Source organism: Botryllus schlosseri, chromosome 2 (genome assembly GCF_051294905.1).
Source record: "Botryllus schlosseri isolate E-star chromosome 2, Bs_hap1, whole genome shotgun sequence".
NCBI lineage: Eukaryota > Metazoa > Chordata > Ascidiacea > Stolidobranchia > Styelidae > Botryllus > Botryllus schlosseri.
The window spans coordinates 3,838,927-3,910,379 of NC_137237.1; the positions used below are offsets into that span (position 1 = coordinate 3,838,927).

The 71,453-nt window shown below is 40.2% G+C and overlaps 6 protein-coding genes and 1 long non-coding RNA gene across 8 annotated transcripts in view; 3 read left to right on the forward strand and 4 right to left on the reverse strand.

The window, feature by feature from the left end:
• Positions 1-1,473: 1,473 nt before the first annotated feature.
• LOC145433050 (uncharacterized) lies at positions 1,474-4,699 on the reverse strand. The gene is made up of 3 exons (XM_080309953.1): positions 4,200-4,699; positions 4,049-4,134; positions 1,474-1,771 (listed from the first exon to the last, which is right to left on the reverse strand). The coding sequence occupies exons 1-3, from the start codon at positions 4,598-4,600 to the stop codon at positions 1,581-1,583; spliced, it is 678 nt and encodes a 225-aa protein (XP_080166079.1). The 5' UTR covers positions 4,601-4,699; the 3' UTR covers positions 1,474-1,580.
• Positions 4,700-9,498: 4,799 nt separating this feature from the next.
• LOC145433051 (carbohydrate sulfotransferase 1-like) lies at positions 9,499-20,957 on the forward strand. 2 transcript variants are annotated; one of them, XM_080309954.1, is made up of 9 exons: positions 9,499-10,175; positions 12,511-12,605; positions 12,688-12,835; positions 13,765-13,889; positions 17,829-17,968; positions 18,036-18,153; positions 18,577-18,657; positions 19,579-19,745; positions 20,511-20,957. In XM_080309954.1, exons 1-9 carry the CDS (start codon positions 9,908-9,910, stop codon positions 20,875-20,877), a joined length of 1,509 nt encoding a protein of 502 aa, XP_080166080.1. In that variant the 5' UTR covers positions 9,499-9,907; the 3' UTR covers positions 20,878-20,957. The 2 variants fall into 2 exon arrangements, with proteins under 2 accessions (XP_080166080.1, XP_080166081.1); XM_080309955.1 differs by having other exon boundaries at positions 9,500-10,175; positions 12,691-12,835.
• Positions 20,958-23,986: 3,029 nt separating this feature from the next.
• LOC145433052 (activating transcription factor 7-interacting protein 1-like) lies at positions 23,987-27,711 on the reverse strand. Its single transcript, XM_080309957.1, has one exon. The coding sequence runs from the start codon at positions 27,089-27,091 to the stop codon at positions 25,949-25,951; it is 1,143 nt and encodes a 380-aa protein (XP_080166083.1). The 5' UTR covers positions 27,092-27,711; the 3' UTR covers positions 23,987-25,948.
• A 3,361-nt stretch (positions 27,712-31,072) lies between these two features.
• LOC145433053 (FHF complex subunit HOOK interacting protein 2A-like) lies at positions 31,073-41,645 on the forward strand. Its single transcript, XM_080309958.1, has 14 exons — positions 31,073-31,356; positions 32,217-32,330; positions 33,063-33,199; positions 33,262-33,415; positions 34,013-34,353; positions 34,565-34,748; positions 35,965-36,162; positions 36,413-36,587; positions 36,795-36,923; positions 37,771-37,885; positions 37,947-38,074; positions 38,146-38,333; positions 39,390-39,507; positions 41,252-41,645. Exons 1-14 carry the CDS (start codon positions 31,219-31,221, stop codon positions 41,395-41,397), a joined length of 2,265 nt encoding a protein of 754 aa, XP_080166084.1. The 5' UTR covers positions 31,073-31,218; the 3' UTR covers positions 41,398-41,645.
• On the reverse strand, positions 41,518-42,059 carry LOC145433054 (uncharacterized). Its single transcript, XR_013913039.1, has 2 exons — positions 42,023-42,059; positions 41,518-41,683 (listed from the first exon to the last, which is right to left on the reverse strand). It is a non-coding gene; the product is annotated as an uncharacterized LOC145433054 (long non-coding RNA).
• A 3,894-nt stretch (positions 42,060-45,953) lies between these two features.
• Positions 45,954-51,463, reverse strand: LOC145460034 (THAP domain-containing protein 1-like). The gene is made up of 3 exons (XM_080338443.1): positions 50,326-51,463; positions 46,315-46,513; positions 45,954-46,244 (listed from the first exon to the last, which is right to left on the reverse strand). The coding sequence occupies exons 1-3, from the start codon at positions 50,490-50,492 to the stop codon at positions 45,954-45,956; spliced, it is 657 nt and encodes a 218-aa protein (XP_080194569.1). The 5' UTR covers positions 50,493-51,463.
• Positions 51,464-65,296: 13,833 nt separating this feature from the next.
• LOC145433055 (nuclear envelope integral membrane protein 1-like) overlaps positions 65,297-71,453 on the forward strand; it is an 8,670-nt gene continuing 2,513 nt past the window's right edge. Inside the window, exons 1-9 of the mRNA XM_080309959.1 lie at positions 65,297-65,454; positions 65,512-65,603; positions 65,663-65,773; positions 66,609-66,738; positions 66,793-66,959; positions 68,276-68,408; positions 68,467-68,594; positions 68,653-68,741; positions 68,903-69,061. Coding sequence (XP_080166085.1) covers positions 65,304-65,454; positions 65,512-65,603; positions 65,663-65,773; positions 66,609-66,738; positions 66,793-66,959; positions 68,276-68,408; positions 68,467-68,594; positions 68,653-68,741; positions 68,903-69,061 — 1,160 coding nt within the window. The 5' untranslated portion in view covers positions 65,297-65,303. The remainder of the gene's footprint in view (positions 65,455-65,511; positions 65,604-65,662; positions 65,774-66,608; positions 66,739-66,792; positions 66,960-68,275; positions 68,409-68,466; positions 68,595-68,652; positions 68,742-68,902; positions 69,062-71,453) is intronic.

Below are 71,453 nucleotides of genomic sequence, written 5' to 3' on the forward strand. Positions count from 1 at the left end.
GTAGAACTGAGTGAGGTGTCTTGGAAACTGTATGGCCCGTAAATAATAATTAAACATTTTCGGGCGGGCATACCTCTTGGTATGATTTCGTTACATGGTGTTATGTCGTGACCTCTTGTCTGCTATATCAAAAAATATAGAATCCCCCAAACGTACTAAATTAAAAGATCACACGGTTTCAAACTCGTATTTCGTCACTGGCATATAATTTTTCCCTGTGGGATGGTGTTTGTCTAGTGAGGTTCATATTGCCAAGACAGGAACATTCGGCGCCAGTCATTTAGGCGTCTATGGACAATTAAACCTATATGTGTTTTGTATATATAACGAAGTTTTTGATCATCATGAGGGCAGTCCTTTTCGGCCAAGGTTTTCTCGCTGCCGATCGTTCTGGCACACTTCTTGGAGTCGCATCCTACATGGCCTACAACTTTTTATGTCTTGGTGCGTCGTGGCGCGGTAATGGCCAACGCCGATATGCCCATTTCTATAAATCTTGCGTATTTTTTCTTGGGGGGAAGAGTACCCAATAATCTAGATATTTGGCAACTGCAAATCGCGCTCAGCGCGAAAAAAAATTGAAAAAGTTGCATAAATTTTCAAAAAATACTCTGTAATTTATGCTAGTTCACGAAATAATTTTGGGCCCCCTTCGAGCTCACCCCCCCCCCAATTGGGGGGTTTGGGGTGCGGCAGTTACGGTCCTGATTCTAGCTATCGCCACTATGATATGTTAAATGCTCTGCAACCACATAGGTTAGAGTTTCCATATGTCCTCCGTTCGGAGGATTTGACATCCTTTTTTGGGAAATCGGAAACGTCCTCCGAGGACGCGTAAATTTTCTCATTTGTGGGAAATTCGTCTTTCTTTATAGATTCGACAGCTAGGCTAATGGGCAGGCACAACTAAAAACCGCCACAAATGACGCGCACAACCCGTAAAAAATTTAGAATCAGAAGTAATATGGTAGTCCTGTAATTTAACTTTTGAGATTTTTAAGAATTGTCCTGCTTTCCGGATCCTAACAGCGGAGCGATCAGAAGCCATAAACTCTGCCATTGGCAAACATCTGTTGGATAATCCCGCTTGTGCAAAAAATTATCGAGACGACAGATTTCGCGTCATCCGAAGGGGCCGCTCACACTTTCATCTGTGTGCCTTGGAGTCAACCTTTATCAAGCTGCATCAGCCCAAGCTTTGTCTACAGAAGGAGTTCGTGCACCATCTTAAATTAGTACATTGAACGCTCTCTTATTCGATATCTCATTCCAAGCTGGTGACGTCATATTTTGTGATACGATTGTTGATATACAATGTTCTTTCCAATTCTCTACTAGTTGCTGACGATTACCCCTGACGAATGTCACCCGAAAATATTCGGGTTCATTTCAATATGAATATACTTTTCAATTGTATATTGGAATTCTGTGCCTCCAGAAGCTCTTTAAACCTAACAAATGTCTACTTATCGGTTTGTATAGAAACATTTATTGTCTTTAGACAAAATTGCAATTGATGTATAGAATTATATGCCAAGCATAGATTTCACTAAAATACGTCGCCATCCATTTCTCTTTCGCTAGCGTTCTCTGAAACCGATGACATCTCGTTGAATCGTATCCGCATAGTCCGATTTTTCACGATCATGATTGAGTAAGCGCGGAAATAACACCTTCATATGCTCCGTTTCATCGGTTTGGTCTGGACTGGAGGGATCGGAATTATTCGCATCCAGTAGCTTCTCAATCTTTCGTAGTCGTAGCTTCAATTCTAGACCGATAAATAAATATATAAACTGTTGGAGGTTGGGACAGTCATGGGATTGTATAATTTTTCACTTTAACGCTATCATATAAAGACTTCTGCAATATCCGGCTTCGACAGATATGGTTGTGTAATGTGTATTTACTCTCGAAGAAGAAAGTGGGATAATGACCATGTTTTTCGAAATGATGCCACTATTTGTTGATATCACAGTTAATCAGGATTAATCAGGCACTGCGGTGGTACTTGAATATGTTCAATTGTTCGTGCATTTGCAGTCGCAGATAAAGAAGTGAGCTCGTGGCATTTTGAGATGGTACCACTAACTCACAATATCAACTATCTGCGTTTCAGGCGACACGCATGCATCAATTCAATAGCAGGCACATTTATGATAATTTATGGATTCCGAGGATTCGACTCATTTGATTCTATACCGGACATTTACCGCATTTTAAGGCAAGCTATGTACGTGTCCAATTTTGAATAAAAATTTGTTCAAGATTGGTCATTCATAAAGACCAGTGGACAAACATATAGATGCCTGCTATGATAATAATATTATACATAGGCCTACTGTATATATAACATGTGAGCAAATTAAGGCTCTCCAATACCTGCCTCCCCTGACCGATCGTTCTTGTGCTATAGCTATAAGCTAGTTTCAGAGAGTATCCGAGTTCGCCTATCTCATTTATTAGCACTTACTTTCTGCAGACTAGGTCATAGTGGGTACGTTACTAGCGGTACATGCGAAAATTCCTCGCTAAACTTTGCTTTGAAGATAGGCGTGAGTGATTTTGGAAAAGTACTTTCCTTTCGAAAAGAGTTTAACACATTTTTATTGCTACTTTGCAGTTTGCACATACACCAGGGGTCACCGACACGCGGTCCGAGGTCATGTTTTGCGGCCGGCGAACTGATTTGAGATATCGGAGCAACTCTTGGTATAACATTTTTAAATGCTCAAATTGATTTCCGTTTCAAAATATTGTTGGTGGTATTCAAAATAAGCTATTATCCTGTGCCCAACACCACTATTTCTCACATGCTGATACGTCTTCGGCGATGGTATTATGAATACGAATGAATTGGAATGGACAATGGGCATATTGCCATCAGGCCCAGACACGGCCAAGACCAAGACACTTAGAAAACGACTTAAGGCTTCCCCACAAGACCAAGCTTCAAGAAGAGTTAGTTTTCCTGCAAACGCCGTGTATAGCTAACCCCGATATCGATTCTTTAGTCGCTTAAAAGTGTTGTCGGATGCGCTGCTTGTAGTTCAAAATATATTGAAAGTGGAGATCATGATATTCCTGTTGTATTTCTGAGAATATATTTTTTCTTGGTGGTAGCTAGGCCAGTCGCACATGTTAGAGAGCATGACATTTTACTGACGTAGAGTTTTAAAATCGTGATTGTTAAACCGTGTGGCCTATTTTATCGCGATATTGAATTCATGCGGTCCGCGGCCACTACGAAATTTGAAAAGTGGCCCGCGAGCCGCGACCCGTTTTGAGTTGGCGACCCCTGTGTTACACGTAAATTAGAATAAATATACATTTAATGACATGTGGCATTCTGGCGCCGTTCTTTGAAATGCTGAAACTTCATAACCTAATAAAGTTGATCCAGTGCAGGGGTGCCAAGAACTATTTATGCCATTGAGGGGTGTGGCAAGGTTAAGAACCATTGCTCACAACATTTGCTCGGCAACAGAAATATGTCATTTCACAGTCATACGCTTGAGCAAAGAGTACAGAGCACGAGCGTGCACCATGATATAGTTTGTGTGTCATAAATAACGATCGATCATTCCTCGAGACATCTGCGTAGACGCAAATGCATGAGACATTGCATTGGGGATATTTAATGGACTGCTTTCTGCAGTGTAATTAATAATCAAATGGTATCAAATGGATCTATATTAAGACATATTATTGATATTGGTATTGATGGTGTAAAAGACAGTGACGCTTATCGCCAGAAAGACCAGACGCTGACTTGAAAATGCGGGCGTAATGCGAAATTATGGACAATCAATTTTCTACGTAAGAACACAAACACTGAGACAACATGAGGACTAGCACAAATTTACATATATATTTGCCACGCGACAGAACGAACTATGCCACTGGAGACAACATTTCGAGGGTAATGAGTAGAAGGTCGAGCGTAGCAGTAATATTGCGAGCTCGAGGGCCTTGTCGAATAAAAAGTTTCGGTGAAAGTCATGCCGGAAGCTCATATAATTCAGTTTACATTGCTAGCACCTCTTACCCTCAAATTCCTTCGGTATGTTGGCGCTTTCTTCAGTATCTCGTAATAACACTGCGAGGCAGTTTTCGATTGAAGTGTAGATTCGGCTGAAAACAGGTGGATTTAGTGGGCGAAATTGTGAATAAACGCGATTCTTCAACTGGACGCTTACCAAGAATCAATGACTTTTTGAATCAGGACGGGAGTACCAGGTACTTTTCGGGCATCATATTTACCACTGGCATCGTTTGATGGCAATTTCGTTCCGACGCGATTTTGCAGGATTCTCGTTACCGTGATAGGTAACGTATCAATTGCTGAAGAGTCACGTTGATTTTGCCAGTTTTGTTTCTGTCCATTGAGTGGAAAATCGTAAGTCTGACTGCCGAAATCATCAGTTGACTTGATACTGAAGAACGATCGTTTTCCACCAGGTCTTAATGTAGCTGTCCAATGCTGTCTCTTTGCCTGTTTTATGTGGTTGGCCGGATGGTCCATCATTCCGTTCGTAGTGCTGATTATTATCAAAACAAACCATATCTTCGCGAAGACATTCACAGCTCGCTCGTCCATAACACTATAAGCCTTGTGCTAAAAAATAGTTATATCCGTTCAAGATTTCGTGTTTTTATCAATGTTCTCTTCTCAGTACGAACTGAGTTCTTTGCGATACACTGGGGTTTTATAGGGCGAACAGGAGATGACAAGAAGAAAAAAAGTCATCAAACTTCATGTTGCCCGTTCAGTAATGGGTTCAGGCTCATTATTTTGCGACAACGCACACGATACAAACATTGTCTTTCATTTAATCTTCAAATTTTTTAATTTATAGATCTACATATTTTCCGGAAGGCTATCTATATATAGATCCAGATCCCATGAACATATCGTACTATTTCGACGAAATCGAAACTTTAATCAGCTATATTTTAAGTCATGTAGTTCACGATAGTCTGTTGCAGCAGTTACACAAGTTAAATTATTCATTTCTAATATGATCATTTCCACTAAAATTTGGAAACAAGTCATATCCAGTGGTAACCTGTACAGAGCACGCTCGTTTAATTAATATCGACGACGTCTAACTCAGTGTTGTGAAACATAATTCATCCGATATCCCATGGGACTCTTGTAGATGTACACGTCCTGTTTAGTCTATTCACGGAAAGATTGAAATTATTATATATATAGTGGGAAACGCCGGGGATGATATGTACAATATTAGTAAACCGTAATGCAGCTACTCCCTTTACGTCATAGCACAACGCATTAGCAGTTCAGTTTTTCAAATATAAGTCCATGCATGCGTGCACGCCTTCGTGTGAAATCAGCGCACCCCAAAGTACATCGTTCCATTGAGTCATACATCTTACGTATTTGTAGGCCTATATGAAAATGCATTTAATAGAAGAGAGAATGTTTCCAGAGATATAGTGCTCTTTCAGGTGTTACTATTTTGGACATGATTAGCCCACTGTTTATTGCACAATCAGGTTTTATGCTGTGTTAGGCTTCAATTACAACCAAACAAAAATCAATCACGGATTTCCAATCGATCGACATAAATACGTAGCTCCGATGGTAGCGTTGTTAAATCAAACCATATGCTTGTGCCAATGGAACAGATTGTTTTTAACGCCCTGAATTTCATATATGTCTCTATCCTTATACCAGTATCTTGTTAGGTATGAATTTACATCAAAGTAATTCCCACACCAACTTCCTTATCTCTCCAATTCCTCAAATTGGTTTTGGAGCATCATATCAAGATCAACACTACCTCAAAACGTCCCGCAATACTTCAGCAGTATACTGCAACTGCAACACAGTATACTGTGACGTCAGAATATTCTCGCATCTGCTTTGGTCGTCTGTGGACGTAGTGTTGACTGTCAATAAACTGCATCTAAGCATGAGTCATGATGACCCATAAAAATATGGTATTTTCAATTTGGAGTGTGCTAATGGCTTTGCTCTGTAAGCTATTATACAGTATATTTAATAATAAATCAAATCCCATTTAGTTAATATAATTAACGCTGAGATCCCAGTGCTTTCAATGCCCTCAATTTGGATTACATAATAAAAACACGTAGTATATGCAGCTTGTCATAAAAATTTGTGACGCGGTGAACATCACAAATATCTCGGAACAATTTTATCGAGCAAGAAAAGTGGAGATTGTTGTTCGACTCATGAAAATGTGTATGTAGCGTGTTAGTAATCACTAGGGCAAGTTTTTGCAGCTTTTGCAACTTTTTTACAGCTTCCAGCAGCTTCCTAAATACTCGGAAGATATGTAGAATTCTGTTTTAAGCTGTTTGAAGGAATCTTATATTGCAACTTTTTGCAACTTTTGTCCATTTATTTTCATGCAACTTTTTCGATTTTTCATGAGTGTATTTTCGATTTTGGTGAAATTCACGGCCAAATTCGATTGCAATACCGTAAATTAGCACTGAAGTAACGTTCTTACGGGTATTTCGGGAGCTGAGCCGGAAAGTTGACATTTTTTTAGTCAATCAGGAGTGGAACTGGGAAGTTGACCTTTTTTTTAGTCAGCCGAGCAAAATGTGATCTTTTAGTGCAACATTGGTGAAAAACTAAATGCAACTTTTTATGCAACTTTTGTCACAAATAAATGTAACTTTCCACGGATTTAACTGCAACAAAAACTTGCCCTAGTAATCACTCTACAGGGCGTACACAAACCGGTATGTCCGCTTCCGCTATACGTAGTATCGCCGTGTGTCGCAAGACCCATCAATAAATTTATCACAAATTTCTTTTTGTACTGTTCGTTATGTCCGGAATGATTTAGAACTGGTGCGGCCGTCACTACATACATGAGTCTTATGGAAAGAGTATTCCAACACTTGATACATCGTCGTGCCGCAATAATAGAAATAGTTACAATTTCGTGTATTTAACTGCCTTTTCGAGGCAACTTACGATTGATAAAATACAATAGAATGATAGATGAATGAAATACTAATCCATGATTTGTATATTAATATAATGTAACTCCTCCCGATCATTGTTAAATAAACAAGCTATGAGGAATTGTACGCGAATCAAGCGACATAACTGTGATATGCTCACATCGATTCCGTCATATGAGCTGCGATGTGAGCGGCCACGCAGAGGCGTTTTTCGGTATTTTGGGTGGAGCTTTGTAGAAGTCTGCTGGTATACTGGCCCATTCCGGTTGACGTTCCCCGCAGCTACAATGCGTCACAAATATTATAAATTTGTCAGCTCAACCGCACTATTAGGGTCTGAATGCTTCAACAAGAATATGTTGACAAAATGGGCGTCGGAGATCGAAATCGTTGCGTAACCTTAAAAATGTATTTGTTGATATAGGGTGGGAATCGCTTTTGTCCGTATCCATAGAAGTACACAATCTACACATATGTATCACTGGGGTGTTTTTTGTTTATCCCGTGTTTGCTCCTGTTAATCCCATTAAAATGTACCCGCAATCAATGAAAACGCACGCTCAAGTCGCATGGATGATGTTAGTAGCTTTTCAGTATACATACCATGAAGTATGGACCAGTTTCGGGCATCTTGTGACGCCGCGCGCGGAGATGACACTATGCAGTGTCTGTAGGATTTGAAATTGCATATCAAATCTGTACTTCATGCACACGAACTTGAACAATTGGATCGTTCTTGTCGTCTAATTCGACGAACGAAATGCCGGTAATTGAATTCGAATGTAATTAGTGAAGCGTCACTATGTTCTAATTTCAATTCTAATCTAATTTCTCGTGTTACTGAAAATGCTGCAGGAGAACTGTGTTGTAGGAAACGAGTCAAGCTTTGTGTACAGAAATTTGCTAGGGATGGTGTGAACGTGAGGTTCACGTTCGCGTTCTGTGTGTGAACCTCGGAAATTTAGAGGTTCGCGTTCACAACAGAACCTTGGTAGGTTCTGCACTGTGAACCTTTCTCATGTATTACAATTTTCACTTCATTACAACATCGATGGTTCAAATTTATTGCATTTCAACTGCAGGCCACTCTATACATGGCGCTATAGGCATAAAAAATCAACACTAAACGAGCATGTACCTTGACAATCTCAAAAGTTTTACTTGGTTTGTTGCAACAGTTTGCTCGAAATATCCAACTTTCCGTTTGTAAATATTTATTGACTCTCTGCTGCGAGCTTGACCCACAATCACAAAACATCACGATCGAAATAAGCTACGTAGTCAGCGAATGATGCTTATTCAACTAATCAATCTAGCAGGTGTATGGGGTCAACCTTGACTTCATATGTTTACTGGATCATTAAAACCAAATCGGTGCGATTGAGGTGTTGGCTACTGCTGTATAACTTGTTAATAGGGTAATATTGGTAGCAAGTATAGAAACCCGTTTCACACTCCGCTCAATATCAATGTAGCAATACTCAGACACCGAATAGATTTTCCGACCTGTCATACAAAAACGGTGACTCAAGTCTGACTTGAGTCAAGTCATGACTCGAGTCTTCCCAACACTGCTACGAGGCTATATCTGCATCTTCCTTGTCCGACGGCATATGCACATCATGTACCCATGGTATGCATATATGCAGATCGTGTGTTTGTATAGATATCATGAATCGGTGTGTATACCGCAAGAACATCAAGGACAAAAATAAACTACGTCCCTTGATTCCCTTATATTCCCTGGTAAGTCCTCGTCAAAATTGTTGGCAAAGCGACGGAAGATATTGATTTTATGAGATTATTATATCAATAGATTGCCCCAGTTGATACATTTGGCGATGTTTAAAATGTCAATATGTAGTTCAGCATTGTGACGTAATGTTGCCCGAGTCGTCGCTAGGTATCTGTACATGTACATTAATATAGGCTATCATTTCATTGAAGGATAGGTTGGAATTAGCAATATGACGTCCCGTGACGTCATGAGGTTCACGTTCGTGTTCACACAGAACCTTTCAAAAAGGTTCGCGTTCACACGAACCTGAACCTTTTAGAGGTTCACACCATCCCTAAAATTTGCCATTCTCATGAGATTAAACTGATACGCACTGAATTTTTGTTGTACTTCCTTCTACTTTGGATTTTAACTCAATTTCCAAGTGTTCGGTAATTCAAATTCAAATCTAATTCATTGGAGAAAATCGTATCGCTATAATTGTAATTCTAATCTAATTTGGAAAAGATGAACATTTTATAGTTGCAAGACTCAGCATCAGCACGCGGCGGATGCCGGAAAAACGACGATATCATACTTAAGGTCGTATTCGAGCCACCACATAACCCATCACTCGGACTGCGTGTGTGGAATATCTCATGGATTTTAGGCACGTCTTATGCCATCGTAATTTGTGAATATTAACAGCCAACTCGAGCGCGCAGGGTTCACAGCCTGAAATTGTCCACTCCGAGCAAGGAGCAATCTAACATCTTAAACATCCTGCTATATCTATTGTAGCGGCATATGGGGACAGCGAGAACTGAAGCTAGCCCGCGACATACAGAAGAAGTCGTGATATTTACATGCTAAATTCCAAGGCTGCGGAAGCCCCACCAAAAGCAAATATCGCCGAGTGTCGTCCAACGCAGCGGTGAATTTTATTCACAATTATATGTTTGAGGTTCGGAGCACAAAGCTAATAATTTTACGTCGACGTACGCGTCAAATCGAGGCAATAGTACGACGTTATGGCAGTTTCTATGAGTATCTACGGTTGTCTATGAGTTTCGAGTTACTGCAACAACTAAACCGTATCGACGTAAGCATCGATACGTTTTCTTTTGGTCACATCTTATAACGACAACGTATGGAATGTAGTTGTGGGTATAAATATATGTTTGTGTTCGGACACGTATCAGGTGATGCAGATAGCAAGATATGACTAAACGTAGTACTATGAAGTCGTTAGTTCGCTGCGCGACATCAAGATACATCTGTTTCCCGCTCATCTTCACGATCACGACAATATCCATGATGGCCACCGTTCTGCAGCACACTTACGTGAAATCGGCAACGCAAGTCGACGTGAAAAAAGAAATCATGCCACGGATGAATTCTGCGCTGCCGGAGAGCGAACCAGCGACCACGAAATTGGAATATACTATCGCATCCACAAAACGATCTTACGGCGGGAAGGCTGCATTCGGTATGATTACCACCATTTGATGATCAAGGTCGTGTCTCCACACTAGACACTATAGCCCTGCGCTGCTGTACACAGTGCACATAGTCCCAAAGCCAAGTGCTGGATATTGCTGATATATACAGAGTTCGACCAATTCTTATAATCGCACTTTTTATCACTATCACACATTTTCGTGACGTGGTATTAGGGAGTCAGAGAGCTATATAATCTGCTATTGCTTGACTGGCAATATTGCTGTATTTCTTGTAGCTTACTTGTGTTCAGTCCAGATGCAGCCGTTCTAGTTTATTTCATGCCGAACCATAGCGATGGCCATAAAGCTGTTCAAATAAGTGCTATGAAGTTTTGGAAATGTGCCGTATCATATCATATATCATATGTCATATCATCTGAATATATCGGAGTTATCGGTGAAGGTGCTATAGTTATCGGTTTGATCGGTATCAGCTCAAAAATCCGATATCGATCGAGCCCTAGTTATATAATATATATAATTAATTTAGGGCAAGTTTTTGCAACTTTTGCAACTTTTTTTCACAACTTCCAGCAGCTTCCTAAATACTCAGAAGTTATGTAGTATGGTGTTTTAAGCTGTTTGGAAGAAACTTATAATGCAACCTTTGGCAACTTTTCTTCATTTTATCATTCAACTTTTTGAAACTTTTTCGATATTTCATGCAAATTTATGACACTCTGTGATTTTTCATGGAACTTTTTGCAAGTTTTTTCGGTTTTTATGCAACTAACTTTTTACTGGAAATATTTGGAACTATACGTAAATAGATCGCTGGATTATTGCACTGTCGTTTACATTTGAGGTTCTTTCTGCATTCAGGCTAAGGCCGACGAAAATGATATTTTCACTGGGTCTATATTTTCAGGCTATTGATTTTGTTGGAGTCGCCAACATTGAGTTTTGCTACAGTACCTTGGATACGGAACGATTCGAGTATCTCATACCCTAATAATTTCAAGGAACTTGTCCATAAACGCAACTTGTTAGTGCGACTTTTGTAAAAATTAAATGCAACGTTCTACTGCAACTTTAATGAAAAATAAGTGCATACTTCCACGGATTTGACTGCAAAAAAACTTGCCCTATAAGTTTGTTTTTTGGTATTGGACTTCATAGCATAAACTGTTGTGTTGAACTTGATAATTTCGATGCAGAAATTAGGATTCCACTATGTATTGTAAAGATTATGGTAAAAGCGACTATTTCTCACCGACATAGCACAGAATAAATCCAAAAATACAAATCCGTTTGAAAGACACGACTATGGCTGGTGGAATATCGTATCCACCAATGGTCGTCAATGGTCATTAGTCAACCACGCATGAGCAGTGTGCAATAGGCAGTGCACCCATGATCCAGGTCGAGTTCTCTAATGGAAGTATAGATATTTACACCCGCACTTTAAAGTGTATAATGCGTTATTATCGAGCTATTCAATCGGATTTCATCGCGTCATGGTGCCAACTTCGCTAATTCATACCCTAACGCCAACAGAACAGAGGCTAGTTGAGCGCAATGCTATTGGGCTAGGGTCCCGAGTATAAGCTTGCGTCTCAGAAATTATTTGCTGATTGTAATCGGACTGGATTGCATTTTCCAACCAACGTTCGCAAAGCTTTGGAAGCAATGAACGAATGATTTCCAACTTTAAGGCATACACAAAAACACAATTTCGCGCTCCAATCAAAATTACTGTCACGAAAATCTGGCTCACTTGCATAAATAGTTTCGAAAAAACATTTAGTATGAGCCTTCGGACTAGTCGACGAACACGATATGGAATGGTTAGAACTCTCGAACTCGTCGTACGTTCGATACAGTGATAGCCCGTAGTTTTTGATCATTACGGAATGGATGTTCTGATGATAATGACCGTCCGTAAAAATGCTGCATTACAATGTAGGCCTGGTCAAACTATATTCAGGTCCGTGTAAGACAGAAGACGGAAGCACTTTTCGACAAAGGAGCCATACATACCCTATATTTTCAATTGTCAATGTCATTCCACTGTTATGTCAGCATGTCACAATAAAAGATTCGTGACGACGTGGCTATAATAAGAAATTATGTTTTAAACAAGGGCCATGTTTAAAACATGTTTGTTTTAAATTTATTTTTGTTTTAAATGCAACCCTATTCACGATCCATCCGGTTGGGAAGCACTGATGTAGGCTGATAGGTGTTTTGCACAGTCAGTTACCGATGCGTGTTCGCCAGTCGCTATAGTGGAGTTACGACTATGTGCAAAATTTGAATGAATTCCATATTCACAGTCATTCATAAAAAAAAACATTCAACGTATTCTAATTTGCATTGCAGTACCTTTACGGAATATGAATCTTGATTCGCTACCCAATCCGAAACTACCCGAGTTACCTAAAATTGAGAAAATCAAGGAAGATAAAGTAACTAAGGTAAGATGTCTCGCACTGCATAACGGAAATTCGAATGCGATTTGAACGCAGAATATCATCTGATCACACCGTTTTATATCAGCAGAAAGGATTGAAATCGACCAGAGTTCACGCGAAATTCAAGCAGAATCAAGTTAATCTTCACGGAATAAACAGAGGGATACCGAAGGCTTTGTCAGAGATCGCGGAGAAAATGTCAGAGGCGAAAAATGCGAAGACAAAAATGAAAGGTTAGTCCACCTATAAACATGGGCCTATACTGACGAATGTAATGTATTGGTTATTTAAACACTCGGGGCCTATGAATATCGTAGGCCCCGGAATATTCCTGGCATGTCCGTGCCAATCGAGAACTCTTCTAAATATAAACACGTCCTATGTTTGATATTAGTCGTACTTACAATCTCACATTTGTATACCAACTTCCCCCACGCAGCACACTCACAGTGGGTTTGTTATTCTAGATATCTGCACATGAACCTCTTTGTTTACAGAACATTGGCAAGCATATGTCTTTACAAAGTATGTACTAAAGTGTAGGTGACACGATTCCGCCCATTCAATACATGGTCTTTATATTGATTAACTGAATACCCGACTTCCTGTGTCATTTTTCAAAATATAATGTGATGGATTTATCCGTTACATACACAGATGCTTTGGGACGAAGATGTAGATCCAACGATTTCTTCTGTCTGAACGCATCAACAACAATCGATATGAACAATTGGTATTATAAATACTTCTGCAGCCATCTACAATCTACATAATCAAACAACAACAATTCAAATGCTAGATGAGTAGGCGTATATGCTAAGTGCAGTGTACGTTTTGCACTCGAAGCAGTGTGTACCTTCATTGAAGTCTTCCGTTGAGGTTGCTCTCTTATCTTCCAGTGGCAACGCTGAAAATATTTAGCACGGGCAATCATAGTTACCGATACAGCACTGCAACAGCAGTTTTACGAATATTGTCTATTTTTGTTGAAATAGTCAATCAATATAGACTGTCTCGAAACTTTCACCTTCTAACACAGCTAGTAGCTGTTTAGTGTTAAATAAGCTACTTCACATGTAGGCTATCGTTTATGTATTTCGCTTCTTTCCAAAGTATTGCAATTTTACTGTGAGAATCTGATAAAGTTGGAATTGATGTTTAGGTGTTTTGATCGTTACGAACTATCGATCTGGATCGACATTTCTCGGGCAACTCTTCAATCAGCACCCAGACGCATTTTATACTTTCGAACCGCTCTTTCCATTCGGTTCTAACTGCTCGTTTGAAGTGAGTTTTTGTATGCATACAAGCTATAGTTCTTTCAGTTTGATGGTGGTATTCTTCAGATGCTGTGATGACAGGATAATTATTCTCATTTTAATTCAAGTATAAATGAGATCTAAAACATGACGGAGTTTAACCGTGATCTCGCATTCTACTGGTTTATAACATGTTTATGGGACGCACTTCGTTCGTTGGTCCCACCTTGGTTTGTGGTATTTGTGTTCGTCTCTATAATATCCTCGCAATACGGATGTGAGATATGCATCGACACTATAGCTACCTGTATGATTATGGAAACGCGTGATCGGGTTACTCAGTTCATTCATTCGTAAATTTGTATCATTCCAAAACATGAGTTTGTGATACTATAAACATATATGAAGAGACGGCTTGAGCGGAATTTCACGACGGTTCAAATAAATGATCTCATCACAACAGGGTTGTAACCAAGTCACAAGGCTCCGAGTCACAAGTCAATCTCCCTTTTATAGTTTTGACTCGAGTCAAGTCGAGTCATTTCAATTCACCACCGAGTCAAGTCCGAGTCCAAGTCATTGAGCAGAGGGTCGAGTCCGAGTCAAGGGCGTAGCCAGAAAAAATATTTGGGGGGGGCGAAAAATTCGATGACGTAAAGGAACCTTAAAGATAAAGAAAAATAGGTAAAAAAACGATTGACTTGGGCCCTTATTGGATGATTAACACAACATCTGGGGCGATCGTTATATATATATATTCCATTCACAGACATGATGTGATAATATAATGATTGTGTAAAACTCCGATGACAACACCTTCGCGCGAAGCGCGAAAATTTTTCTTGGTTAATGAATGAAATTGGTTCATTCTATTGTTATTTGCATATTGCAAATACGTTTTCATGATCAGATTTACTGGCAGTGCTGATAGAAGTGTGGTGTCATCAAACATTCAGGGGCACTTAATTATACATCTTGAGCTATATGTTCCATATGAACTATATATGAATGTTGATGAGCTTTTTTTGATCTTCCGATAAGAGAGCACCGGATAATAGGTAACGGTGAAAACAATACTTATATTAATACGTATCAAAATCAATAACAATTATGACATGAAGACTTCTGGTGGATCCCCGACCTAGCCACGCGAAATATTGTACATTATATAGGACGATCTACGAAAAATGTGGCTGGCCCCTGGCTACGCCAATTCGCCGAAACTGATTGTTTAGCCGTCAAAATCCCAAATTTCGCGGTCAAGCTAAACAAAATTTGGTTATTTGGTTTTGGTAATTTATTTTTTGATAATATTAGTAATATCGAGAATTAACCCGCGGGCCACTCAAAATCTCAAGAGATCACGCACACGTAAGGTCGCAGCCAGAAAAACAATTTTTTTAGGGGAGCTATCCCGTGGGAACATCTCGCAGAACCGTACATACTGCCATGGGAAATTTCATACATGCGATTCTTAGACGCACACATACATATACCCGATGGAAGTTTCCAGTTGCCAACTAAGCTTGTATTAGGTGGTCGTTTCGCGGACGAGCCCAAATCGCTGACATTAAGTGATGAACAATCAGTCTGAATTTCGGCCATAGTCGCGCAGAACGTAAATGTTTTTTTGTTGTTGAATAAATGAAGGATTAATTTGATCAATAATATTGGTTCGTCTTTATGAGTAAGTGGTGTCCATTCTTATCACTTCGTTGAAGCACGCGGTTAGTACGTAACCTCTGGTACAGATTGACGCTATTATACTTTAAAGATTGGAATCGCTGATACAAATCAGACCAAATAATAAAACTCCTTTGATCAGACTCGTTCAATTTCAAATCAGCACTTTTTAACGTGAGGTGGTGATATTTTCCTGTTCCAGTCGCATTTATGTTGTAGGGGTCTGATTGCAGGGACAGGATCATTAGGCGCCATGCAGCCATTTTTAAGCACCAGAAAATGTTTCTCGAAGGCTTTCGGAATACATGGGTCGGTTTTATGGCCGTCAATCATTTTGGAAGCGCACTTTGCGGAGTCGCATGTAGCCTACTTTATATATATATATTCGTGTGTCCCGGAACGGAAGTTGCCGGAGTTATCAGTCCCCAACCCCGTACTGAACTGACACTCCTATAGACTCAATCAACCCAACGACCTCGGGCTACTGTATTTTATCTACTGGTACTGTTGTATTTTCATAATAGAGAATTCTAAATAATAGCTAAATTCTATAATGGGTATTTGCGGAAGAGTTTTTTTTTCGTGATACCGATATTAAAATCAAGACATGAATGGACAATAAATCGCGCGAAGCGCGAAGAAAAATTTGAGGTTACATACATCTACGCCAAAATACTGTAATATCTATTGATTTTTAAAAAAATTCCAAAAATTTGGGGGGGGCGACCGCCCCTTTCGCCCCTCCCTGGCTACGCCAGTGGTCCGAGTCATGCTATAATGACTCGAGTCCGAGTCCAAGTCATTGTGTTGGCTGCTCAGTTTCCAGGTAAAGTCTTGTTAAACCCACTTTTTATAACTCTGTTTGATGATATCGAATGGTTCGCATTTATAATATACTAATTTCCCTCACTTTTAGCAGTTTCTGGTCGCATTTTCAATTACCAGTATCGATAGATGAAATCCCAATAGTGTGGTTTCTTTACTATTGTTCGAAATTACAATGAAATTTCAGTATTGACCGTCTGAGTCTCGAGTCATATGACTTGGTTCAAGTCATGCTCAATGGCTGAGTCCAAGTCGAGTCAATACACAGATTGACTCAAATCGAGTCGAGTCATTTCCGTATTTTCAGAAAATGACTCGAGTCAAGTCGAGTCATCCGAAAATCGTGACTCGAGTCGAGTCGAGTCATTTCCGTATTTTGAGAAAATGACTCGAGTCAAGTCGAGTCATCAGAAAATCGTGACTCGAGTCGGACTCGAGTCGAGTCATGACTCGAGTCATTACAACCCTGCATCACAACCATAAGCAGCGGTTCTGTTTTTTCATCCGTTTAAGACACACCGTAGGCCTACAATCTGATGCAATCATAGGAGGATATCGAAACGACCTAGTAAGGTTTATCCATCTAACACCCGCCTCAGTCCAAAGTTGGACAATTAGAATTTTTTTATATTTTAAAAATTAGTTTAAAATTATCGCTACCCAGTTATTTCACAAATTAGAGTTACAGAATTCGCAAAAAACTTGGAGATTGAAGTCCAGCTCTTACCAAATCAGAGTTCATTCTCATATACATGATGATTGTATATTTCTGTACACCATAACATGGCTCGTTTCCCACGGGACAGTTCTCCTGAAGCATTTTCAGAAAAAACAATAAATTAAATTGTAATTGGATTACCAGCATTTCGTCCAAATTAGCCCGATTAGACAACTATAATGATCTAGAATCTATAGATCACCTAGATCAGTGGTGCCCAACCTTTTTCGACTCATCGCCGCCTTTTCAAGCTCCACACCTATCATCGCCCCCCAAATGTTGGGAACCGAAAAATGGGCATACAAACTGTAATGACCAGCGACTGAGTTGACTAAAAAAGGTCAACTTTTCGGTTTGACCTCGAAATTAGACTTTTACAACTACATTTTCGTGAGTTGACTAAAAAAAGGTCATTTCTCCGACTTGACTCCAATATAGCCGTTTAACGCGCCATCGCCCCCTTCATCCGTTTTCGCCCCCCTATCGCCCCCTTCGTTATTTTCGCCCCCCTAGACAGCCAAATCGCCCACTGGGAGGCGATATCGCCCACGTTGGGACCCAATGATAGATGATCGAGTCTGGCCCAGCCTACAAGGTATTTGCTAGTAGCAATGTCCCATGTGACATCGTTCGACGTTTCGGCTTTCTTAACTATGATGATACCAATCTCTTTTAATTCTCTTCCTTGCAGTCGCCGCTGGGCTACGCAACGCAAAACTTACGTTTTTGGTATATATACAGCTTCAAAGAAGAATCAGGACAATGCATGAAATGATGAAATGTAATTTTCCGAACATGGATCGATTGTACCGCGAACTTCATAAGAACCCGAATAAGACCGGGACTCACAAATCGTGCGTTGGTAACAATTTCTGCTTCAGGTATACAAATTGGCTATCGTTAGGTTTAGCTACAACATAGTGAACTATGTACGCAATCTTTGTAAAGATACAACCACAAAGATTTGTGTGATCACGACACCTGTCCGCACGGAAATAAAGATACGTGCATGGGTTGCGGTCCGGTGGATCTTCGCTCTGTGAGATATAAATGCAGATCCAGAAAGGTATTCCTCAAATCTCGTAATTGTGTGTAATATATGTACTTATGTACGTCGTACGCTTAAATTATGGACGCGCTGTCATCTAATGATATGTAGGCTACGTACACGTACAATAGTACATTTGATTTACGTCAGCATCTTAACCGTGCGTCACTGACTAATGCCATGACATTTTTATGTTATATACCGGGGCCTGTTAGCTTTTCTCAAGAAGTCGGTATGGACTTTACTGAAAATATTGACTGAAGAAATATTTGTCTTGTTCGGCACACATTGTTATGAAGAAGCTCATATGGACGATACGACTTAGTCGCTTAGCCTACCTATGAGACGAATGATGCACGTCCACCGTCCAGTCGTCCAGTTTGTCATGTCACAATATTGTTTTTCTGTGTGTTTCCAATTATTATGTCTGTTTATTGACAGGTGGTGGCAATCAAACTCATACGACTCTGTTACATTGAAGAATATAGATCGCTATTTGAAGACGCCAATTTGGACTTAAAAGTAATTATCTGACGCAAAAACGCTGTATTCATTTGTGGCCGACAGTGATTATTTGAAACATTGGTGCACCCTAATTGACTCTTCTTAATTTGAGGATTCATTATATCCAGTAGCTTAGACTTTCAATTACAGCAGGGGCGGGCAACTTCTTCCGTCGGCCGGCCTGATATAGGAAAATAAAGTAATTGGCGGGCGGGATTACAGAATCGATTCATTAATCGCGTCTTTATCCACATATACAAGGAATAAATGGCATTTGCGATAAACAATAAGTTTATACCATAAAGAGCAAAACATTAATAAAAATATGTACTTCAATAGTTGTTGAAGTCAATGAGACATGTGTTGTCGATCAAAGTTATCGACAAGTTCTTTGAACTCTGGCTGCATTTCGGATGTTTAAACCCTTAGTAAAGACTGCACGTGAACATCAGTTATTTTGGAACGCAGCCTTGTCTTGTTAATGTTCATGGTCGAAAATGCTTGCTCGCAAATGTATCTAGACCCGAATAGAACAAAGGTTCATAATCATCTTTCTCAGGTTTGTCAATACTTTCAGATTAGAAATTCACTTTCACGGTAGAAACTCTCTGCGTCCGCTCAAAATCCCTTCGCGGGCCGGATCTGGCCATATTTTGCCAGTCCCTGATTTACAGCACGTCATGCCATGTACCTTATTTACTAGTACATTGTGAAAATCATCCTTACTAATTACTATAACTTGTTATTACGCGATCCTTAGTTACCGCCATCTTTTATGCTTGCGATTGACGTTCTCCAAATTCTATACTAAAATTCGGATTCCCCGGCTCTAAAGACTCCTTTTCTGTATGATATATATAAATAAGGCATAGTTTCACACAGCTGTTGGAAATGCGAATCAGCATGACCATTGACCAACCACAATGCACATGTCTTCAGGTTATTCATCTGGTGAGAGATCCGCGGGGAATCTCGAGCTCCCGATTAAAAATCCATCCGGATTGGGACATTGTCGAGAACATACGAAGTACCTGCCACAGGCAAGTGATGAATTTGAAAGCCGGACGAAATGAGGACTGGCTGGCGAACAGATATAAGTTGATAAGGTGAGCGGATAAGTTAAACGTTCCCTATGGGATATCAACAATTAGAAGTGTTATTTGCTTAATTAAAGCAATGGTTCTCAAACTGGGGGGCGCGCCGCCCTAGGGGGATGTGAAATTATCTGAAGGGGGCGCGAAGCAGCGGTCAACTGATTTTTTTCTATACGCGCGATTTACCTCCAATTCATTGGTTTTGCTCCGTGTATGGTCCAAATTTCATATTTGAGAATGCTCTCATCAACATTCATAACCTCCCATGCCATCAAACTATCCGTTAGGATTGCCAGAATTCGTGTTGCAGTTTGTGATATGTCGATAAAGGGGGACGCGAAATTTTTCACTATCGTAAAGGGGGCGTGCCTAAAAAAGTCTGAAAAACACTGAATTACAGCGCAATGCCGGTAATCTAATTCTAATCTAAGTTGTGAAATTTTCAATGTTCTCATTTTTATTCTATATTTAATGTCTGGTTTTCATGAAAATGCTGCAGCAAACTGTAGCCTATAGTATAGGCTACAGTGCGGAAGCGAGTCAAGCTTGGCGCACAGGCATTTGTGATCCTCAGGCTTATGAAAATGAACTCTAATTTGATATGAATTGAACTCGACTGTCGTTAGTTGTTGTTTTCAAAATTAGGAATTTAATTCAATTTCCAAGATTTCAAGAATTCTATAATTATATGTATAATCTAATTTGGAAAAGCGAATATTCTCTATAGTTGCATTTATCAGTTTTGCTCACATTCCCATATCTGATTCAATAACGCAGATACGAAGACTTGGCCCTGAACCCGTTGGAACTGGCCACGGAAATATACGACTTCGTCGGTTTACCGCTCACAGACGAGATTCGCGAGTGGATCGCGCAGAACACTCAGTTGAAAGTCAAAGCGAAAGCAAATATCAGAGAGAAACTTCTCGGCCGCAAAATGAATGGCACTTATCAAGCTGTGGCGGATCCTTACGCTACACAACGTGATTCCAAAGCCGCGATGCAAGCGTGGAGGAATCATATATCACCTGCGGTTACAGATAATATTCAAAAACATTGTTACGAGAGTTTACGAAGCTTGGGATATTATGACTTTAAAACTATCAATGAGCAGCTTAATATGAATATTAGTTCCATTTTATGATAGTTCGTGTTGATAAACTCTATGCCGTCTCTAGCAGACCTTTGATATCTTGTTGAATACATAAATTATTGCTTTATAAAGACGAGTGAAATTGTGGAGGATCATAAGTGGTTTCCTTGGCATATCGTGATAACGGCCCGGCTTCTTGGTCAGTAGGTCGTCGGTTCAATCTGCTGTCAGACCAAAGACCTGATTAGTAACACTGGTATCCATGACTCCCCCGCTTGGCGCTCAGCATCGCAGGGATAGCACGCAGGGGTGGTGCAAGACTTAGAAAGTCTTACAAGGCTATTTCTGCACCTGCCTTGTCCAGCGTCATATGTAGGCAAGCCTACATCATGCACTCACGGTATGCATGCATTGCATATGCACATTAGGGCTGTTCAAAAGGAATTGTTTTCTGGATTCCAGCCATTCACTGAATAAATTGCCAGGTTACCCTAAAAAACGCTGCGCACCAAATTTGGTTCAATTCTAACAAGTATAAGGCTCCACAGATCCAAATAAAATTTTTAATTTATATGGGAAAATTGAAAAAAAATTCAAATTTTTCTGTCAACCCCATGAAATTGTTGAGCTGTCTTCAAAGGCTAGGCAAAACAAATTTGACTCAATTCCAACTAGTAGAAGAGGAGTGATCTCCGTGTTGCTCTTCGGCTAAACTATGGGCCTTATGATACGGAAGAGGGCGCCATACCGTGATATTTTCTAAATCGGGGTGTTCGAGTAACAGAGGATTCTTATCGCATACCCATACCAATGCTATCATCTTCATCCCATGATGCGGACGAATGCTTATTCTGTCGAAAATTTAGACCTCCTGGGATACATCAATATGAATAAAGCTCTGCAGCTGCACCTTTCGCATAGCTCATTGCAGTTTTTGACACTGCATGCGAACGAATCACATCGATTTTACAACTACTTACTGACTTGAGTAGATATAAAGTCGGTCAATTCTACTTCTAGTAGTTTTAGGCTGCCTTTAAAATGGCTATTTCTACTCGTATTTGCGTATATTTGTGCGTCGCTACTTCTACTTGAGTAGCTTTCGTGACTACTTTGATCACCTCCGCTTTCATTTCTACTCAAGTTTCCAATTTTTTTGACAGGCTTTGAATATCCTCCTTACTTGGAAATTGTTACTTCCACTTTGATAAAAATTTGCGACGTTTAATTCTACTACTTTGAGTAACGATGGCTACTTTGATCACCTCTGCCCGTGGACTCCAGCCGAGAAGCTAGACGCTCTACCACCACGTCACTGGTAAAAAATAGAACTCTGAATACGAGAAGACTTGCGTCATGCACAAGTTGGCCTGCTTTGAAAAACAGGATAGGCCTACATTACTTTACTATGCAGCCTATGGCTCTAGTTGCGCAAGAAATCACCTCCAAGTTAACTACGCATGCGAACATGTTCTCCTTCTCGCCGGTAGCCGACGCGTCGGAGGTTCATTTGGGCTTCTCTTTCCCTGTGTCCAGGCAGCAAAGAAGCCCAGAGAAAGACCCGATGAAGGACAAAAAGACCTAGTGTGATCTGTAAATAATGGCGGACGATAAAAGATCATGATCGAACGATGTCACATCGGGCGCTAGGCAGACGTGGATGCCGGAATGATAGACCGTAAACTGGCCGTTTCGGCGCATTCCTATCTGTTCATTATAACGCACTGTGTCTTGTATGTCGCATTGTACTGGTGTGTCTCTTGAGCGGATGGATATATACGATCCGCGGATTATCGTCCCAAATGACTTGTTCCTAGTCTGACTCTGAACTGAACGCATACCAAGAGCGCCAACTAACGTAATAACGTTCCGCAGCTACTATCCATAACCAAATTAAGGGATATCTAGATATCACTGGTCAAATTTAACTATAACGCAACGAGCCTGTGCAGCAGGGTAGTTTAAAAATAACAATTGTTTCAGATTCCAGGGATTCATTGATTAAATTGCTAGGTTGCCTAAAAACGCTGCACAGTGCACATCCAATTTACCTCGATTCCAACTGATGGATGAGAAGGTCCAGGATCCCAAAATTATTAATGGAAGACTCGAATAACTTCGTTTCTACGGGTTGGAATTGCGTCGAATTAGTTTTGCATTGTTTTTGTAAGCAACTAAACAATTTCATGTAAAATTCAATTTTTTTAAAACTGTGTTATACTACTTTCAAAATTTTCAAACTCCTCCCGTGCCTTCACTTCTAACAGCTTTTTTAACGACCCTACCGTGCAATAACCCTCAAGGTGAGATATCGTAGTGGACTAGTGATACGAGCCACAGCTGCAACGCCAATGGGTTGTCTTTCCGAGGTCGACTCCGGAATTCCTACCTAAATGTAGAGGTTTATATAGGCTCCTCCTCGCCATCTCATCCGCGTAAGCGGTGTCTTACAGAAGAGCCTAGAAGTGGGCCGTGCTACAAGTCGGCAGATACGGAATCAAAAATAAAGGATATCGGCCTGATGTAAATGACCATAGTCGTCGACATACACCACAAACACTCAAGATACCTGAAGACATATTTTAATGAATTTATCAAAGAACATATTTTCGTGACTCTGTTCTCCGGCATGCATTGTTAGATTCAACACCGCACTTGCGTACGTCCAGTTCCCTATATCTATTCCTCCATGACCTATCCTATATAGACAGCCACCTCAATACAATTACATATGCGACAGTAAATGGAAAACTATCAAATTTTAATATCCAGTCACTAACATGAAGCACGGAGTTGACAATCTCGTGCAACAGCTTTCATTCAAAGCACGATTGGGATACCGCGTGTCACACGTGCAATTTAAACGTGCTACATTTCGACAGAGGTGGCCGAAGTACACAGCGTTGATGCTAGGTAGAAGTAAAAGTAAAGCCTTGAAAATTACCAGAAGTAGCAATTTCCAATGCATCTCGATCTCAAACCAAATTCAAGAAGTCATGTGTTGACTGTTCAGGTTCGAGTTTAAGTCTTGTGCAACCCACTCTGTACTACGCTGCTTAGTGATATCGAATACTTCGTATTCATAATATACTCATTTTGCTCACTTTCAACAGCTTCTGGTCGCATTTACGAGTACCAGTACTAATAGAGGAAATACCAATAGTGTCGACTGGTAATTTTACTATTCTTCGAAATTACAATGAAATGTCGGTCTTGGCAATCCCAGCCTCGAGTCATATGACTTGGTCCGAGTCATGCGCAATGACTCGAGCACAAGTCGAGTCAATACACAGATTGACTCAAGTCGAGTCGATTCATTTTCCGCATTTTGAGAAAATGACTCAAAATCAAGTCGAGTCATCAAAAAATCGCGGCCAGAGTAGAGTCATGACTCAAGCCACTAAAGCCCTGACAAAAGGTTTTAAAAGTAGTTGAGCCTACAAACTGTTTGAGGACAAGTGAAAGTACTCAAAAATGATAACCAACGGAGAAAGCAGTGCAAAACCTACCGAGTACTCCAAAAAATTTAAAGTACCTCGTCACCGACCAATGACCACCTCCGAGTTAAGGAAAGTACGACGACAGCGCAATATCAAACGATAGACCAAAATGGAAACATTATTCAAAAATAGAAGCGTATCAAAAAATATTGTCTCGTCAATCCTGATGAAGATTTCGTGTAGGCCGTTTCAGTTTTGATACTGCTGACGGCACAGGACACAGCTCATCACACACAAAGAATACTGCAAAAACAATGAACAACAGTGAAATATAACAGTCTGACAATTTTTACATTCAATTTCTGGTACTTGGGCGGGTAACCTATCCCAGTGTTCATCCAATGAGGCTTTGTACTAAAATATTTCCATTATTTAAATAGAAGAACTCCAGCCTTCAATGATTCCGGTTCCTAAAGTCAAAGCCACCTCATCGGGGTACCACAGTTGGAATTGTACATGGTTACTACAATGCACTTGGCACAGTATTATGCCAGCACCACGCTCAAGCGTTTCACAGATGCTTCTTGGCCTATAACTAGAACTGGACGCAATGATTCGAGTACTCGAATCTGAATCTAGTATTAATTCTAACGATTTGAGTAGTAAGTGATGATCTTTTAGAGTATTGAAATTATACGCTCCTTGCCACTAAGAGGTAATTTATCAATGGCAACTGTAGTTTAGATCCTATTTTGCACTGTTCAACGCTGTAAACCTCGATTGGTCGTATTGCAGCATAAAAACATGCGGCACAAAGCTATTACACATGTAAGTGGAAATGATATATCTGTGAAGTAGTGATCAATCCACAACACTGTCTTAAAGTGCATTGGAATTGGTGTGGCCGAAAAAATAACAAATATTCATTAATCCTTGCGGTAGCAAAAACATACATGTTTGAAATTTCCACATATTCATACTGCCGTGACGTCATCACGAGCGATACTCAAATGCTCGAAAACTAATACTCACTTCAGAAATAAAATACAAAGACGAGCACAGATGTCAGTCAAGGCACCAGCGGTTCTCAACCGGGATGCCTATCGGACGGTGAGAGTTGCTGACGACATAAAAATTACGGGCATAAAGATTCTGAGCAACATTGGGAAGCTTTTGACTAACAAAGGCCACAGGCAATGATGTCGTGATACTGAGGTTTAGCTGAGAGTTATGACCATTTTTTTCATATTTTTTTCCTACCACTACCAGAATCCGGGGGTGAACACTGTTGCTGTCATCACTGAACAGTGATGACTTATGCTGATGACCTATTTTCTCTGTCATTAGCTCCCCAAATCTTGTACTAATGGCATTCGAAGCGCTAGGGGGCCTCAAGTGATTTTTTCCTTCCATAGAGAGCGCCAAGGTCAAAATGGCTGAGAACCAGCGCAATACACAAACTAAAACAGATTTCGCTACTACTGTGAGCATCATGATGAGTAGCAAAGTAACATGCAAACACGATTCTATCTCCGAACCACAAGAAGAATATGGGATGTCATACCACCCCCGATCAAACCCGCCGCTAATACGGCAAAGTATATCGATGGTATCAGATTCGCAACCGGACTACGCGTTTCAATGCACGATATTGACATTCGCAATGTGCAATTATAGTCTTGTCATTTATCTATAGCACTGCTGCAGCAAGGCGTGCTGAAAACTCCATACCGCCCGTATACGTCTCTGCCACGGACAGCAAAATAGTACTTGAACTTGGACGAGAATTGGCTCAAAGTACACGCCATTGGTAACGTCATAGCCTTTATAGGATCACTCTTGATCTTCCTCCATCGAATTGAATTAGTGGTCGCGTTGGAATCGTGCTGGTAAACATACAGCTCGTAATAATCCATTTTTGCATACATTGATGTGTTGCTATGGTCCCACGACAACTCAATGCCATCATTGCTCTTCCGAATCTTCAACTCCGGTTTAAATGGGGCCGGTAGAATATTTGCAGGCAGATTTTTAGGTGGTAATGGTGGGTAAGGCAAGGGCGGGTACGGAGGGACTTGTTCCTCGCGTTTGACAGCCGAGCTTGATTGTGACGGCTTTCTTGAAGGTGTTTTCACTTCATTTTTCACTGGCCCAGCTGTTGCCTGTGATGCACCAGCTGAATTATTGCATTTACTTTTTGAAATACTTCGTGTTCTACTGAAAGTATCGCTAGTTTTGACACAATTTGTTGGTGTGCGTATATCAGCCTTTACATCATGCGGAAGGCTGGTCCGCTTCGAGCTGGGGGTAATCTGGTCGCTATCATCTTCCGTGAGGTCAATGATATCATCAGGCTGAGTGATCTTCTTCATTTTAGGCTGATTTGGAAGGTATTCCTTTTTCACAGGCTTCGGTTCACATACGCCAGGCTTGGGAGCTTTGATTCCGTTTTCTTGTTTAATTAAAAGTGGCGGCAAGCCGGGTACATCATCCGTCTGCGTCATGGCATCGGCAGTTTGCACTTGTTTTTTCAACTTCAAGTTTTTAATCGATTCCTGCTGCCTGTTCAGTACCATGGCCATGCGCTTAACGCGTTGCTGCATTTCCACGGCGAAATCGTGCCAATTTTGGCAGTTTTCATCCACTTTCTCGTGTTTAGCGATGAGTTTCTGGCACAGATTGTCTTTGAACGTACGCTGTTCGATTGATTTCATTTGAAAACTTACTCCTTCTTCGATTAATTGTTTCAGGTAATCCAGGTCTGTACGTGGCCTCTTGTCGATGTTTTTCATGCTCATTGGGCTCAACGAGCGTTTATTTGACATGATGAAAATTATTTTATAACAGTGTACTTAGCCTAGTGTGTGAACTAATGTCTGGAAAATATGTCAAACTCTTATTTGAATCTGATGATGATCATGGTAATGTGAAGAGTTACACATACAGGGACAGTCACAAAGAGAGACAGAAAGTGAAAAAAAATTCATCATTTCATCACAAAAAAATACAAAATAACAAAAACTTCAGACACATAATTATACTAGTCAATAGGGCTGATTATTTTTCAAATTTTACTGGCTGCAGGATAAAATTGTTAGGTTACCGGTAGCTAAAAATACGCTGCACACCAATTGTGGCTCAATTCCAACCTATAGAAGCATTGCTATATAAGAAAAAAGTTTTCAATTTATTTAATAAAAATATATATAGAATTTTTTCTAATTTTACCGGCTACGGTACCCCATGAAATTGTTGGTTGTCTGAAAAAGCGATGAACAACAAATTTGACTAATTCCAGATTTGACTAGTTCTCGGTGCTGAAAATTTGTGATTTGAAATCATAGTAGGCTATTTACGGTGGGTATAGATCTATAATAAATATTGAATAGACTATATTTCCAAATCCAAAATGTGGGGTTGACAGTAAACTTTAAAAAAATCTAAACTTTTTTTTTTAAATAAATTCAAAATTTTCAAACTCCATTGCATGTAGAACTGCACAGTGCACATGCGCAACTACCAGTTCAGTTGGAAGTTCAAGTTTATTCATAAAATTTCATCATTTCAAAACATCACAAGACTGCGATACAATGAAAGATGAACGGTGCTGAATTGACTTGGAGTAGTCTTTCAGATCAGACACCCATCTGGGAAACTTGAAACGAACCGAATTTGGTGTGCAGCGCATCTTTAGACAACCTATAAAAATATAATCAGTGAATCCCCGAAATCCGGGAAAAAGGTATTCGTGAACAAACCGCGCACATATACACGAATTACATAATAATATAGCCTGCTAATAGGCTAGAACCCAGTATCTCGCGAAGATCACGAACGCTACCAGACTTTCATATATGCAATTCATGAGACTTAACCTGTTGACTTCTTGTCTATACGCTACGCCAAGGCCCCGACGCCCCTGCCTCGCCTACCTATGCTGCGCAATTGCCCATTAGCAACATGCAGCGCTGCCCCAAAAGCAACCTACGACACCGGCAATCCTTGCAGAACAAAGGATTTGTATTGGAAATTTTATTTTAGTGGATTTGGATTTACTGATTTTCAGGTAGATTTACTTAAATAGTTTTAGACAGTCGCGAGCTTTTCTAATCCAGTATTGAGGTGATTAGTGGATTAGTATAGCGGCGTGGCTCAACTTCACAAAGATGTTATGAAGTGTACGTCATGCACGACTGGATCTGTAATCCGGTGCAGCTCCACTTGTGCGATGCAAAGTCACTCAACTCATAGTTGAGTGACTTTGGTGCGATGCATATTGAGTTTTTCCACCTGGTCGAAATATCGCTCAGAGTGGGCCCTGAAGATCGTTCAAGGCTTTACAAGACGTTAGATTTAAACAGATCGATTACAGAACAAAGGTTAGTTGGATCAAAGCGTGTCATGGAGTGGAGAAACTTTTCCTGGAATACTGTGACCAAGAAGACTATATTATACTCCATTCGACATCTTCCGACCTTCCTTATACCTTTTCTTTCATTATTATAAAATAATGGAATTACAAATTTTTCTGCTGCAATAACTTCGCTTCTAGTGGTTGGAATTGAGCCGAATTTGGTGTGCATCATCTCTACTGACAGAGTGACAGCCTAACAAAGTAACAATTTTATGGGGTAGACAGAAAAATTTGATATTTTATTTTCTATATAATAAATTCTATAACATAGTAAGAACCTCGCTTCTACTGGTTGGAAATCAGCCAAATTTGGTGTGCAGCGTTGTTTTAGCCAACCTCACACAATTTTATCACTGATGGCCAGTGAAATCTGAAGTATTTTTTTTTGAACAGCCCTAGCTGTGCATAGATACAGGTCAATGACTCCGCCCATTTGCTTAACCATAATGATCATATTTTCCAGACAATATTACGTCACACACTAGTTTACATACACTGTTATAAAAGGATTTTCATCATGTCAAATAAACGCTCTCTGAGCCCGATCGACATGACAAACAAGAGACCACGCACTGACATCGATTACATTAAACAATTAATCGAAAAAGGAGTAACTTATCAAATGAAGGCAATCGAACAGCATACATTCAAAGACGCTATGTGCCAGAAACTGATCGCCAAACACAAAGACATGGAAGAAAACTGCCGAAATTGGCACGAATTTGCCGTGGAAATGCAGCATCGCGTTAAACGTATGGGTATGGTGCTGAACAGGCAAGAGGAGTCTATTAAAAACTTGAAAACAAAAGTGAAAACTGCCGATGCAATGATGCAGACGGATGACGTACCCGGCTTACCGTCGCTTGTTAGTAAACAAAACGGAATCAAAGCGACCAAGCCTGACGTAAGTGAAGTAAACCCTGTGAAAAGGGAATACTTTCCAAATCCTCCGAAAATGAAGAAGACTGTCACTCGGTACGATGATATCATTGATCTCACGTGAGATGAAGTAGCAAATGCAAAGTAGCCTTCGGCATGTTGTAAATACGGCACTGAAATACACACACCGCCACCCGCACATTGTTTCAAAACTGGTTAATATACCATCAGTAGAACATGCGTTATTTCAAAGAGTAGGCCTAAAGGTGTCAACTGCCATAATTCTGCCAGTGTGTAGTGTTCCTTTCAATTCTCTTCTAGTCACTAACGATTACCCCTGAGCCTGAGAGCCTGACTACTGTCAATCGGAAATATCCGAGTTTATTGCAATATGATTATATTGTTCAATTGTCTACTGCAGTTCTGTACCTCCACGAGTTTCTTCGATTGAAAATAGTATACTTATACAACAATATAAGTTCGACAGAAGTGATTTTGCGGCAATTATGTTGTAGTGGTAATAAAATTACAAAATATCTCAGCTGGACTCATAGCACATAAAATCCAAATTCCGAACAGTAGTAATGAATGATGAAGATACGGTAGTATTGGAAATAGTTGCGAAATTCTATATTGAAATTATTGCATTCACTAATGTGTTGAAGATACTCTTGGAGGTACAGAACTGAAATCACGTATGTTTGTTACATATTATTATCGTTTTCAATGCAAAATGATCATAACATGATATAATGTAATGATAGGAAGTCACACAATGGACTAATCAACTATCCATGAGTAGATAATTTTAGAACTGTCAACATCATCGTGACATTAGAAAACCTATCTTAGTCGATAGCTTCTGTTCCGAAAGTATAGTAGGCCTATACTGCTGAATATGACATCGATATCACCAAGGACGCACGGTCTTCGGGACAGCATAGTCTTGATGTTTTTGGTGTTAGGATGAGGACCGTGATGTCTGACTGTATGTCAATAACGATGTTTTAGCTTTTGGCGGAGTCCCTGACTATAAAGCATGTTGCACATAAATTGGTGCTTTGTCTGCCTCATAAAAAGAAGAACAGTTTCATTCATCGTATTTTAGTCCTGTTGACTTCTAATTATTTTGAATTACTTCATTTTCATGAAATACAATGAAAAATTATAATTTGCATGCTCAACCACTTAGATATACAATCTTCTTTTCAATTCGCCGTATAGCTGCTGCCGCTAATCTGTTGTGTGTCAGGGTATATTTCAATATGAATATATTATTCAATTGGATACTTTGATAATTCTATATCCCAATGCTCACACAGTCGTACTAATGAGGGGGCTGAGCAGCCTGGGGGCAGATACCATCATCATGCCTTTATACCATCCTCATGACTTTGTTTCTATATCTTGTTATTTATGTTGCCTGAAATCATATTGATTTCAAACAAACTGGTGATCCTTGTCCGCTGGGATGAGGCAATGACATTTATTCGTCTTCCAATTTCTTTCTACATTTCAGCTCGTACATATATATAAGATATGTTCCGGCGTAGACTTCTAAGTTGAGCGGCTGCGCCTCTAGATTATCTCTACGTGCAATATTCTGTTCCATACCTGGACCGGGTAAAGATCTGTTGTGCTGCGGTCGATTGGATTATAATGTTCAGTAAGATTGGCAATATTCTGCAACAAGCAGTCGACGCACTTGCCCCGGAATCGACTCCTAAAGATGATTTTTTGTATCATTGGAAATGTATTACGAACTTTTATGTTGACAACACGGATGATAAGTGTCCTGTAAGTATTTGAATGTAACTTTATTCTTGTGTTGCAACTTTTCTCAATAATTAGGGCTCGTACCCTTCAGGCGTACGAAAATAATATAATGCCAGTTTGAAACAACAACAATAATAATTTGAAACTGAAATCAATTTCAGCATTTCAAAATGCTTTACTTCGCATTCTTTCAAAATCACAAATCAGACGCGTCTTGGTCACCCCTTGGTGTACAGACGTTAACCATTCTGGTGGTTATGGGAATGCGCTGTGATTTGATATGAACTGAACTTCTATTTCTGCCGTATTTATTTCTCATTCGCAATTTCATTCTATTTCCAAGTTTTTTGAGAATTCGGCAATTCTAATCAAATTTGGAAAAAGCTGTGTAGCTCGAATTGTAATTCTAATCAAACTTGGAAAAAGCCGTGTAGCTCTAATTCTAATCTAATTTGGAAAAGCTGGAAATTTTCTAGTTGTCCAAGTCTGGTTTCCAGAACTACATACAGCAATGTATATGTATATGTGTTCACATATTTCTGAATTTGTAGTTATGCTCGTAAAATCAATGAATTTTCATCCAATGATTATAAGATAAAATCTGATCATAATAATACTTAAATTACATCCGTTCCTTGACATTGTTGCCCTGAAGCTGTTAATAAAGGAACATTGTGCTTGTACATGAAAATTCTCGTAATTAGAAATTTCCTTCCTAGCCTAATCTTGCTGACATGCTCTGTCCATGTTCAGAGTCAATATAACTTGATTCGTGTAACACTGTCCCTGTGAGTTATGTAGCAGGATTAATGTCGAAATCAAGTGAATTGTGTTTGGCATCTCAGCTTTGACGTTTGATTTCCAGCCTTTCCTTCTCACAGGTCAGTTCGACCAATATCCCATCGCATTTAAACCAAATGCTGGTATTTTTGGTCGAAGAGGAGCAAGAAAGAGAATCTGGGAATACGGGACCTTGTATGGAATATTTATTGCAGGTTTGTAAGGTCTCGATTCTTACTGTGTTGTTTTGTTGCATCGCGATTTGAAATTACATAAGAGTCAAAAGAGTCACACGTTCTTGCATAGTATCTAGGATTATAAATTTATTATTGTATTTTTATCGTCATTTCAGCAGTTTCTTTCATTCTACGAAACAAAAACTTTGTATTGTTGATTCATTCACAAAGAGCTTTTCGGCTGTATTTCATCAGTAACAGTGACAGTAGTAGTATATTATAATTAGAATTATAGCTACACAGTTTCTCTAAAAATTCGATTAGAATTAGGGATACTGAATTTGCAAAAACTTTGAAATCTATCCAATTCCGAATTAGTAAGAAATACAGCAAATTTCAAGCTCGATTCATATCAAATGAAAGGTACCGTAATTCTCATAAGCATGAAAATGGAAAATAGCCTATCTATACACCTAGCTTGGCCCGCTTGTTACTGTGCAGTTCTCCTGCAGCATTTTCAGGAGGATTAGTTTCGATTTAAAATGAGAGAATTGCAACATTTCACAAATTTGATCAGAATAAGACTACCTAAATTTCTCCCTCGATTAGTCTAATTAGAATAGGCCTGCTTGAACTATATAGTTTCTCAAGTCTGATAGTAACGGTACACAACAAGAATTCACATATTCAGTAATTAATAGCCCTAAACAACAACACATTAATGAAGTACTCCAAGGTAGAGGCAGTGTTTAACTGTAATTTCTATTCCAGCATAAATTACTGGAAACAGTGCATACCCTGGGCCGTGCCGATTGCCCGCCCGGCATGAAGACCCAGGTGCTACGATTCTTCACAAGTCTACTGGGCAGAATCCACCAGCCCCTGCTTCCTCACGTCAATGTCCACAGGTAGGGAATTTATGGTTCATAGCCAAAAAGCATGCCATCAAAGTAGCCTATTGCTGTTGTAGGCCTGTATCGAAACTGGTCCGGGTCTGCGGAGAAGTGGCGGCAGCTCCAACGGAACCAGAAGAGATCGCGTTTCTTTGCACGGTATGCGCGCGACTGAAACAGGAGCCTCACCTGGCGCATTTGTTCCTGCGGAGCAAAGAACAGAACCCAAAGGTACTTACCAATGTGCTCTCCCAGTTAATTGCAGCTCATAACGTGCCACGGTTCACGTAACACCCTCTAATTCAGTTCTGCGCCGTGATTCTAATGATAAAATCCTTATACAAGTGAATACTATACTATATTCTTATTCAATATTTCATGCTTGTGAGTTGTGACGTCATATTTTGTGACACGATTGCCCCTGGCGAGTGTCAGCCGAAAATATTCGGGTTCATTTCATTGTGAATATACTAACTCAATTGTATATTGAAGTTCTTTACCTCCAAGAAGCTCTTCATATATCCATAATGAAATGAACCCAAAGATTTTTGGCTGACACTCGTCAGGGATCGCCCAATAGTTTCACGGTTTGAGCGAGTCGAACCTAACTTGAACTCAATACTGAACAGTAAGCAATATGGCTTGGATTCGGACTCGAGTCTTAACACTGTGACTCGGACTCGACCCGTTGCTCCCTGACTTTGGCTCGGTCGTGAAGTAAAAATGACTCGAGTCTAAACTATAAAAGTCAAATTGACTTGTGACTCGGAACCTTGTGACTTGGTTACAACCTGTATTGCCGGTCATGGGTCTGTCGTTCAATTTCAGACACAAAAAGAGATGCAATACCCTTCCGGAAGCTCGTCATCGCCAAAGCCTCCCAGGTACGACACCAACACTGCCGCAGACACCAAAACTTCGAAAGGAGGAGCAAAAACCGTTAGCAACCCAGGCGCTTCAAACGACTCTCAAGGAAACCTCCACTCGTACGCGAGAAAACGAGAAGGCTACGACCTGGTGGACTCCTTGTTGAACCTGTCCAAGTCCGAGGACGGCAGGGTGGCGGTGAAGGCGTGCGAAGGGTTGATGCTGCTGGTTTCTCTGCAGCATAAGGACGCAGCACGGGCTTTGGTGCAGGATACGGCACTGTGTTACCTGCTTAATTTGAGGTAGGCGGCTTGGTTGGTGCGGTTTTTAGGCCGGTTTTGGCTATGTTACGTTGATCTACGTCATCTAGGGTCCTAGGTATACCATATGTCCTCTTTTAGGATCTGTCCCGTTTTCTTTTCAATAACAGTAAATGTTCTCCTAGGACACCCAAATGACCTCTTTTTTTGCATTGCGGCACGATTACTTTGACCAGCTCTGTTATCCGAGCAGATTATCATCACTTTTCACGGCGCTGCCCGAGGATATGGACCCCGTCGATGTGGAGAGCGTAGAAGCCAAATGGGGGCTCGATTCCGGACTGCACGACGGGCATAAATTCAAAGGGAAGCGTGCCCTCGTGTCTTTTTTATCCTGGTTCGACTATTGTGATCGTTTGGCCGCGGAAGGCGGATCGGTAGGTGGCTTCAGTAAAAGGCGCTGTGGATTATGATTTTGTGTTGTGGGTATCACACCTGGTATCATGTCTGGAGTGTGTCTAGGGCAGGGGTTCCCAAACTTTTTCTGCGTGTGGCACATTAGAAAAATTATAAAACGCTTGCACACTCACAAAAAAGTTACTTAAAAATCTATTAACGTGGACATAGCTGTTCTTGTTTATACTAGTTGTAAACAAACATACCTGCATTTTGTCATTTTCCAAGCAGCCTCTCTCGGTTACAGCTTTTAATTCCATTCGACACGAAAAGTAAATATGTTTAGATACCAATTAACTAGCCACCTACGCTTGTTTACAGCAAATCCTGAGAAGTATTTTCGAATGTAAGTTGAAGTTGAGATAATGCTATCGCTCGCGATTTGCGGCGTGATTTCTTGTTTATGAGTTGATTTGAGACAAATCAAATAATTTCTTCGTGACGTACCAGCCCAATGACGATGTCGACATTACCATACTCATCAGCAATGCCATGATTGGTTTCCTGGACATGGTCACATCTGCTCAGTTATCAGTAGGGCAAGTTTTTGTTGCACTAAAAACCTGAGAAAGTTGCATTTTGCTCGGTTGACTAAAAAAAGGGCAATTTTCCGGCTCAGCTCCCAAAATACCCGTAAAAGCGTTATTTTGGTGCTGATTTACGGTGTTACAGTCGAATTTGGCCGTGTATTTCACCAAAATCGAAAATACTTTTCATGAAAAATCGAAAAGGTTGCAAAAATTGGCAAAAAGTTGCATGAAAAAAATGGACAAAAGTTGCACTATAAGATTCCTTCAACGGGCTTAAAACAGAATTCTACATATCTTACGAGTATTTAGGAAGCTGCCGGAAGCTGTAAAAATAAGTTGCAAAAACTTGCCCTAGTTGTCAGATATTGGAGATATTACTTATTCAAGTTTCGTATTTCAGAACCCATAAATAGGCCCAAAAACTGTCTTTTCTCTGTTTCACACGCGCAGAGCGATAAAATGAGTATATTATGAATCCGAGGACTTCGATATCACCCAAGAGTTTCAAAGAAGTGTCGTGAACTCGAAACTGAACACTGTGACTTGGACTCGGACTTGACTCGAATTAAAACTGTAAAAGTCGAATTGACTTGTGGCCCAGAACCTTGACTTGGTTACACTCTTCGTCTAGAATCTCACGCTAATATTTTTTCCTGCATCCTTACAGAGAGAGTGTCGCGAATACATTTCCCGTTCGATTCGGGAAGAGTTTTTCGAGCAGACGCTCGGCCCGATGCTGTGCGCCACCAACGAACGGACGATTCTTACCTCCACGTCTATTTTTGCCAAACTTTTCTATTCCGTCGAGTGCAAGGACCTCCTGCACGAGATGCTGAATTTTCTACTCGCCGAACCTAAGGATCAGGTGACGATACCTACTTACAATTCTTGAAAAAACTCTGGAAGATACAGAACTTCAATATACAGTTGAATAAAATATATATATTGAAGTAAAACCAAATATTTTCGCATTCTCGTCGGACACTCGTCAGGGGCAATTGTCAGCAACAAGAGAGAATTTTAATATACAATTGAATAGTATACTCATATAGTATATGCAACTAGTAGAGAATTCTATTCAAATCTATTCTCATCTCTGTCTGTTTTCACATCAGAACTCGCCTTCGCTGTTGCTGCGTCTTCTGGAAAGATGCGATCATCTGTCGGACGAGATTTCGATCATGTCATTGCAATTGTTTGAGACGGTACTGCGTAAAAACGACCCGATGGCCATCGAGGCTTTGATATTGAAGTATTTGTGCGACAGAGGGTATCATATGGAAAACCCCGGTAAGTGAACACCGAACAGCGCAGGATCGTTACAAGTGCATTTAGCTATACTACGTCTACATTCTAACGTCGAAATGAATAGACTTGGCTCAACAGCCGTACGAGAATTCTGGATACAAATCTATGATGCTAAATTCCAAACGAAGCTGTCTAGATATGGTTCAAACAGTTTCAGTTTTGGTTTGACTCTGAGACAAATACCCACAGGTAATATTGTAATCCAATCGGAGCCCGCGGAACTAGAGTGGGACCTCGAGCCCGGGCTGGACGTGCCCCCGTCCGATGTCGCGGAAGCCAACAGAGAGGCCGGCGTCCAAGAGACAGAGTCCAGACAAGGTGAGCCGTTGATGGAAGTGAACATTTTTCACACTTTCCAACTTGAATATACGATTGAATAATATGTTATGTTTTCGGCCAACACTTATCAGGGGTAATAATCGGAAGCTAATAGAGAATCGGAAAGAACATTGCATATCAACAATCACGTCACAAAATCTGACATCGCAGGCATGAAAATTCTAATAAAGGCGAGCAGATGGCTCAAGTTGAAGTACATTGAGCGAAAATATTCGGGTCCATTTCAATACGAATGTTTTTCAATTGTATATTGAAGTTCTGTACCTCCGAGAGTCTCTTGAAGTAATGTATTGGTATTGAAATGAACCCGAAACATGTTATGGTATGGTGATACGATTGTTGAAGTGCAAAGTTCTTCTCAATTCTCTACGAGTTGCTGACGATTACCCATGACAAGTGTTGAGCCGAAAATATTCGGGTCTATTTCAGTATAAATATATATTATTCAATTGTATGCTATTGCCTTTCATCTTTATCATTTTATTGAAAATTGTATCAAATCAATACTCCACAAGACTGCGATGTAATGAAAAGAAAAGGAAGAAGGTGTTCGAAACTGCTTGGAGTAGTGTTTTGATCAGACACGCACATTGGCCTACAGCATGTAAATAAGAGGCATGCGCACTGGATAATAGAAAGGATAACTTGAAAGGAAGCGAACAAAATGAATGCTTCATGTGTCTTGTAGGTGAGGTTGATATGTCAGATTATGGTCTGGTTATCTTAAGGGCTGACTAGTGATTTGAGACCGCAACATTTAGAGCGGAGTGCCCCTATACAAATTATTCGCACTTACGGACTTAACAACTTGAAATCTTACCGCCAGCCATGAACGTCGCGAAATACAATCCAAGACTACACGTGCAACAAGCTGTGAACTGCTATTTGAATGTTTTGCCGGAGGCGGCCAAATCGTCGCAAACGTTTGATGATGATTCAGGGTAGGCGTGCTGACTGTTTGCTTGTGTGCTCGCGAGGGTGATACATCTACTGATATCGCAGGCATGACAGCTATCTGAGGGAGGCACATCGGATGTACCGGGACGTGCAGTTTGTGTGCGGACGTTTCGGCTGGCCGAAGGAATTTGAGAGTCCGGAGAGATGTAAGGCTGTCGCCAACTTTAACGAAGGTAACGCTCTGATAACTAGGGCCGGCTTCGTATACTAGCAACGCTCATCAACTGTTCATTTTCCGTCGCAGGACCTTTCATGCGTATGCTGTTGAATAAGATATCTCGACTCTTGGATCAGCCCTACGAGGTGAACCTCGTCGCCACATCGATTGCGTCGCGACTGTGCCTTACCCCTCACTCGCTGCTACATGAATATTTTGTGGACCCTCTCACGCCGACGCGACCAAACATCAAAACTCTTTACGGCACGATTCAGGTGCGCATTACCGCCACTATATTGAGTAGTTGTTCGAGCTGTTCATTTCAAATTTGACATGCATCGTGATTAAATTGTTTGATTGCCAAAAATATTGTTACACGCTAAATTAGGCTCAATTCGACCAGTAGAAGAGACTTCTGGGTAAAGAACTTCAATATACAATTGAATTATAATATATTCATATTGAAACAAACTCAAATCTTTTCGGCTTTTTGGGTAACTTGCGGCTTCGGGTAACCGCAACACAATGGCCATAACATTGACCCGTTGCGACTCTCCGATTGTTCGGACAATGCCGATATTTCAGACTTGGAGGACAGATTGTAGATGGATCAGTGCCTCATCATTATTTTAATTTATATTTTAGGAATCGGTGCAACAGTAGCTTTCGATAAGACCAGATTCAATAATTTCTGTGCTCGGAAAGATAGCATTTGGATTGCCAAAAATCCTACAGTCGCTTACGCAAAACAATTCTCCACTCCAGCCTCGGCGAAGCAGAACGAAGTTGCAAAATCGGTCGTTGCCGTTCCATGTTTAATTTCTATAGTTGAAGACTCGAAAAATCAGGCCAGCAACGATAGCCGAGTTCGCGTCAATCAACGACCTAATTTGGCGATTTTCTCAGCGGGAGATTGCGTCGCGTTACACAGTGCATTGACGTATCCCACTAATTGGCGACACGCTTCTCGCTAATTGGCCGCGCGAAACACTCATAATACGACTTATTGAAGCTTCCTAAAAGTTTAAAACACATTATTAACGATACTATTTTATCCGGTTAACCGGAAGATTTATATCCGGATATCGGATAATAAAAAAAACCTGCGGTTAACTGGTTAACCGTTATCCGGATAATCCAGCCGTAGTTGGAATCGAGCCAAAGTTGGCGTGCAGCATTTTATTTAGGCAACCTAAGTGTTAAATCACTTTGCAAGTGAAATTGGGAGAAAAATATTATAGGACAGCCCGCATGTGCAGTAAAACTACAAAAATCACTCTTCTAACTATCCCCAAGTAAACCGTATAATCATCTGGTCGTTTTTCCGATAGCAACTCACGACCGAGATGATGGCGAGATTCGCGAGAGTGCCGAACTTCAAGCACAAGCTCGTTTTGACGAGGAAGTCTTTGGTCGGGAGCAACGCGTCGCCCGCTAAGGGATCGCTAGGTAAGGAGATCTATGATGGTGGCCGTAAAAAGAAGACGGGCATTAAGAATTAGTGTGTGTCCGCCTGAGGTACTCGAGGAGGTATTTTTCTGCACTAGGTATGGCTTAACCCAAGCGGATATGCGTTTAGTCTAGTTCAGAGGTGTCAAACATACGGCCCGCGGGCCGCATCCGGCGGTCCGGCCCGCAAAGCAATTTTGAGTAGACTGAAAAATTCTTATATTTTCCAGCACATTTGTAACAAATATTAGGACATTTTGCAGGAAATACTTCCATGTTCGTAAGCCCCATTATGACCACCCGACTACGGCGCTGCGGTTTCACTCTAGTTAGTAGTTACCCCTAGTAACAAGTCGGTGAAAAGGAAATAAGTCCACACTATAAGTTCAAAGTTTTATACAAATAGAGACCAGAAAGTAGTTATTCATAGAAGCGAAAACGCCAATGCGGAACCGTTAAATGCTGTTCACATGGAAAATATATTAGTTTCACTGATATGTAATTGAAATATCTATGGTCGCACTGCTATGCCACTTTCGGCCCAATAGAGACACCGAATTCGGGGTCTAATAATAATAAACCAAATTCCAACGTCTGCGTTTCTAATTAAATATCTTATATTCCTCACAACAACGAATATGTCTGGCTAATGCCAGATTACTACTAAATCAAAGGGAGCATAGAATATGACAACTTATAACGCCACTGTTTTAGCGGTTTTCAACTCTATTCTACTATGGACTATTTTGGCGAATAAAGGGGTTGTGACTTGCTACTTCAAAAACCCTATGATCTGTGTAGTATTATCTATATATGCTTTAAAGGTATTCAAGTGAAAAGATAGATAACGAGGTAACATTTTGCAATCAGTTGACTGATCCGGCCCGCGAGCGATTTGAAGGCTTGAATCCGGCCCGCGACGCAATTTGAGTTTGACACCCCTGGTCTAGTTTTACTCCTACTGTGCGAAATAGCCTCCGGTCGAGACATGTTCTCGGAATTGGGTTCCAATATACAATTTAATAGAATAGCCTACTCATTGAAATGAACCCGAATATTTTCGGCTGACACTCGTCAGCACTAATAGAGAATTGGAGGAAGCATTGTATATCAGCAACGGTATCACCAAATATGACACCACAGGCGAAGAGATCACTATTAAGCTCAATGTACTAAAGTTAGAGGGTGCATGAACTTCTTCTGTTGGCGGATTCGGGAATGAAATTTGAAAAATTGCACCTAGTGCATTAGATGAAAGTAGTTGTGATAAGCTAGCCTCGCTATTATGAGTGAAATAACCCCTGTGTCGCGATGTTTTTGGATATTGCACCTAAATTTGCAAGTGTCACTAGTAATTGTGCATCAGACACATCTTGCAGCTTCGAATGTAGCCACTGTCAATTCACTGTTAAAAGCCGAACAAATGTGAATTTTGAAACTACTTTGCTAAATTACTTTTCTGAGCTCCAATTTTGATTCTAATCTCATTTCTGGTTCTCCTGAAAATGCCACAGAATAACTTTTAGCGTGAAACTGGCCAAGCTCGGTTTAGTTGTTTGCCATTCTCGTCTCTGAGAACGAACTGAATTAATTCAATTTCCAAGATTTTGTGAATTCGGTCATTCTAAATGTAATCTGTAAAAGACTGTAACTGAAATTCTAATCTAATTGGAAGTAGTAGCTGAAGATTTTCTAGTTGTACAATTCCTGTCCACATTAATACATAAATCTTCGTGGCATCCAGGTTCCCATTCGAGTCAAGCCATGAACGTCGGAAACGAACTCTCCCACTTGCTTGAAGGCGCCATCGTTCTGGAGGAATTTTGTAAGGAGCTGGCCGCAATCATATTCGTGAAGCACCACGCTACAACTGCATCCACCAACCCGTGACTGTGTGCATCTGACGCAATCTTTTCCTGATCCTTATCTGATATTAAGAATTCTAACTATATAGTGTACTGCTATGTAAGGTAACGACCTAGAGTGCTTTTATTGCGATGTAAGAAAATGTGCATACAGTAGTTTTTATTCATTTCAACGAATGCCGTATTCATGTGTTTTGAACAGCGAACGAAGCGTGCAATGGATTTGCATTGAATTATGTGCTCAAGTACGGAGAATAAAATATATTAAAACTATGAGAGTGTGACACATTCTTGTATGTGGAATCCTGAGACTGGAAAGGAAAGGACGCAGTTTATTTTTGTCCTTGATGTTTTTGCGGCATATACACCGACTCATGATACACATACACGCGATCTGCGCATATGCATACCATGAGTACATGATGTGCATATGCCGCTGGACAAGGAAGTGCAGATATAGCCTTTACAGCTTTCTAAGTCATGCACCACCCCTCCACGCTATCCCAGTAATGCATGAGCGCCAAGCAGGGAAGCCATGGATACCAGTGTTACTAATCAGGTCTTTGGTCTGACCCCGGCCGGGAATCGAACCCACGACCTACCGATCAAGAAGCAGGACGCTTAACCATTACGCTATCTTGTCGGTGGACTAGGGCTGGGAACATTTGAGTACCCTAGTGATTCAATAACAGTGTTGGGATGACTCGAGTCATGACTTGACTCGAGTCACATTTTTTGTATGACTTGACTTGACTCGAGTCACTTTGCTAAAATGACTTGACTTGACTTGACTCGGCGTATCCAAAATGTGGATTGACTTGTGACTCGGAGCAACATTCACGAGTCAATTTCAAGTCATCAAGTAATCGGTGTCGATAAAATCATTGTATCTTGCATATGGTCGGATTGCTCGCGAAACGCTCGTGTAACCCGTGAGAGCGACTAATCATTCAATGATCGTGCGTTTCACTGTGCCTTCATTGTTCTTTCCCAAATAAATTGACCGCAAACGAAGTGATCGAAGCTTATAGCTTACGATCTCGTAAACTAGTATAGTAAAGAAATTTAATAGTAAAATGTATATTTCTGTTTTCTGTTCTTACCTAACCAAACCTCTTGATTTATTGAAATTGACTTCAAATATAGTTTATATAGTCATCAACCATTGGCGCAGGCTCGAATGTATAGTGCATCTTATCAATTCGTTTCTCTATTCTCTATTTTGGCTGGTAACTATAAACTGAGGCTATGCAATTACTTACGTAGTTTAGCAGTTCTACGTACATGTGAGTGATACAGCGTCTTCTTGCGTGTATATTTAACTCTATATTCGTTCATTGGTTCAGAATCAATGACCTACTGAATCTGTATTTCAGACAGCCAGCAAAAGGCAATGACATAATCATGCCTCATACTTCGAAAAGCCAACTTGACTTGAATTGTGACTTGACTCGTGACTTGACTTGACTTGACTCGACTTGACTCGAGTCAACTCTAAAAATCGAATGACTTGACTTGACTCGAGTCACCTTCCAAAATCGATTGACTTGACTTGACTCGAGTCAAAATGTGCAATGACTCGAAATGACTCGTGACTCGAAGGTAGTGACTTGATCCCAACACTGTTCAATAATCGAGTATCACTCATTATGACGTCAAACAGAATGTAAGATGTCCAAGTGCAAATCTACATCACATCAAAGATTCTTCGACCATACCGATTTCGTTGCACTTCGTGACAATGTTGTGGGATCGACTTCGGCACTGTGTTCGGCACAGGAACGGTCGTAGCTTTTTACTATGCTTCGCATGGTACGATAGAGTATTCAAGGTTGAAGTCTTCCAGAGTGGGAAATAGCAACGAAACTACAATGTAGCTACAATTTTCGTTGATAAATTATCTTGCAGGGTGAGAAGCGTATAATTTCGATACAGATGCATCATGCTCCAGCAGTCACGTAGCGATCGAACTTTATATAGTTGTCGGCCGATGTCATGAAGGAAATTATTATGTCATACACACCAAGGTGGTTTAGATAATGGGTTTAACGCAAGATGTCCAGTCAGGAGATTCATGTCAAAATCGGGCCTAGTGTATCCTATTTCCTTCATAACATCGGCTGACAACTATATAAAGTTCGATCTCTGCGTGATGCATGTGTGGAAATTTCAATACATTACAGCTCCGTTCTGAAGAAAACGGCTGCGGCCAAAAATTTTCTTTCGTTTTGCCCTTCCATTTGAAACCACATCATTCTTAGAGTGCAGTGCCCCTTTAATACTCAATTCAGCTTCGAGTACTCGAATCATTGCGCCCAGCCCTAAATTGCACATGTACATATAGAACTACATTTCCTCATTAGATCAGTCTTTATTTTGGTCACCATGCTAATTACCGCACTCTCCAACTAGTAATCAGTGCAGACTGAATGACTAGTAATGGAAGATATCAAATGGCAAGGGCCGAAAATGACGTGGCATGCGACCGAATCAATACTGACAAAGCTGCTATGGTAGAACATGAGAAGTCAGGACGAAATTGCATAACACACCGCCAAATTTAGCCCATGCTACAAGTCGTTGACAAGCTATTTCTTTGCAATAGGCAGAACATGGTTGAACATTGTGGCGCTAATAGACGATTCTCAACTTCATCAATACCGGTAGCCATTTACATGCAGAGGTGGTCGGTAACAAAGTACTTCTACTTTGGAAGTACTCAAGTAGTTTTCCTCTAGTTCTGGTAATTACTCAAGTAGATCTGATTTTCTGTACTTCCACTTAGTAATATATTTTGTCATCTACTTACTTACTTTTCGCTATTTTCAGTTTGTCAATTAGAAGTAGTTCAATCTCCAACACCAGGGACTGGCAACTTTCCAGACGGCGGGTCGGATATAGGAAAATTAAGTACTTGGCGGGCCGGATTGCTGAATCGATACATTATTCTCACATTTTTCCACATATACAAGGAATAAATCATATTTATTGAATGTATTTTAACCACAGCAATGTCATTTCAAAGCCATTTCTCGCCGAGAATGACGATGACAATGTGGATTTGAGAAAAGCATTGCCATACAGGCGCGGCCATGTCTGCTTCTCTCTGATCAATTTACACACGGTAACCTCATAGTGTCCTACAGTGACCGGCTTGCTGAGCGCGAAATTTAATAAAACGGGTATCAATCGAAAGCTACCACGGTACTGATTGCGAAAATACATATTTCATTCTGCTCGTGGCCCTGGAACCCCCCAAAATCAGCCTCAAATGTTGCATTGTAACGGAGTTTGGTATGGTGACACAACCATGCCGTCTGGGAGCAACTGAGAGCAGCGCAAACCGCAAGCATATTGGCCAATGTTGCGCAACCGATTGAGCATTCAAACTCTCACTCTCGTGAGCACTTGCTCCTGAGCCGCTCGGACGGCATGGTTGCGTCACAATACAAAACTCCGTAACTCCCAGTTCTTTTGTCTGCAGAACATACATGTTGAAGCATAAAAGCAAGTGTAGTAATGCCTCTATTTTCCGAAAATAAAGCTACACACTAAATAAATACAAATTCTCCGATCTACTATATCTGTTATTAACGTGTACCAATCGCGCAAAGTGTTGAAACCGCATCCTATACAACTTTTCCGTATTGCTCTTCGCCTAAACTTGGGGCCTTATAATATGGGGTAGGGCGCCATGCCATGATATTCTTTAAAATGGGGTCATCTAGTAAACAAAGAGTTAGTATCGCATTTTCATATCACTACTATAATTTGCATTCCATGATGCGGAAGAATGCTTAATCTGTCGAAAATTGATACCTCCTGGGATGCATCAATACGAATCAAGCTCTCTGCACCTTCCGCATAGCTCAATTTGCAGCTTTGGACAGTCCATGTGAACGAATTTGAGATTGTTTTTAAAACTACTTACTTACTTGAGTAGATTTCAAGTCGGTCAATTCTACTTCTACTTCAATTAGTTTTAGGTTGCTCATAGAAGAGGTACTTCTACTCGTACTCGAGTAGATTTTTTCCTCGCTACTTCTACTTCCACTTGAGTAGCTTTCTTGACTACTTTGACCACGTCTGTTTACATGCAGCAGTGAATTGCGGAAAAGGAGTATTACTGTTGAAGTCTGCTTTATTTAAAGCACAAAAACTGACCATTTTTGTAACCACTGACACTAAGTCAATAAAAAGGCGACAAGTGCTGTTTATGCAAACCAAAAATCCAAGGAATCCTGTTTTCCCGCCATATTCAACAATTGGCTTTCCTGAGATGTCCTGTAATTTGACAATAAAGCCCATCATTTCAGCCATAAATGGATGCCACAAATGCTGGTTTGACTCCTTTAGTAGTGATTTATATCCTTTTGCAATTAGGATTCTCGAATTAAGAATATCAGAACTCAGGAAGCATCTCATTCTGAGGAGGATAATACTGCAGCCTCATCCCAAATGATTGCAGTTCTTTCGAGTAGTTGACTCCTCTTCCGCCAGCGTGCGGCTTCATGCGATGTACCAGCTCACTTGGTAGACCACTGAATTTTTGTGGCAATACCTCTCCACACACATCGCTCATCAAACTGCGTCTTTGAGAGATGCGATCACCTGATCCTGAGATTTCACTTTTTTTTCCAGACGGTATGCCCGCATTCTTGCTGCATGCAGCTTCCTTTTCATGTCTTCCACTCTTCGGCGTTGAAGTTGCAAGACTCTTTGAGTAGAGATACCTGCGCAATAACTGTGGTCTTGGAGAACGATTTCAGCCGTTGGTGCTTTAAAATCACGTTTCTTTTCAGGTGCTATAAAATCACGTTTCTTTTCAGGAACTGTTGCAACAGCTATCACAACTTGCCGTTTGTTGGGAGCCTATAATTTGTGAATTTCGCTTCAGCAAAGGCTAAGGTAATAGCACCGATTGAAACTCAAACTACTGTACCTCTGGCCTCATATGCTTCGGAAAGTTGAGAAATCTTGTTGGCACCGCATTCTCTCTCAAACTTGTTTTCTGGCCATGACGGTAAATGTCACTTTCTGAGAAGTGATCGGAGCAGACGACCGAGGAGCTAGTTGGTGCCCAATCTTTTCTTCCGATACATTTTATCCATCTTCTTTTCATTGATTCATTGGCAGGAAAGCTGCATTGTACAGAACATTATATCAGTTTGCAAGCTATTGTGTGAACTGTGAAGCACAGCACACCAAATAAATTGTGTATGAGCCAGGGCTGTGGAGTCGGAGTCTGGGTAATTTTCGCTTGGTGGAGTCGGAGTCGTGAAAACTATAATTGCTGGAGTCGGAGTCGGTGGGAAAATACTCACTGGAGTCGGAGTTTGTAAGAATGACCCTTACTTCGACTCCGACTCCAACTTCTCTATCATGAAGACATTTGCTTTCAAAGAATTTTCAATAGAATTTTTATGTACCACCAATCACTGTTATTAATAACCATACAGATCAGGTGCGGCCAGCCCGTGGCACGCAGGCCAAATTTAGCACACGAGAAGGTTAGGTGTGGCCTGCGAGGTAATTCTCGAAATTATTTATGACATCAGGTACAATTGCAAGGCCAACCAAAATTTGATTAGCATGACCGCGAAATTGGATGATGACTAAAACAACAGTTCTGACGCGTTGATGTATCCAGGGGCCAGTCACATTTATCCCAGATCTTCCTATATGACCATAAAGTAGAATATTTCATAGCATATGTATTTGACTTGAAATTTTTCTCCGTACTTCGCATGATTCATTGTCACTAGATTTCTTGCATTCAGTATTTGAGCCCCCTTCGGAAAATTATAAATACATATTATTCACAGAATTGAGTCTAAGTATATTCGCAATTAGGAGATAACGTGTCGTCCAACATGCGGCTTCGCTTGTGCACTCGCAGCGAGATCGTCGACAAAACATTTGCGCAAAATGACAGAGGCATGTTCAGTTGTTCACTGATACCATCGATTTTGCTATGTCTAAACGTCGAATAAACCTGTCCTTGCCAAATGAGCCCAGTGGTATACAGATGTGACCCCCAATGTATGTTAGCAACATATTTATTGATATAATTCAGTCATTATCTTGCAAAAAAATTTTGCGCTTCGCGCGACCAGGGCCTGATTGCGCGCTGCACAGTTGCAGGACATATTGTTAGCAATTTTAGAGCGTATTAATCTAAGTCTTTGTTTGCAATGTTACCTAATTCGGTTCGCTCCTATCGGACGACTGAAAAAAGGTTATCAACATTCCAGTTGCCCGCGCAATGGTTCGTAAATCTCATGTGTCCCTTTGGCCGAAAAAGTTGCCCACCCCTGATATAGATAAAATTAGAAATTACTTGCAAATTACAACTCAGTTGCACAGTCAAAATTGATGAAATTTTTGGAATTATACCATGATACTGTGACAGAGCAAATGCATCGGCTGGTTTTGTAAAATTGTACAAATGATGTGAATATGACCAAACAATGCATTCCACTTGACAAAATTAAAGATATTTGTAGTGAAGCTTAGCTGTTTGGGTCGAATAAATCATTAAGAAAGACTGCAAGTCCCAATCCTTGAATACTTGATTAAGTACATGTAGACTAGACATAGGCTATGGTCTTTGACTACTAAACTAAATTCCATTTATCACCGATGTCTATTAGTAGTAAGAGTGTGTGTGCTTGTAATCAGGATAGTGTGCAATGACAAAATTAGTATGTTCAATCTCATTATTAGTTGCTGACTCATACACAAGAGCTACACTTGGATTTTTTATCTACATTTTTATTAGGGGGGGGTGGGGGAACTTGAGTAGGTAGGGGAATTTGAGTACATTCGACAAAAACTTTTGCTTTCTCAACATATCTGCTTAAAATTCCGCAGTTCTGCATTTATTCATTAGCTCACTATGTAAGCTCTAGATAAGACTAATAACCATTTCTATCAAAGGCCGATTATAGCTTCCACGTGGAATTGAAAGTTTGTGAATTTTTTTTTCATTTTTGACACCACTTTTCAACTTCTTTGCAGACAGCATAAAAATGGTTGTTGCATATCCAAATATTGCTTAAGTTTGTGATAGTTGATCATGCTACAAGGTATGGCAATGCATTTTGTCGATGGTGGTGAGAGTAAGTTTTAATTTGAAGAATATTTTTTGGGGGTGATTCGGGTATAGTATAAATTAGGGGTGGGTTAAATTGAGTATACTACTAAATGATAACTTTTTTTGTTGCACTGTCATCAGAGAGGTTGTAGATACTCTTTTTAATCTTGTTATTCTGATTTTGTTACACAATTAGAGAGTTAAAACAATAACAGACATGCTCAGGTATTATAAGAAGAAGCGAACCCCTAAATATGCACCACATGAATTCGATCAGGCCATCAAAGAAAGTAAGACAGGAAAGAGCTGTTATAATAGAGTCTGGGATTCCCTATGAAGCACTCATAACAAAGTTAATTAGAGCAACACAGAAAATTGTAGCCACAAGAGCAAGAATCGGTCGAAGAAAGTGACTAGATGAAAAGTTTGACTCGGGCAATTACTACACAGTACTCTCACAAATATTGAAAAAAGAATCAAGAAATTATTTAGCTAGTCATAATGTCAAAAGAAGGCATGTTCACTTGATCAGGCCATAACTAGTGAGGTGCTGACATCAGAAGAAAGCATGACCAGACTTTAAGATGAGGAGAATGTATGAAAGCTAAAACGCAAGAGCAATGATGTTGTGGTCAGTGACGATTATGAGGAGGAAGTGGCCACTCTAAGTACAGTTCTGAGATGGACTTGGGGAATTTGAAACAGTTCAAAAAGAGGAAGGATATCAACGAGTTGGATTGGCTCGTTATACAATACAGACAGACAAAGTTTCTGGGGCAGGTGGAAAATATGATGGGTGGCGGTGAAACATTTGTACATAATTTTTTCAACCAACGGGTTGCATATTTTCCTATCCCTGAAACATTGATGACATCAATTTCATGTTGAGAATATTCTCCATTTCATTCAATGAAGTAATTTTCAAAGTGAAAGCACCAATTTCAGAAAGAAGAGGGGTTGTCAAATTTAATTTGAATCCAAACAACTAGTGAAACTTTGACATCTAATTATTTCGTTCTGCTGTTCCTCCTAAAAAAGTTTCTCTTTAAACAACAATAAGAGATCTTGTTCCAGTTTCTTTTTTAAAAACATGACAATATACTCAGTTTTCCCATACAATGGGTCATTTGGGTATAACGTGGGGATAAGGCTTGCTTCAAGTACAATTTAGACAGTATACTCAATTTTCCCACAAAATTGGGGTAAATTGAGTATACGAATTTGTAAAAAAAAAATCACAATATTTTTCCACTGCGAGCAAATTGAATCTTCAATCAATTTGCAACCGAAAATTCAACCATACAATGTAACAAATATCAACCAGCCACCTATTTATTTGACTGTTTATGAAAATGACAGCTGCTCAAACTTGAAAATATACTCAAATTCCCCCATCCCCCCCTATACCGGATTGGACATCTGTCATATTTGAATGATTCATACATTTCAGGATATTAGAGAGTCCATGTTATAAAAACTTGAAAAAGGAAGGATATTAGCAAATCTTTCTTTCATGTTAATTGCATAGTGGATAATTCGAGCTGTTCCACAATGAAACAATTTAGCATGCCACCGTTAATCATATGTTTGCATATGTTTAATGGTTCTATGATAGTCATTCAACCGACAATGTGGCATATAATTTACGAAGTAAATTGTTAATACTGTTGGAGTCGGAGTCGGGAGTCGGTACGTTTAAAGACTCTGGAGTCGGAGTCGGTACGTTTTAAGACTCGGGAGTCGGAGTCGGAGTCGGTATATTGAAAATGTGTGGAGTCGGAGTCGGAGCCGGAGTCGGTGGTAAAATTTACCGACTCCACAGCCCTGGTATGAGCACGAGCTATACGTTGCACTTACCGGTGAAAAGTTCTTGGATGCCAACGCTTTACAATCGACTCTTCGTCACTACTTCCATCACTATCACTTCTTTCATACGACTCTGTAGATATCTTTTTTTGCCTCTTACTGCACCCGTAGGCGACACAAAGACTGCCACCACCACCTGAACGCACTGTCTTTGGCATGTTGAGCTACACAGATTTTTACACAGACACAGCTGAAAAAAATCTTGACTGTTAGAAAATTTATTCATTCAAAGCTCTATGTGCATAGATTACAACAAAGCCATAATTAATTAAATATATTAAAACATCAATCGATATTCCATAAGGGATTTCACGCCGGTCGCTTCTACGGTCACACAAGCATGTCTCATGTCTGTTTTACCTCCAAATCTGGATTTAATCTTCCTTTACCACACTGTCTACATATAGCTACAGGCTAACTTTAGTCTTGGTTAATTTTCTTGGTCATTTACAACCCAACAACCCCTATCTTTAGCTATTCGCAACCTTTCTTGGTCATTTACGACGTAAACCCTCATCAGTAGAGCGATTTTTTCTACCTAAAAGACGGAGGATTTGACCGGAAAATCAATAATTTGACATTTTTTTACTAAAAAAAACCTCAATTTTGACCTTATGTATGCAAATTAGGTGTCTTTGCTCATGTTAAAATTGTACTACTTATGTTCATTTCTGGTTGGAACTGTCTGTCCTTACGAAGCAGTTTGGCCTGACTACACGTTTTTGACATAAAAACTGACAGATTTTTACAGGAAAAACTTAATTGCAACGAAATCTGGCCCTATGAAGAATTCCAGTAGGTATATCCAGTAGTATGGTAGAAATAATCAAAATTTGCTGCAGTAGGCCTACAACGAAAGGTATATTTTCATAAATTCTCGGGTTGAAAGTGTCAGTCCTGACTAAATAGCTTGCCAAGAATGGAGAAAGAACGTTCAACAGCAGCAGTTGTTGGCTGACAACAACACTGATGTTGTGCGTACTATCGAATGTTAACATTCAATGTTTGCTTCACTCTATCAATGTTATCTACATCACTATTTTTTCATCACGCGGTTCTTGATATCGGAAGCGCGCAGTGCCCAAGCAGTCTTGCTTCATAGGGTAGTGCAGTACGTTGACCAGTGACCACTAGGGTTGTCCAAAATTTGAAAAATTTCGAAAATGCTGCGTTGTAATGTCTTATTCTATAGATTATTGATTAAAAACATCAACAAGCCTGAAAGAAGCTCTCAGGAACGTCGTTAAGATTTCTTACAAAGCGTTTGAAAGTAGCTGCCAAAGAGTGGGCGGGCCACCGACGGCGAAATTGCAACTAGGCGGGCAATGACGAAACCACGATTCTTGATTGGGTAATCGGTTATGCTTCAATGATGACGGCGGCTGTCAGCTCTGATTTGGGTGCTTCACCGTGTTTGACAGAAGGAGTAGGTTTTGCTGCTGCTGAGTCTGTTGGTGACGGCTGTAATACTGTAAAAGCGTGTTGTGGTTTGATGAGTCAATAGTAGTAATGTAACAGTGGTTCTTCGAATGTATCAGTTGTAGCAGTAGTTTCTGTTTTGCGGAGGTCGAGTCTGTTAGTAGAGACGGGAATTTGTAAAGCGCATTGTGGGTTGATGCATCAATAGTTGTAATGCAACACTTGTTCCTTGCTCAATGTTTTAGTTGCAGCAGCATTTTCTGTTCTGATGAGGTCGATTTTGTTAGTAGTGGTTGTGGTTATGTACAAGGGCATTGTGGGTTGGTGAGTTAATAGTCGTAATGTAACACTTGTTACTTAAATGTATTAGGCGTAGCTGTAATTTATGATAGAAGGCAAAAATATTACTGTCATGGCAGAGGCAAAACGGCGGAAGACTGTGCACTTGCCACAGAGAAGAACAAGATCTCGATCTGAGCATTACTTGGTCGGATATGCTTGCGATTACATCTGTGGCTCGAGATTACCAACCTTGCGAGAAGTAATGAGTTACTTTCTGCATCTGAAAGACCATTGCCCTCAGTCAACCCCTACTCGTGAGCTATGTAATGTGGTGATTCATGATGTCATGACAGTGTGGCAAATATCGAGAATTGCCACAATACTTAAAGGAAATGCGGTGAAATTACTTGAAAAACTGAACAAAAAATATATTTTTCTGAAGGCGACCATGAAACGGGAAAGTGATCCCAAGGGTAAGAGGAAAAAATTCACGGAAGATTTGGACAAGTTGTGGGATATTGGAAGTACAGATGCGATAGCAATAATACAAAATGACATTTGTCTATCACATGATAGAAAGCTCGAAGACATTGCATTCTATGAAGATCAACAGCAATCTCGCAAATGCATAATGTTGGGAAGAGACAAGATTCTCGCTAAAGACATCGAAAAGAAAACAGCAACCATGGCGGATAGAACTGTTAAAAACATTCAACATGACTCAAGTGATGACTATGTTGTTTTAGCATCTTCTTCATCTTCAAAAGAGGGTGATAGTTTGAGTTCAAGTTCTGATTATGATGCTGATGTTGGTCTTGGCACCTCGACAGCCATTAAGCTGATGGCACCTAAAAATATTATGAATAATACCCATGTGTCCCAAGCTCTGGATCGATTGCAAATAACAGACAACAAGGCAACAATGCTGATCGGAGCATTTATTACGGCTTGTGGCGGTGACATAGCAATGTTCTCTCTGTCAAGATCTTCGACAAAGAGAGCCAGGGAAACAAATCGTCTTGAAATTTCCAAGGATATTTCAGAAAAATTTGCAGAAAATAAACCTCAACATGTTGCTATTCATTGGGATGGAAAGCTCACAGAGGATAGATTAGGAAATCGGTATGAGGCTCTGTCAATTGTCCTATCTTGTCATCCTCAATACTCAGAAGGAAAACTACTTGGCATTCAAAAGATGCAAAATGCTGCAGGTCAGACGCAAGCAGAAACCACTTTCAACATAATTGAAAGTTGGAATATAAAAGATGCTGTAACAGCTTTGGTTTTTGACACTACAGCAAGCAACAGCGGCTGGAAGAAGGGTGCGGCAAAGATTCTTGAAGACCTTCTAGGAAGGAAGGTGTTCTACCATGCATGTCGGCACCATGTGTATGAGCTGGTAGTGAAAGACGTTTGGAAATCTTTATTTGGAAAGGCCACAACTGGACCAGAGAATGCATGGTTTGCCCACCTTAAAAGGAACTGGAGCAGTCTTGACAGGGAACAGCAATTCAAGACTCTGACTATTCCTCTATGTTTTGCTGAACGAGCTGCAATGATAGTTGATAAGTTCAAGCTACTGTTGAACAGAAAAGATTTTTTCACACGGGATGACTACAAGCAATGTGTGACTAATGCTCTTGCTCTTCTCGGTGCAGATGAAGATATACGTCATCACAAACCTGGTGCAGCACACCATGCGAGATGGATGGGTACAATTCTGTATGCTCAAAAGATGTTCATGTGGGCCGACCAATTAGATTACAAATCTGAAGAAGTTGAACTGCTGCGCCGCTTCAATTTATTTTTGGTTCTCTTTTATATCCCTGCGTGGGTGGATTCAAGCATTGGTCGTGATGCAGCTGGTAATGACTTGAGATTCGTTCAGCACATGTTGAGTTATAAGGAATATGATGAGCAAGTTTCCACAGCTGCTTCACGAAAGCTTTTGAAGCACGACTGGTATATTGTTGAGGAAACCGCTGTATACGCCTTGTTTTCACCGACGGAAAGCAAGGAAACCCGGGAAAATATGGCAAAGGCGCTCCTGCAAGTAGAGCGAACTTCCAGTTTCAGAAGGGGCCCACCCTCATTGAATGCAACTATACAGATCAACAAGGACAGTACGTTGTCTGACCTTATTGGGCCCCAGTCGTGGTACATATTTGAAGTTTTTGAATGCTCTGGGGATTGGCTGCGTCAACCGGTTGATGATTGGCACTTTTCAGATTCATTCAATAAAATGAATTGCTACGTTAGTTCTGTCAAAGTCGTTAATGATGCCGCAGAAAGAGGTGTCAAGCTAAGCACAGACTATGCTGCAATCTTGACTGACAATGAACAGCAAAGAGACAGTTTGCTTCAAGCTGTGGAACAGCATAGGAAGATTTTTGGAGACAGCAGGAAGTCTACTCTTATCAAAGGCCAGTGATCTGCAACACTGACCCTGCGATATACTTTTTAATGATGCCTTTTGTAAATAGCATTTTTGCCTTTGTTAAATCTTGAATAAAAAGTGTAATATGCGTTCGTTTTAGAGAGAGACGTCGACTTACCATAACAAGCCATAAGGAGAAATTGACTACTGGTTTGCAATTTATGAGTTACAGTCGTTGTCAACTGGTATGTTTTAGAAGGCTCGAAGGTAGCACGATGCATGCATCTAGCTCATTCTTATCTTAATTGGCCAAGCTCCTGTGCAAGAAGTAACAAAACTGTTATACACAGTGTTCAGGTAGAAAATATATTACTGGATCGTTATGCTGTTGTCGATGGCAGCATTAACAACGTCAATTTACCATATCGCCAATGCCACGAACAGAAATGGCTGCAAACCAACACAACAGAGTAGAACGAAATCGTGACCAGCAATGATCACAAAATCAGTATTTCAGCCAATCAGTAGCTTATTATTACAGGTTCCAACCAATCAAAATTCTAGGTTCGTGATTGCCCGCCCACTTCATCGATTCCCCGCCCACATGCAGACGGCTACTTTCAAACGCTTTGTAAGAAATCTTAACGACGTTCCTGAGAGCTTCTTTCAGGCTTGTTGATGTTTTTAATCAATAATCTATAGAATACGACATTACAACGCAGCATTTTCGAAATTTTTCAAATTTTGGACAACCCTAGTGACCACCAAAGTCACTCAACTCACAGTTGAGTAACTTTGTTGGCCACAACTCTATCGAATGTAAACATGGAATGGCAACAACCGATTTTGCAGCTTCGTTCCGCTTCGCTGAGACCTTCCGAGAGAAAGCACTCACAAGGAATGGAAAGAACTAAAAAGGGTCGAGGCTTAAAAAAAATATCAACATCGAAAAGAACTGTGACATCAGGCACGCTAGGCCGAGGGGGATATCAGTCTAAAAAGATTGCAACTGCGTGTCGTTCGATTTCGATATCCTCCAATCTGTTCATTACATCGCATTGTACATTCTGTGCAATGCTATATATCATTGATTCTGGGTGACTTGTTCAGATGAAAAATATAACTCAACGGATGGTTCGTAATTCCCTAAATGCAAGATTTTGTGGCCGGAGACGGATTGATTCCGACTGCAGAATTTGAGAATCTGCTTTCTGATGGCGACTTCGGCGAAGAAGCAGGGTTGCCCGATAGGATTGCCGCCGGACGTATACACCATGGCGTATTTTCTGGGTTGCGTGAGGGAATCTTTGCTGTGACGTATGCTTATTTGAAAGCCCTAACTTTTGAGGGAATTGATGAAATGAGCTGGATATAGCTCAGTGGCTGGACCCGGCTGTACACATTGCACGGTTCATTGCAAGAATGTATCGCGCCGGATGTCGTATCCGACCCGTGCGCGCGCGGTATGCTTGAATAGGGCCTGTCCGAATGTGCAGACTGGCACTGCGGAGACACCACTGTGATGCTAATAGCACATCAGCAGAAATATGATGACCGCGTGAATCATTGTGAATGTACATGGATAACATGATTTTTTTCGGTCTATAAAATTTGGGAATAACTGGAATATGTGTTGCCAGATTTCAAAATTCTCAGAAAAACCGGTTGCTACCTCATAATATTTAGAGCTGGTCAACAAAAAGGATCCTGTTCCGTCAAATAGACATCCAAATGCCTACATTCTAACGATAAAACCGAAAAATCATATTCACCCTTCTGCGACCCCAAGGGCAGATCCACTCCTTGCTACAAGTCGAAAAGACTATCCCAACATTACCCCAAAATATTTCAGCCTTCGGAACACAATAGGGGACCCAGCAGAATCTTTTGAAAATGAATATTTTTCTAAGAAATAGATATGAACATGATGATATTATAACGGATATTTAAAATATCAGTTTCACCCCTCTGCGGCCCCAAGGGCAGAACTACTCCTTGCTACAAGTCGAAATAACTATGTCAATCTTACCCCAAAAGATATTTCAATCTTTGGAACACAATAGGGGACCCAGCAGAATCTTTTGAAAATGGATATTTTTTCAAGAAAAAAGGATGCCCGTAATAATATTATAACGGGTATTTAAAAAATTATTTTCACCCCTCTGCGACCTCAAGGGCAGATCCACTTCTTGCTACAAGTCGAAAAGACTATCCCAACATTACCCCAAAAATATTTCAGCCTTCGGAACACAATAGGGGATCCAGCAGAATCTTTTGAAAATGGATATTTTTCGAAGAAATAGGGATGCCCGTAATGATATTATAACGGATATTTAAAAATTCATATTCACCCCTCTGCGACCTCAAGGGCAGATCCACTCCTTGCTACTAGTCAAAATGACTAACCCAACATTACCCCAAAAGATATTTCAGTCTTCGGAACATAATAGGGGACCCAGCAGAACCTTTTGAAAATGAATATTTTTCTAAGAAATAGATGAACATGATGATACTATAACGGATATTTAATAAATTATTTTCACCCCTCTGCGACCCCAAGGGCAGATCCACTTCTTGCTACAAGTCGAAAAGACTATACCAACATTACCCCAAAAATATTTCAGCCTTCGGAACACAATAGGGGACCCAGCAGAATCTTTTGAAAATGGATATTTTTCGAAGAAATTGGGATGCCCGTAATGATATTATAACGGATATTTAAAAATTCATATTCACCCCTCTGCGACCTCAAGGGCAGATCCACTCCTTGCTACTAGTCAAAATGACTAACCCAACATTACCCCAAAAGATATTTCAGTCTTCGGAACATAATAGGGGACCCAGCAGAATCTTTTGAAAATGAATATTTTTCTAAGAAATAGATATGAACATGATGATATTATAACGGATATTTAAAATATCAGTTTCACCCCTCTGCGGCCCCAAGGGCAGAACTACTCCTTGCTACAAGTCGAAATAACTATGTCAATCTTACCCCAAAAGATATTTCAATCTTCGGAACACAATAGGGGACCCAGCAGAATCTTTTGAAAATGGATATTTTTTCAAGAAATAAGGATGCACGTAATAATATTATAACGGGTATTTAAAAAATTATTTTCACCCCTCTGCGACTTCAAGGGCAGATCCACTTCTTGCTACAAGTCGAAAAGACTATCCCAACATTACCCCAAAAATATTTCAGCCTTCGGAACACAATAGGGGATCCAGCAGAATCTTTTGAAAATGGATATTTTTCGAAGAAATAGGGATGCCCGTAATGATATTATAACGGATATTTAAAAATTCATATTCACCCCTCTGCGACCTCAAGGACAGATCCACTCCTTGCTACTAGTCAAAATGACTAACCCAACATTACCCCAAAAGATATTTCAGTCTTCGGAACATAATAGGGGACCCAGCAGAATCTTTTGAAAATGAATATTTTTCGAAGAAATAGATATGAACATGATGATATTATAACGGATATTTAAAAAATCATTTTTACCCCTCTGCGACCTCAAGGGCAGAACTACTCCTTGCTACAAGTCGAAATGACTATCCCAACATTACCCCCAAAATATTTCAGCCTTCGGAACACAATAGGGGACCCAGCAGAATCTTTTGAAAATGGATATTTTTCGAAGAAATGCCCGTAATGATATTATAACGGATATTTAAAAAATCATTTTCACCCCTCTGCGACCCCAAGGGCAGATCCACTCCTTGCTACAAGTCGAAATGACTATCCCAACATTACCCCAAAAATATTTCAGTCTTCGGAACACAATAGGGGGCCCAGCAGAATCTTTTGAAAATGGATATTTTTCGAAGAAATAGGGATGCCCGTAATGATATTATAACGGATATTTAAAAAATCATTTTCTCTCCTCTGCAACCCCAAGGGCAGAACTACTCCTTGCTACAAGTCGAAAGGACTATTCCAACATTACCCCAAAAATATTTCAGCCTTCGGAACACAATAGGGGACCCAGCAGAATCTTTTGAAAATGAATATTTTCTCAAGAAATAGGGATGCACATAATGATATCATAACGGATATCTAAAATATCATATTCATCCCTCTGCGGCCCCAAGGGCAGAACTACACCTTGCTACCACCATAGAATCCTATGAAAATTGATCATTTTTCAGGAAATAAACATGCTCGTACTGATATTATAACGGCAATTCGAAAAATCATATCCAACCATCTGCGGCCTCAACGGCAGAACTACACCTTACTACAAGTCGAAATGGCGATCCCAATCATGAACTTTTCCGAAAAAAAACACGAATAATGTAGACCCACGGCATGTTCGTTGGTGTTCGACTAAAGTCAAACAATCACTTTAGATGGCACATTCACATGCAAACATAGAGGATATATAGAGTTCGTCGCAAACATAGAGGATACAAGTTTCATTCGAAATCAGTATTCGTTCATAGTATAAATACAGAAATATCAAATTGCGAGTCCATCATCGCTTTAGCTGCAATGTAGCTGAGGCTGCGTTTGTGCATTACATATTTAATGCAGATCTCTTTCAGTATAACGTATCGGAAGAATTCATCAGCATGAAAATCGGGCTCCAACACTTTCATCAGTTCACAATTTTTTTTGATGACCGATGGATTGAACACATTCGTGATACGTGGCGCTGAGTACGCGTGCACAGTGACAGTCGAATTGACGCACTTTCTGAAGAGTTTCTTATGCAGGCATAACTTCGACATCAAATATCAATACGAATTTCCAGTGTCATCTTCTGGTAATAAGTCTGGCGGCGCTTTGCACTTAGTACGCTGAGCCAATTTGAATTGCATCATCAATTTCTTGTTGATAAGAAAAGTTCCGTGAGTTTGATGATTTGGTTCCTGGCACGCGTTTCGAGGCCTTTCACACAAAGCTGTGAAGTACGAGACTAAACTGTCAGCAAAGATTTCGTCAAATTCTCGTGGCATTTTAAACATTATCATTTGGAACTCCGTGACATTTTACATCCTGATTTCCAAATTTTCAATTGGTCTCATTCTTTTTTTCTTCACAATTTTTGGTTTGGGAGTCTCAGCTTCGTCGGCGGTAGAATCATCGTCGCTTATAATCAGACGCTTATCTGGGCGTCTTACATAAAAAAATATATATCCATTCTGAGTCTTCACAGTAGATGAAACGTCACGGCTTTCTCGATAAACGTTATTGTCATCATAGACAACTGTGGTACCATCCTTCTTCATTACGTTGGTGACGTAGTGTCCCGCGTTGACAGATTCGCCAAGCCTTGAAGCTATGGCGTTTAAATTAAAGAACTTGCCTCCATACTTAATCTGTTCCTCTGCTGCAAGGCTGTAGGAAAGAATATTGCTACGATCGTTCCTTGGTGCATGAACCACCAGTAAACTCGGAGTCGACAAGATCTGACGATGCATATTGCATACCCACCACAGAGGTACATTTCAAACAAGGTTCTGTGGTCGAATCATCGAATTGCTTTCGGATATTGATATCAGAGCATTGTAGCAGTAGGCCTACAGCCTAATCGGGGTTTCGGGCATGCATATTGCATACTCCTGATAACTATAGGCTATTGATCAATCCATTACCAAAGTCAAATTAAATCAGCGTTAGATTTACCATCCAATATTGGAACAGATCTATACAAACTTGAATATAATGATTACTGTGCCATAGCAATAGAAATGTCAAATTGGCGAAGAATCCATTGCTGTTACAGGCTTACAGCCGTGAAGGCTACGACTACTCCATACTTGCCACATTTAAATGGCGACGATAACAAGGATAAAGATACCTAAGATGACACAGGGTGTAACTAACTATACAGTAAGAGGGCAACATAATGCCAATGTTTGCCATACCGAGCTGCTTAGATATCTAAATACGCAACTCAAGCTAAGACCTTTTGATAACCATTCCCCATACCAGTTTGATAGTTTGGTGCGTCGGTGGTTGTACTAAGTCCAGGGTTTCTGAGTCACAATAATTCCTTCTCTGATTATAACGTTTGACCCGACTCAACTCAATTCATTTTTATTTTATCGCACATTGCGTCCGGGATCGAGTAATTCTACAAACATTCGCGCCGAAGTCCAAATCTCAATTTTCAGTCACGATTCATCAGCGGGTCATGTTTTACCATCATAAACAAGTAGTGTAACGTAGTAATTGCTCTTCTACTGCGTGGTAACTTTTGAAAATGATGTAATAGTTAAGTTTGATGAGTAGTTTCAGGCTTCTGGAGTAGTTATAGAACAAATTTCCAGTTCTCAAATAAAAAAAATATATATTTTGCAGTTAAATATTGTCGAATACTTGAAAATTCGAAATGCCGTCGCGGGCCGCACAAAATGGTCTCGCGGGCCGCGTGTATGAGACCTCTGATTCAAGGGGTCAATTGTCAGAAACTGAGAGAATTTGTGGCTCGCATACATATATCACATCTGCATCTGTTCTCAAACAGGTAGAGAGTAGTATTGGACTGCCTCAGAACTGGACACATGTTGTCTTCCAAAATCTTAATATCCCGGCCGAGGATTATATAAACGACGGTTCTAACCTTTTTGCGTCACTGGGAAGGATTTTCCGAACCAGGGGCAACGCTATTCAGCGAAGCGCAGTTGGAACTATTGGAACTATTTTTGATCGATGGGGCTCTTACTCTGTGGAATTCAGTGGTATGGCTGTATTGCAGGGAAACCAGGTTACCATATACCGAGCGAGATAGTGTAATGGCGATGTGTCCGGCTTCTTGATCGGTATCCTCCTATCAAGACAAAACGTTCCAGAAGTGGTTATCGTGCTGTCGACGTCTACAAGAACACAAAAGTATTGACAGATCACGCGACTTGACGTCTGAAGAATAATAATTTGACGATTTCGGCAATTATGGAGATTTTTTCTACAATGTTGCGTCGCTGGACAGAAAACAGGAGCTCAAGTCGCCTTTTATTTACGATATGAGAAAATGATCAACGAACTCAAGCACAGTGAATCATACAGAAACGGAAATTGTAAAGAAAAATTATCCGAGGAAAATGCATACATCTCCGACATTTTTATGGACAATTGATGTCGAAACTTGCAGAAACATCGCGCCTTTTACTTGGTGATTTATCGCGACATGTCTTTGAAAATTCTGTCTCTGCTTTTTATGCAAAATATTCCAATTTCTACAACAATCTCGAAAAGCAAAGTAATGATAAGGTAATACAGTGTATATGTAAAAACAATCGAACCCAAGGAATAATTGAGGAACATTTTTTCCAATTGAAAAATATTTACTTTGAACATACCACATCGAAATGCTCATTGGATAAATTTATTCTAACATATTGCAACGAAGTGTCAAGGTCTTGTGAGAGATGTTGCGATACAGTTTTCCATAAAAAGTATAAACGGTAAATCAGATAAAACGCAAAAAAAGTTTCAGGGATCGTCTTCATCGAAAGCTAAAACTTCCCATCCAAATCACCAACTCATCAAATCAGTATTCAAGAAACGAAACAAGATAGGGAAAGTGTTGAAGCAGGTAGACAACAGCAGCTGCGGGGTTTGCATTTGCCTTGTCGCCGGGTGATATGCTCCGCAGGAACCGTCAAATACCCATTGGACCAAACACATTTCCACTATTGGATTCTTTTTTAAATATCCGTTATAACATCATTACGTGCATCCCTATTTCTTGAAAAAATATCCATTTCCAAAAGATTCTGCCAGGTCCCCTATTGTGTTCCGAAGGCTGAAATATTTTTGGGGTAATGTTGGGATAGTCATTTCAACTTGTAGTAAAGAGTAGTTTTGCCCTTGGGGCCGCAGAGGGGTGAAAATGATTTTTTAGATATCCGGTATAATATCATAATGTTCATATCTATTTCTTCGAAAAATATCCATTTTCAAAAGATTCTGCTGGGTCCGCTATTGTGTTCCGAAGGCTGAAATATTTTTGGGGTAATGTTGGGATAGTCATTTCGACTTGTAGCGAGGAGTGGATCTGCCCTTGAGGCCGCAGAGGGGTGAAAATGATTTTTTAAATATCCGGTATAATATCATAATGTTCATATCTATTTCTTAAAAAAATATTCATTTTCAAAAGATTCTGCTGGGTTTCCTATTGTATTCCGAAGGCTGAAATATCTTTTGGGGTAATGTTGGGATAGTCATTTCGACTTGTAGCAAGGAGTGGATCTGCCCTTGAGGCCGCAGAGGGGTCAAAATAATTTTTTAAATATCCGGTATAATATCATAATGTTCATATCTATTTCTTAAAAAAATATTCATTTTCAAAAGATTCTGCTGGGTTTCCTATTGTGTTCCGAAGGCTGAAATATCTTTTGGGGTAATGTTGGAATAGTCATTTCGACTTGTAGCAAGGAGTGGATCTGCCCTTGAGGTCGCAGAGGGGTGAAAATGATTTTTTGATTATCCGGTATATTATCATCATGTTCATATCTATTTCTTAGAAAAATATTCATTTTCAAAAAGTTCTGCTGGGTTTCCTATTGTGTTCCGAAGGCTGAAATATCTTTTGGGGTAATGTTGGGATAGTCATTTCGACTTGTAGCAAGGAGTGGATCTGCCCTTGGGGTCGCAGAGGGGTGAAAATGATTTTTTAAATATCCGTTATAATATCATTACGGGCTTTCCTATTTCTTCGAAAAATATCCATTTTCAAAAGATTCTGCTGGGTCCGCTATTGTGTTCCGAAGGCTGAAATATCTTTTGGGGTAATGTTGGGATAGTCATTTCGACTTGTAGCAAGGAGTGGATCTGCCCTTGAGGCCGCAGAGGGGTGAAAAGGATTTTTTAAATATCCGGTATAATATCATCATATTCATATCTATTTCTTAGAAAAATATTCATTTTCAAAAGGTTCTGCTGGGTTTCCTATTGTGTTCCGAAGACTGAAATATCTTTTGGGGTAATGTTGGGATAGTCATTTCGACTTGTAGCAAGGAGTGGATCTGCCCTTGGGGTCGCAGAGGGGTGAAAATGATTTTTTGATTATCCGGTATATTATCATCATGTTCATATCTATTTCTTAGAAAAATATTCATTTTCAAAAAGTTCTGCTGGGTTTCCTATTGTGTTCCGAAGGCTGAAATATCTTTTGGGGTAATGTTGGGATAGTCATTTCGACTTGTAGCAAGGAGTGGATCTGCCCTTGGGGTCGCAGAGGGGTGAAAATGATTTTTTAAATATCCGGTATAATATCATTACGGGCTTTCCTATTTCTTCGAAAAATATCCATTTTCAAAAGATTCTGCTGGGTCCGCTATTGTGTTCCGAAGGCTGAAATATCTTTTGGGGTAATGTTGGGATAGTCATTTCGACTTGTAGCAAGGAGTGGATCTGCCCTTGAGGCCGCAGAGGGGTGAAAATGATTTCTTAAATATCCGGTATAATATCATCATATTCATATCTATTTCTTAGAAAAATATTCATTTTCAAAAGGTTCTGCTGGGTTTCCTATTGTGTTCCGAAGACTGAAATATCTTTTGGGGTAATGTTGGGATAGTCATTTCGACTTGCAGCAAGGAGTGGATCTGCCCTTGAGGTCGCAGAGGGGTGAAAATGATTTTTTAAATATCCGTTATAATATCATTACGGGCATTCCTATTTCTTCGAAAAATATCCATTTTCAAAACATTCTGCTGGGTCCGCTATTGTGTTCCGAAGGCTGAAATATTTTTGGGGTAATGTTGGGATAGTCATTTTGACTAGGAGCAAGGAGGGGATCTGCCCTTGGGGTCGCAGAGGGGTGAATATGATTTTTCGGTTTTATCGTTAAAATGTAGGCATTTGGATGTCTATTTGCCGGAACAGGATCCATTCTGTTGACCAGCTCTAAATATTATGAGCTGGCAACTGGTTTTTCTGAGAATTTTGAAATCTGGCAACCGATATTCCAGTTATTCCCAAATTTTATTGACAGAAAAAAATCATGTTATCCATGTACATTCACAATGATTCACGCGGTCATCATATTTCTGCTGATGTGCTATTAGCATCACAGTGGTGCGGAGACTGCTGATCTGCATTGCCATCAGGGTTGCCACTCCTAGTGATTTTACCCTAGATCTATTGTTTTGACTTGACCTTGTGTTCTATAGTGTATTTTTTTCGAAATTCGGCAAATCCAGTCTTTTTTCTGAGAAATTATTTGTAAATCAGCAAATATTAGGGGTCAAGTGTAGAATCCGGCCAGTGATCCCCATGACCATCACCGATCAGTGTTGTACCTGAACCTGTCGAAATTAATAGTGTTTCACGTAATTACCGACTATGCTCCCCACAAAACCCTATAAATCAGGGGTTCTAAACCCGCGGGCCGCGGGCAGAGGATTCGGGTCAAGTGTAGGAGGGATATTAGGGTTGCCGGAGGTGGAATATTAGGGTTGAGGGAGGTGGGATATTAGGGTTAGGGGAGGTGGGATATTAGGGTTGCCGGAGATGGGATACCCTAATGTCCCTCCTCCGGCAACCCTAACATCCCACCTCCCCTAACCCTAATATCCCACCTCCCCTAACCCTAATATCCCATCTCCCCCAACCCTAATATCCCATCTCCCCCAACCCTAATATCCCACCTCCGGCAACCCTAATATCCCTCCTCCGGCAACCCTAACATCCCACCTCCCCTAACCCTAATATCCCACCTCCGGCAACCCTAATATTTCTCCTCCGGCAACCCTAATATCCGACTCTCAACAGGCAAAATAAAAACAATATATTTTGACGTATTCATGTGAAGCACTATGAGTTTTGACATGTTCATGTGAAACATTGATCGGTGATGGTCATGGGGATCACTGGCCGTATTCTACACTTGACCCAATATTAGTTATAGTTATTTAGACAGACCAGTGTCTTATGATTTGTAAACACGAATCTCAAAAACTCTCTTCTCTCAATATAGGTTTCATTAACTTGAATGGTATGACAATGTATTATTCATTATCCATAACAATCCTGTTGTGTTGCGGGTGGTTTTTGATTGCCGTTAGTTGTAAACAAACCACAGGTAAACAGTATATGGACGAATTGAACCTCTTGCAATAGCTTTATTTGATCTCTGCAGAACGTTGCTCGAAGATAATAACTGGGGATTCTGAAAATCATTTCGGAAAAGCATCCTGCTTCAAGTTGAATGAAAGTTCTGAGATTTGGAAGGTGATTGAAATTTTTCCAATCTCACAACGTTATGCGATCTCTTTCGTTGTGCTGTTTAGGCATTGAGCTGCGTCAAAATCTCTGTGAACTCATCTGAGTGTGAGATTCTGCATGGAGCAACACTTGAAGATGTTGAAGAGGATACATCGATTGTGTCGCTTGTTACTTATGTAAGTGATAAAATTATAACAAATTGATCATTTACGTTCCTTTTTCAAAATTTTCTTACACACACTAATGATCTGTTATCTAATTGATTGTGAAAGAATGTTCTGAATAAAGAAGAATTTTAACTTGTTATAATACTACCAATATATTTACTCAATCGACGTTAACTCTTATATAGCTTCAACCACCATAATTTGCGAATTAATGTAGATTCAATTTTATTTATTGCAAAACACTTTGTATTATGTTATATTTACTGCTATATCATCAATGTATGCAATTCAATTACTCGATGGTAATTACTGCGGTGTACTCAATGAACACCAGATTACTTCACTGCAGCTTTATACCACAATACTTTGATGAACACATTTAGTGTAGGCCTACTGTATTCAATCAATTATTTTGTGTCATATAAAATTAGAATTTGTTGGGTCTCTTTCTGGTTCTGAATTCAGGTGAATCTTAACTTGTTTTTTCCCCGCACTGCTTTCCATTTGTGATACACCCTAAGATTAGCCAGTCTTGCTAGTTTGCTTTTCAAGAGAGCTACAAAACTTCAATATACAATTGAGTACGGTAATATATCGGTATTAAAATAAACCTGAATATTTTCGGCTCGTCAGAGGTAATTGTCAGCAACTAGTATAGAATTGGAAAAAACATTTATGCGATTGTTGATATATAACGTCGATATGAATTATGACGATACCTCTGATGAGTTTCGCATTCATTTCAATATGAATATAGTAGTCAATACTATGTTTTTGATGTTGAGGTTTCTGGAATTTATTTCTTGCCTTGAAATAACCTTAGATATTTCGATTTGCGTTACAGGCATTCGGTAGAATGTTTTCTCCTAAAAATAGCAACCAACTGACAACGGTCTGTCTGTCTCCATTTGAAGCGCAATATATTCGTGTGGATAATGCAAAAGAAGAAGTATGCGAAATCAACATTTCTACTGGTACGACGTGCTTGAATTTACTGATGACTGTTTATGCGATAATATTTTTTGCAGTGTTGGATAAATCCTGTGTAGCGTGTTTGTTGATTGGGATCTTGATCTTCAACTATGCGGAAGGACTGTCCACCTCTGTCCATTTTTATTACACTAGTGGAGTTGGCATTGGCATTCTGGCTTCCCTTTTGATCTTGACATTTTTACTCAGCAGACTGGTTCCTAAGGTGAGTGTAGTCTTTCAAAACTTGCTATCGCTGTGAGATCCTTCTAAAACAGTGGTTCTCAACTTTTACTAACCTGGACAGCCCTTCCGCTGATCTCCAAGCCCTGGCATAGCCTGCATTTTTACGAGTCACAAACGCAAAAATCTACGACAGTACAAATCAAATACATAACTATATGATACTGGTGCACATAATGAACTGTGCATCAACAGCAGTGTTAAACATGATTTTCACACAAAACAAAAAGCTGATGATGAATATTCCCTGCAAATCTGTGTTACTTCTGTTCTGACAATGTCCCCTGACGAGTGTCAGCCAGAATTATTCAGCTTCATTTCAATATGAATATATCAATCAATTGTTTTAAAGTATTGACATCACAGTAGGAAATGAGATGGTCGAAATAGCCATCGTTCGTACTCAGAGTAGAAGTAACATAATAAATTTTTAGTCAGGAAGTCATGATTTCTAAGTAAGTAAAAAATATATATTCTAGGCCTATTTAAAAAAAAAAAAAAAGGAAACTATCATGTAGAAGTAGGTACAGCCTACTTGAAGTACCGTACTAAGTTGATAGACTTCGTTTCTGACCGCTTGGGATTAGGATGTAGTGCAACTCGGAAAAATTAGAACTGTGCTTAATTACCGGCTTTTTACCGGCTGTCAGTTCAACAATCTATACTAAAAACCCACTAGTAAAATAAACCCACACAGCACTCAGTTTTCATCCCATTTGTTATCATTTCTATCCTGGCGACATTGCTTCAAGATACATTACACCAGGGTCGAAACAGTACTTGTCTAAAATGTCTATGCGCTGGTGCAGTCACGCCAAAGCGCGAAGAAATTCACGTCAATTTCATTGCATCGTTTTCCAGTCCACATGATCTGATTTATTGGTAGAGCTGAGGGACGTGATCACTTCAGATAGCAGACTCGGGACTATTCCGCCCCAATCGACACTAGGCTATTTGGTATCTATTAAATGGTTTCGGCCAACATGTGGATGTAATTTTCGGCCAAGGTTTTATTTGATAATACACTTGACGAATTCGCATATTGGCCGGAGCTGAAATGATGAGTATTTTGTCTAGGGGAGCTGCAGGTGCCCACATTAAAAAGCACACATTTAATTACACTAAATTGCGCGAAGAATACTTTCAAGTCGTACAAAATCTCCCAGAAAATACTGTATATGGTTTTGTTGATTTGCCAAATAGTTTTGTGCCTACTTCGAGCTCCCTCCCTCTAAATCATAGGGTTTGTAGTGCGGCAGTTATGGCCCTGCATTCGATCACCCTACTTCCTCCATTTAGAAACCGGCCGTTTACACCATCCTTCTTGGAGGTTGGAGTTTCACGGCGTGGATTTTCAGATTGTTGTGGAATAATTGGACCGATGTGTTGCGAAAGTATTATTCGTATCTGTTTTTATACGTTGCGGTGACCGGTAAGTTTCTCGCTAAGTAGTCCCTCTCCGATGTTAACCTTAATGTTTCACGTTGCAGGCCTTTTAAGCTTCGGTTTCTGTTACTGGAAAGGGCCGATAGAGAGTCCAAGGAGCCAAAACCTGATGAAATGGACCCTTCAGCTAGTTGCCTTGCTTCTTATATACAACGGATCACATCTACCGATGGTAATGTACTGACAGATTCGTAGAGAAAGTTTGCAAAACCAAACTAATTGATGCACAGATATCACTGAGTGTGGTTCTTGGGGCTGTTGTAATCAAGATACAATCTCAAGAAATTTTATGGAAAAAGATGACTGGATTAAAACTATGGTAATTTCTTTCGGCCACCTTGGCATTAAAAGAGATGCTAACATTAAAAACAGCTTGAATATCAATTGATATAAACCTGAATATGTTCGGCTGGCGCAAGTCAGGGGTAATCATCAGCAACTACAACATTTTGGTAAGATCATTGTATATTTCGCTTGCAGGTTTGATAAGCCGAAACCACGGCGGTTATTGACAGAAGAGGAATTCAAACTTCAAGGTGAAATCGAGACTCGGAAGGCTTTGGAAGAATTAAGGCAGTACTGTAGCAGTCCCGAATGCTCGCCGTGGAAAACGCTATCGAGGATAAAGACTCCTGACAGGTGTTGCAAAATTCTCGAATGGGTGCATAGTAGGGATGGTGTGAACGTGAGGTTCGCGTTCTGCGTGTGAACCTCAGAAAGTTAGAGGTTCACATTCACAAACGAACCTTGGAAGGTTCTGCACCATGAACCTTTTTCATATATCACAATTTCACTTCAAAATAACATCATTGATTGAAATTTATTACATTTAACTGTGGGCCACTCTATGCGTGGCACTGTTAGCATAAAAAAATCAACGCTAAACAAAAAGTTTACTTGATCTGTTACAAAATTTTGCTAGAAATATCCAGCTTTCCATTTGTGACTCTCTGACTGTGAGCTTGACGGAACCTGAACCTTTTAGAGGTTCACACCATCCCTAGTGCATAGTGTATTTTATTTAATATCTGGTGAAACAAGACTCAATCTTCGCATAGCGAATGGACAAAATCTAGAATGCAAGTAGTTTGGATGAGTCATAAACTAAGCATTAGAACAGGGAATCGTAACTACATAGTAACCAAGCAACAATATTAGTACTACTCTACTCCGTACTGACTATTTCTGCAAATTACCGATAGGGCAATTCCCTGCACAGGCAACCGATGTTCCCACCACTACCTCTTCAAATCTTCTGAAATTTGGTACACGCACAGATGAGCTAATTCCAAACAGGATGAACTTTATTTCATGAAAATTGGACTTTGGGGTCAAAAGTTACGTCACTTTGAAAATTGACAATTTTCTGCTCATTTCGGGTCTGCACTTTCAGGTTTTATCGATGCAATATTCAAGAAGGTGTAGCTAGATGATAGACGACAGTTGAGATACGGCACTTGGATTTATTTGAAGCTTGTCTGATCGTCTATATTTTCAAGTGAAATTTAATGCCCTGTAGGTTAGGGTCAAAGGTTAAATTGAGGGGGAATTTGGTCAATGGTCTAAAATCAGTCAGGCGTTACACGATTTAGACTGCGGATTGCTCAAAAACATATTAAAATATTTTGGAAAATAGGATCTTAAATGAAAGTTTGCTTCAAGAAGACTTCGTTCATAGCTGTTTGATTTTGGTTTTTAGACCGTAAAGTGATGAAATTGCAGTTTCTAGAGCACACTTCATTTGCACATGGAAATGCAATAGTAGTAGGGTGTGTTCGGACATCTATTCTGGGGTGCGTGTGGACATCATGTCTGGGGTGTGTTCCGACATCATGTCTTGGGTCTATTAGGACTGTGTTGCCATTCGAACATCGTGTCTGGGGTGAGTTCGGGCTGTTTTGTCCCTCGGACATCGTGTATGAGGGGGGTGTTCAGACACCATGCCTGGCGTGTGTTAGGACTGTGATGTCACTCTGACATAGTATCTGGGATATGTTTGTGTTGCGCCAGACATGACTCAGACCTGATATCTGCGCACTAATTTTATCCGGACATGCTCTGGAGCTGATACCTGCCCACTAAATACCCCCAGGCATAGTCTGAACCGGATATATGCGCGCTTAATGGACGCAGATATGCGACAGACGTGATACCCGCGTCCTAAACGACGCGTTTTTGCTGATATCTGCGATAGCTGGGTATATCCACAGTAGTGGTAGCTGAGTATATTCACAGTCACAGTAGAAATAGCTGAGTACATCCAAAGCTATCACTACTGTGGTTATACTCAGCTATCACTGCTGTAGATATACCCAGCTATCGCAGATATCAGCAAAAAACGCAAATATAAAGGTCATATATAGGCCAAATGTCGTTTAGGACGTGGGTATCACGTCTGACGCATGTATGTGTCCATTAAGCCCGCAGATATCAGGTCCGGACTATGCCTGGGGGGTATTTGGTGCGCAGGTATCAGCTACGACACATGTCCAGATTAAACTAGTGGGCAGATATCAGGTCTGAGGCATGTTTGGCGTATCACAAACATATCCCAGACACGATGTCCGAGTAGAAAACACAGTCCGGACACCTTCCAGACACGATGTCCGAATAACAACACAGTCCGAGCTCACCCCAGATATTATGGCTCGGGTGTGTTCTGACTGTTTTGCAACGCGGACATCGTATCGGGGGTGAGCTCGGACTGTGTTGTCATTCGGACATCGTGTCTGGAAGGTGTTCGGACATCATGCCTGGGGTGTGTCCGGACTGTGTTTGCTACTCGGACATCGTGTCTGGGATATGTTTGTGATACGCCAAACATGCCTAAGACCTGATACCTGCCCACTATTTTAATCTGGACATGTGTCGTAGCTGATACCTGCGCACCAAATACCCCCAGGCATAGTCCGGACCTGATATCTGCGGGCTTAATGGACACATATATGCGTCAGACGTGATACCCACGTCCTAAACGACATTTGGTCTATATATGACCTCTATATTTGCGGTTTTTGCTGATATCTGCGAT

Bases quoted from the DNA above. Each gene is read 5' to 3' on its own strand.
- LOC145433052 (XM_080309957.1), bottom strand. From the start codon at position 27,091: ATGTCAAATAAACGCTCGTTGAGCCCAATGAGCATGAAAAACATCGAC.
- LOC145433050 (XM_080309953.1), bottom strand. From the start codon at position 4,600: ATGGACGAGCGAGCTGTGAATGTCTTCGCGAAGATATGGTTTGTTTTG. The intron at 4,135-4,199 runs GTAAGCGTCCAG...ACCTGTTTTCAG, and splicing joins CAAAAAGTCATTGATTCTTG to CCGAATCTACACTTCAATCG. The intron at 1,772-4,048 runs GTAAGAGGTGCT...TTATCGGTCTAG, and splicing joins CATACCGAAGGAATTTGAGG to AATTGAAGCTACGACTACGA.
- LOC145433053 (XM_080309958.1), top strand. From the start codon at position 31,219: ATGTTCAGTAAGATTGGCAATATTCTGCAACAAGCAGTCGACGCACTT. The intron at 34,354-34,564 runs GTAGGCGGCTTG...TTATCCGAGCAG, and splicing joins TGTTACCTGCTTAATTTGAG to ATTATCATCACTTTTCACGG. The intron at 34,749-35,964 runs GTAGGTGGCTTC...GCATCCTTACAG, and splicing joins TGGCCGCGGAAGGCGGATCG to AGAGAGTGTCGCGAATACAT.
- LOC145433051 (XM_080309954.1), top strand. From the start codon at position 9,908: ATGACTAAACGTAGTACTATGAAGTCGTTAGTTCGCTGCGCGACATCA. The intron at 13,890-17,828 runs GTGAGTTTTTGT...GTATATATACAG, and splicing joins GTTCTAACTGCTCGTTTGAA to CTTCAAAGAAGAATCAGGAC. The intron at 18,154-18,576 runs GTATTCCTCAAA...GTTTATTGACAG, and splicing joins ATAAATGCAGATCCAGAAAG to GTGGTGGCAATCAAACTCAT.
- LOC145460034 (XM_080338443.1), bottom strand. From the start codon at position 50,492: ATGCCAAAGACAGTGCGTTCAGGTGGTGGTGGCAGTCTTTGTGTCGCC. The intron at 46,514-50,325 runs GTAAGTGCAACG...TGTACAATGCAG, and splicing joins CATCCAAGAACTTTTCACCG to CTTTCCTGCCAATGAATCAA. The intron at 46,245-46,314 runs GTACAGTAGTTT...CACAAATTATAG, and splicing joins CGAAGCATATGAGGCCAGAG to GCTCCCAACAAACGGCAAGT.